Genomic DNA, 72,089 nt, shown 5'->3' with positions numbered 1-72,089 from the left:
CCTAGTGGACACCTCACCCACCTTACCCACACCCCTGTATTATGGAGAACACATGTGTGGAAAGGCCGTGGGCTGGGCACTCAACATATATTATGTGCCCCCTTGCTGAAAACATGCCTGCAGGGGGCCATAAAATCCAGCCACATGAATTTACACCATCCACGTTGGAGAAGCCTGATGAAAATTCACCTCTTTGTGTTAAAATCTACTGGTGACCTTTTCCCGAGGTTTGAAAAAATGTTTCAAGAATTGATCTAAAGCTTAGAAATTCCATAGGGGTTTTCCCACTCACCCACGGTAACTTCAATAGAAGACGTGGCTGAAGCCCCTTGAGGAAGAGCTTATACAATTAAAAACAGTTGTTTAGTTTACAAAATTTCTCTGAAAATTGCACCAGGGATGAACTCATATAGTAACCAACACGTCTCAAGGCCTAAATTTCCTAAAATGGTTACAATGGAATTATTCTTTCCTAACCTTGGAGTTGTAAGATTTGCTTACTTTGCATAATCTGCAACATGATGGAATTTTTAACATTTTGGGATGTTGTTTGGATTTTGCAGGATACTTGTTTAAACATGACTTATTTTGTTCAAAGATGAAAATTTGACTTATTTTGTTTTTCTTGTTTCTAAATTACTTAAGCACCAAAATTGCTCTTTCAAGCAGATTTCCAGTCCCTTTTCTTCAAGGACTAAGCTGATTCTTCAAAAGCAACAGGTTCTGCATCATAGGGTTCCACCCGTCTAATCATCCCTTTATACTTCTTTCCTTCGTTCTTTCTGCCTTTGTCTGCTTTCTCGATGCGTCTGCCACAGTGCTTCCATATTTTAACTTCCTCCCTATTGATACTACTTCCAAATTAAGGGCTGCCGGTTCACCTGGACAAACATTTGTTATGTAACATGGGATGAAAGCCCACAGAATACATGGAAGTTCCAGTACCGTGATCTTTTACTTCACCATACATCTAAGTTAGGCAACGTGCCTCAATAACTACCGTCCAGTGGCCCTGACTTCAGTCGTAATGAAGTGCTTTGAGAGGTTCGTCATGAAGCGCATCACCTCCATACTCCCAGAACGTCTAGATCTACTCCAATCGCATACCACCGCAACCGGTCCACAGCAGATGCCATCTCCCTGGCCCTACACTCATCCCTCGAGCATCTCGACAACAAGGACTCCTACATCAGACTCCTATTTATTTACTACAGCTCCACCTTCAAAACCATAATGCCAGCCAAGCTCCAAAACCTAGGACTTGGCTCCTCTGCAACTGGATCCTCAACTTCCTGACCCACAGACCATGATCAGTAAGAATAAACAACAACACCTCCTCCACAATAGTCCTCAATACCGGGGCTCCGCAAGGCTGCGTACTTAGCCCCCTACTTTACTCCCTGTCCACACACAACTGCGTGGCAAAATTTGGTTCCAACTCCATCTACAAGTTTGCTGATGATACGACCATAGTGGGCCAGATCTCAAATAACAACGAGTCAGAATACAGGAGTGAGATAGAGAACCTAGTGGAGTGGTGTAGCGACAACAATCTATCCCTCAATGCCAGCAAAACTAAAGAGCTGGTCATTGACTTCAGGAAGCAAAGTACTGTACACACCCCTGTCAGCATCAATGGGGCCGAGGTGGAGATGGTTCGCAGTTTCAAATTCCTAGGGGTACGTATCTCCAAAAATCTGTCCTGGTCCACCCACGTTGACGCTACCACCAAGAAAGCACAACAGCGCCCATACTTCCTCAGAAAATTTGGCATGTCCACATCAACTCTTACCAACTTTTACAAATGCACCATGGAAAGCATCTTATCTGGCTTCATCACAGCCTGGTATGGCAACTGCTCGGCACAAGACCACAAGAAACGTCAGAGAGTCGTGAACACAGCCCAGTCCATCACACAAACCTGCCTCCCATCCATTGACTCGATCTACACCTCCCACTGCCTGGGGAAAGCGAGCAGCATAATCAAAGACCCCTCCCACCCAGCTTACTCACTCTTCCAACTTCTTCCATCGGGCAGGAGATACAAAAGTATGAGAACAGCATGGACAGACTCAAAAACAGCTTCTTCCCCGCTGTTACCAGACTCCTTAACGACCCTCTTATGGACTGACCTGATTAAAACTACACCCCTGTATGCTTCACCCGATGCCTGTGTTATGTAGTTACATTGTGGACCTTGTGTTGCCCTATTATGTATTTCTTTTATTTTATTTTCTTTTCATGTACTAAATGATCGATTGAGCTGCTCGCAGAAAAATACTTTTCACTGTTCCTTAGTACACGTGACAATAAACCAATCCACTCCAAAGTATACCCGTGAAAAAACTTCTCCGAAACAAATGAATTTCTTTCAGATTCCCCTTACTGTTTCTGCTTCCGGATCAAAATGGATCACATGTCAATGGCCTAACAGTGTGTTTGCAGGCTCCCAGTTGGGGAGGGGGGGGGGGGTCCCTCATTCAAAACTATGTGGTGCCTGCTTGAGGGATCCATTGTAGGGAAGGGGTTGCCCATTGAAAGACACCCCCCCAGGCTGATGTTAACCCCTCAGCCCTCCAGCTCCTTTGACCACCCCCCCCCATCCATCTACCCCGTGACCCACCCTCTGCCCTCACTCACCTCGGTGATCCTAGGCCTCTCCATTGGTGAATTGCTGACAGCTGTCACTGCTCCCGTTGGCACTGTAATGGGAAATTTCGAGCTGCTGATTGGGCTCCAGCTGCTGGAAAGTGGGATTTCCTCCTTAATCCTGAGGAAGACCTGCCACTTAGACACTTAAGTACCTGCCCAGCACTTAATTCAGACGGCCTTCCCCAAAGGAAGCTACCTGGGTCTACCAGCAGTTCTCCAGCTGGCGGACGGGCATTGTCTCGATTAAACGACAGCAATCATTTGCCATCATTGTGCAGCTACGTGCCTTAAACTAACCATATAAACCCTTTCAATTTTAACCTCCCAACCAGATTTACTGACAATTATCTTTGTCTGTAGATAAGGCCAAAGCTACACTGGCAGCTATTAATAATTATTCAAATGAGCTGAGAAAATTAAATTGCAGAATGCTTGCTCACTGCACTATCAGCTAACTTGGTTCCAGCAGCGAGGCAGAAAAGCCAAAATGCAGTCTGGCATGGAAATGAGCCATTATTTTTGGAAGGTAAAGTCAAAAATGGATGTACAATTGTGGGAGAGTGAGAGGTTAGAAACTGATGTGGTCAGCGACATGGGGTGAAGGGGAAGTATTTTAATTTTCAAAGGCTCCATCACTTCTTTAAATATTTGTTGACTGTCTACTTTTTACGAACTCAATTTCTATTGCTGTCAAACTTCACAGCAGCAGCTCTGCCACAAAACCGTAAAAAGCAATTAGGTTGAGTCGAACAGTTCCATTTCTGTTAGTTTTAACACACTTCTCAGGCAATTAGTATCCTCATTACTGACTGCTCTTAATTGAAGGTGGATGGAAAACCTCTGTTCAATTAAGTCTATAACCAATTAATTCATATCCTGCTCTGTGCTTATTCTTCTTGTAAATAACATCAATATTTGTTCTCATACACCACAATAACTTATTACTTGTAGCTTCCTGCTCCTCATTTAGACTGCAATATTTTAGTGCCATCTATATAGAGTAATTCTGTGAAGTTACAAGCCAATAAGCCCAGTTTCACGATGGTTTTAGGGAACCTGCCATATAAAAGGAGAGGGGAAGTCAAGCAGGAATGCTATAAACATATTATGAACACATTATAAGCAACACATAAAAGGATCGCAGCAACTTCTCACTTGTGTTCTCAACTACTGTTATTAGGACACAAAGAGAGTGATTTCCTGATACGCAGGCAATGAGATACTTTAAAGATTTTTCTGGCAGATACATCTGTCAGTCTTTCATTGAGAAGGAAAGGTTCAGATTCCAAATATTCAACATCTTAACTTACATCTGTTCTAACTTGAGGCATTTGATCGAGAGTTACCTGGAATCATTCAGATCTACTGCCCCAACAAACAAAATGTTCCCCCTCAAGTCACTTGCCATCCTCATTTGGAAATATAGCACCGTTCGTTCACTGTCATTGGGTAAAAATACTAAAACTCCCTCCCAAACAGCACAGTGGGTGCGTCTACATCTCAGGAAAGGTAACCGTTTGAAGAAAGCAGCTCACCACCACCTTCTCACAGGTAATTAGGGATGGGTAATAAATGCTGGCCTGGGCGGCACGGTGGTGCAGTGGTTAGCACTGCTGCCTCACACGCCGAGGATCCAGGGTCGATCCTGGTCCCGGGTCACTGTCCGTGTGGAGATTGCACATTCTTCCCGTGTCTGCGCGAGTCTCACCCCTACAACCCAAACAGGGTAGGCCACACTAAATTGCCCCATAATTGGAAAAACAAATTGGGTACTCTAAATTTATTTTTAAAGTAAGTAAATGCTGGCCTAGCCAGCGATGCCAATATCCCACAAGTGAATTTTTAAAAATGTGTCATTTCCAATGTAAAGTATTCTTTTTTAAAAAAATATATTTTATTGAAGTTTTTCAAACAAAAATTTTCCATTTTTACAACTTAATAATAATAAAATGTACATTAACCGTTATTTAAATAATATATTAAACTAACAACAAATGAGAAAAAAGTATTGCACAAGAAGCAATTATCCACAGCCAGCCTAGAGAGAGAAAGAAAAAACAAAAAACAAAACACAAAATAACCCCCCCCCCACCCCTCCTCCCCCGCCCCCCCCCCCCCCCAAGGGTTGCTGCTGCTGTCTGTTCTGTTTTTCCATTATCGTTCCGCGAGATAGTCAAGAAACGGTTTCCACCGCCTGGTGAACCCCTGAGCCGATCCTCTTAACGCATATTTTATTCGCTCCAGTCTTATGAACCCTGCCATGTCGTTTATCCAGGCCTCCACGCCCGGGGGCTTCGCTTCTTTCCACATAAGTAGAATCCTTCGCCGGGCTACTAGGGACGCAAAGGCCAAAACGTCGGCCTCTTTCGCCTCCTGCACTCCCGGTTCTTCTGCAACCCCAAATATAGCTAACCCCCAGCTTGGTTTGACCCGGACCCCCAACACCTTTGAGACCACTCTTGCCACACCCTCCCAGAACTCATGTAGTGCCGGACACGACCAGAACATGTGGGTATGGTTCGCCGAGCTTCCCGAGCACCTCCCACATCTATCCTCCACCCCAAAAAAACTGCTCAGTCTTGCTCCCATCAGATGCGCCCTGTGTAGAACCTTAAATTGAATCAGGCTAAGCCTGGCACATGAGGACGAGGAATTTACCCTGCTTAGGGCATCTGCCCACAGCCCCTCCTCAATCTCTTCCCCCAGCTCCTCTTCCCATTTTCCCTTCAGCTCCTCTACCATCGTCTCCCCCTCGTCTCTCATCTCCCTGTATATTTCCGACACTTTACCTTCTCCAACCCATGCCCCCGAAATCACTCTATCCTGGATCCCTTGCGTCGGGAGCTGCGGAAATTCCTTCGCCTGTTGCCTCGTAAATGCCCTCACTTGCATGTATCGGAAAGCATTCCCTGGTGGCAACTTATATTTTTCTTCCAGTGCTCCCAAACTCGCAAACGTCCCGTCCACAAACAGGTCCTTCATCTTCCTAATTCCTGCTCGCTGCCAACATTGAAATCCCCCATCTATCCTCCCCGGGACGAACCTGTGGTTATTCCCTATCGGGGACCACACCGAGGCACCCGTCACTCCCCTGTGTCGTCTCCACTGCCCCCAGATCTTCAAGGTCGCCACCACCTCTGGGTTTGTGGTGTACCTTTTCGGGGAGAACGGTAGCGGCGCCGTCGCCAGCGCTTTCAGGCTTGTTCCCTTACAGGACGCCATCTCCAGCCTTTTCCACGCCGCACCTTCCTCTTCCCTCATCCACTTACGGACCATCGACACATTGGCGGCCCAATAGTAGTCACTCAGACTCGGCAGTGCCAATCCCCCTCTGTCCCTACTGCGCTGCAGGAACCCCCTCTTTACCCTCGGGGTCTTTCCCGTCCATACAAAGCTCGTAATGCTCCCATCTATTTTTTTTTTAAAAGGCCTTAGTAATCAGGATGGGGAGGCACTGAAACACAAAAAGAAACCTCGGGAGGACCACCATCTTGACCGCCTGTACTCTGCCCGCCAATAACAGGGGCACCATATCCCACCTCTTAAAGTCCTCCTCCATCTGCTCTACCAGTCGCGTCAGGTTACGTTTGTGTAGGGTTCCCCAGTTCCTGGCCACCTGAATCCCCAGGTATTGAAAATTCCCTGTCACTCTCCTCAGCGGCGGAGCATCTATCCCCCTGCCCTGTTCCCCGGGGTGCATCACAAAAAGTTCGCTCTTTCCCATATTTAATTTATATCCCGCGAACTCTCCAAACTCCCTGAGTATCTGCATTACCTCTGGCATCCCCTCTACTGGGTCCGCCACATATAACAGTAAATCGTCTGCATATAGTGACATTCGATGTTCCTCCCCCCCCCTAAGCACCCCCCTCCACTTCTTAGAGTCCCTCAGCGCTATGGCCAATGGCTCAATTGCCAACGCGAACAGTAACGGGGACAGGGGGCACCCCTGTCTTGTACCCCTATGTAATCGACAGTAACCCGATCTTTGCCTATTTGTAACAACGCTTGCCACCGGGGCCCCGTACAGGAGTCTAACCCATCTAATGAACCCCTCCCCGAACCCAAATCTCTTCAGCACCTCCCACAAATAGTTCCACTCCACTCTATCGAATGCCTTCTCTGCATCCATCGCCACCACTATCTCTGCCTCCCCCTCCGGTGGGGGCATCATCATCACCCCCAGCAACCATCGTATATTGGTGTTCAATTGTCTCCCTTTAACAAACCCTGTCTGGTCGTCATGTACCACCCCTGGGACACACTCCTCTATCCTTGTCGCCATCACTTTGGCCAGCAGCTTGGCATCTACGTTTAGGAGGGAGATAGGCCTGTATGACCCGCACTGCAGCGGGTCTTTGTCTCGTTTCAGAATTAACGATATCGTCGCCTCCGACATTGTCGGGGGTAGTGTCCCCCTTTCCTTAGCTTCATTGAAGGTTCTCACCAGAAGCGGGGCCAGCAGGTCCATATACTTCCTATGAAATTCCACCGGGAACCCATCTGGTCCCGGGGCCTTCCCTGCTTGCATATTCCCAATTCCTTTGATCACCTCCTCCACCTCAATCTGCGCCCCAAGACCTGCCACCTCCTGCTCCTCCACCCTCGGGAACTCCAGCTGGTCCAAAAAGTGTATCATTCCCTCTTTCCCCTCCGGGGGTTGGGACTTATACAGCCTCTCATAAAATGTCTTGAACACCTCGTTCACTTTCCCTGCTCTCTGCTCCATCTTTCCCGTTTCGTCCCTACCTCTTCCGATCTCTCTCGCCGCCTCCCACTTTCGAAGTTGTTGGGCCAGCAGCCGGCTCACCTTTTCCCCATATTCATATTGTATTCCCTGTGCCTTCCTCCACTGCGTCTCCGCCTTTCCCGTGGTCAGCAGGTCAAACTCCGTCTGTAGTCTTCGTCTTTCCCTGTATAGCCCTTCCTCCGGGGCCTCCGCATACTGCCTATCCACCCTCAGAATTTCCCCAACCAATCTCTCTCTTTCTTTACCCTCTTGTTTCCCCCTGTGGGCTCTAATGGAAATCAGCTCTCCTCTAACCACCGCCTTCAGCGCTTCCCATACTACCCCCACCTGGACCTCCCCACCATCATTGACCTCCAGGTATCTTTCGTTGCATCCCCTCACCCTTCCACATACCCCCTCGTCCGCCAGTAGTCCCATGTCTAATCTCCAAAGTGGGCGCTGTTCCTTTTCCTCTCCTAGATCCAGATCCACCCAAGGATCTGGAACGGCTGTAGCCGAGTTCTCCGTTCCTGCCACTTTCGGGATCAGCGCCCTTCCCAAGACAAAAAAGTCTATCCGGGAGTATACTTTATGGACGTGGGTAAAGAAGGAAAACTCTTTCCCCATCGGTCTGGCAAATCTCCATGGATCTACCCCTCCCACCTGTTCCATAAATCCCTTAAGCACCTTGGCCGCTGCCAGCCTTCTCCCGGTCCTGGATCTGGACCGGTCCAGCCCTGGGTCCAGCACTGTGTTAAAATCCCCCCCCCCCCCATTACCAAGCTTCCCGCCTCCAGTCCGGGATACGTCCCAGCATTCGCTTCATGAATCCCGCGTCATCCCATTTCGGGGCGTATACGTTCACCAGCACCACCGCCTCACCTTGCAATCTGCCACTCACCATCACGTACCTGCCCCCACTATCCACCACTATGGTCTTAGCCTCGAACGATACCCGTTTCCCCACCAGTATTGCCACCCCTCTGTTTTTCGCATCTAACCCTGAGTGGAATACCTGTCCCACCCATCCTTTCCTTAGTCTAACCTGATCCGCCAATTTCAGGTGCGTCTCCTGGAGCATAACCACATCCGCCTTCAGTCTCTTTAAATGTGCAAACACCCTTGCCCTCTTAATCGGCCCATTTAAACCTCTCACATTCCACGTGGTCAGCCGGGTTGGGGGGCCGTTTACCCCACCCCCTCGTCGACTAGCCATCCCCTTTTTAAGCCAGCTCCTCACCCAGGTCCCATGCACCCGTCTGTCCTCCAGACGGCACCCTCCCATCCCGACCACCTCGTCTCGTATCAGCTCCCCCTTACCCTCAGCTAATCCCCCCCTCCCCCCCCCCCCATCCCCCCCGCCCCCCACCGCTAGATTCCCCTCTAGCTTGATTGCTCCCCCCATATTGCTTCCGGGAGTCAGCTAACTCTGGCTGACCTCGGCTTCCCCCGTTTATCCTTTGACCTCCCTGCGTGTGAGGCCCCCTTCCTTCCTGCGCCCATTTTACCCGCCTCAAATTCCATAGCGCGGGAAAAAACCCGTGCTTCCCTCTCGGCCCCGCCCCTAATGGATTCCCCTTCCCTGTCCCCTATTCCACCTGCGCCCACATTTCTTCGTGCCGTCCCCCCTCGGGGGGGGGGGGGAGAACAAATTCCCTGTCCAACATTATTACATATTAGCCTTCCCCTCTCCCCACTTTACATTTCTGTGCCACCACCTCGCTACCTCTCTTCAAACATCAATTTCTCAAGTCGAGTCCAATTTCTCTTCCTGAATGAATGTCCATGCCTCCTCCGCCGTCTCGAAGTAGTGGTGTTTGCCCTGGTGTGTGACCCACAATCTTACCGGCTGCAGCATCCCAAATTTAACTTTCTTCCTATGGAGCACCGCCTTGGCCCGATTGAAGCTCGCCCTCCTTCTCGCCACCTCCCCACTCCAATCTTGATAGACGCGTATCACCGCGTTCTCCCACTTGCTGCTCCGTGTCCTCTTAGCCCAACTCAGGACCATCTCCCTGTCCCTGTAGCGATGGAACCTCACCACTATTGCTCATGGTGTTTCCCCTGCCTTTGGTCTTCTCACGAGGACCCGCTACGCTCCCTCCACTTCCAGGAGGCCCGTTGGGGCCTCAGCCCCCATTAGAGTATGGAGCATCGTACTCACATACGCCCCAGCATCAGCTCCCTCTGTCCCTTCGGGGAGACCTAAAATCCTTAGATTCTTCCTTCTTCGAGCTGTTCTCCAGGGCTTCCAGCCTTTCTATGCACCTGTTATGTAGTGCCTCGTGCGTCTCCGTTTTTACCACCAGGCCCTGTATCTCGTCTTCATTCTCGGCTGCCTTTGCCTTCACTCCACGGACCTTCACCTGGACCTTCTGTGTTTCCTTCAATCCCTCGATTGCCAGTAACATCGGCGCCAGCACCTTTCTTGAGCTCCTCCACACATCGTCGGAGGAACTCCTGCTGTTCCGGGCCCCATACCATCTGGGCTCCCTCGGCCGCCAGCTTGCTTCTCCCTTCTCTTCCCTGCCGCTGCTCCAGAGGATCCTCCGCAATCTGGACACTGCTGTCGCTCCTTTCCACCCACACCCGGGGGGACTTCTTCCTTTGTCACCTCACACTGGGTTTAGCCGTAAAAAATTTTCGTTGGGGCTCCCGATAAGAGCCCAAAAGTCCGTTGAAAGGGGAGGTGCCGAAATGTGCGGCTTAGCTGGTCATTGCCACAACCGGAAGTTCCAATGTAAAGTATTCTAATGAATGATCCTTCACTATTGGCAGTAATTGTTATTGGCCTGAATAATCATGCGCGTGATGTAACAAGTGATATTCCAGTGTCTGTCCACCCTCTGCTGCGGGTATATCAGCACGTAGCTATCACCAGGGAAAGGTTCCTAAGGGCCCCTCTTCAGAGATACTGTATGATATGTTCTCAGGCAAGCAGAGGTAGGTTTAGGCATGTGCGGATAGCTAAAATACTCAAACCGTTTGGAGAAACCAGTATATAACACTGCTTCAGCCTCAGTGGTAGCATCCAATTCTGGTTCCTGCACTTTAGGAAGAATGTGAAGACTTTAGGGAGGGTGCAGAAAAGACTTCGGAGAATGGTTTCAGGGATGAGGGACTTCAGTTACAATGGATAGACTGGAGAAGCTAGTATTGTTCTTCTTTGTGGAAGAAAAGGTTGAGAGGACTTTTGATAGTGATGTTCAACATTGTGAAGTTTCTAGACAGAATAGAAAGCGAGAATCTGTTCCCATTAGCAAAAGAGTTGAGAGGCAGAGGACAATAATTGAAGGGAATTTACCTAAAGAACCAAAGGTAACATTACAAACAAAGAACAAAGAAATGTACAGCACAGGAACAGGCCCTTCGGCCCTCCAAGCCCGTGCCGACCATGCTGCCCGACTAAACTACAATCTTCTACACTTCCTGGGACGTATCCTTCTATTCCCATCCTATTCATGTATTTGTCAAGATGCCCCTTAAATGTCACTATCGTCCCTGCTTCCACCACCTCCTCCGGTAGCGAGTTCCAGGCACCCACTACCCTCTGTGTAAAAAACTTGCCTCGTACATCTACTCTAAACCTTGCCCCTCTCACCTTAAACCTATGCCCCCTAGTAATTGACCCCGGGGAAAAGCCTCTGACTATCCACTCTGTCTATGCCCCTCATAATTTTGTAGACCTCTATCAGGTCGCCCCTCAACCTCCTTCGTTCCAGTGAGAATAAACCGAGGATATATTGGTTGGTCACAAGGACTTTAAACTAGCAAGTTGGGAGGAAGGGAAGTGTAAAGCTATGGACAGTATAATGGTTAATGGAGATCAAGGCAGCAGGTTACGTGACAGGTTATTATGTAGAGATATGGGTTCAAAGACAAGGAAAATTAGGAGAAAGGGTAAGAGGAAAAATAAATTGCGAAAAGTTACTGATCAAGGTGTTAGGATTCATAACAAAGACATAAAAAACAGCATAAGCGTACTTTACCTGAATGCTCGTAGTATACGAAATAAGGTAAATGAGTTGATGGCGCAAATCATCGTGAATGACTATGATTTAGTGGCCATTACTGAAACATGGTTAAAAGATGGTCACGGCTGGGAGTTAAATATCCAAGGGTATCAGACTATACGAAAGGATAGAATGGACGGTAAGGGCGGTGGTGTAGCTTTGTTGTTTAAGGATGGCATCCGGGCAATAGTAAGGGATGATATTGGTGCTATGGAGGACAAGGTTGAATCAATTTGGGTGGAAATCAGGAATAGTAAGGCGAAAAGGTCACTGATAGGAGTAGTCGATAGGCCACCAAATAGTAACAGGATGGTAGGGCAGGCAATAAGCAGAGAAATAACGGATGCATGTAGAAATGGTCCAGCGGTTATCATGGGAGATTTTAATCTGCATGTCGATTGGTTTAACCAGGTTGGTAAAGGCAGCCTTGAGGAGGAGTTGATAGAATGTGTCCGGGATAATTTCCTGGAACAGTATGTAATGGAACCTACAAGGGAACAAGCGGTCCTAGATCTGGTCCTGTGTAATGAGGCAGGATTGATTAATGATCTCATAGTTCGGGATCCTCTTGGAAGGAGCGACCACAATATGGTGGAATTTAAAATACAGATGGAGGATGACAAGGTAAAATCAAACACTAGTGTTTTGTGCTTAAACAAAGGCGATTACAATGGGATGAGAGAAGAACTAGCTAAGGTAAACTGGGAGCAAAGACTTCATGGTGAAGCAGTTGAGGAACAGTGGAGAACCTTCCGAGCGATCTTTGACAGTGTTCAGAAAAGGTTCATACCGACAAAAAAGAAAGACGGTAGAAAGGGGAAAAATCGACTGTGGATACCTAAGGAGGTGAGGGAGAGTATCAAATTGAAGGAAAAAATATACAAAGTGGCAAAAATTAGTGGGAGACTAGAGGACTGGGAAGTCTTTAGGGGACAACAGAAAGCTACTAAAAAGCCATAAAGAAGAGTAAGGTAGACTGTGAAAGTAAACTGGCTCAGAACATAAAAGCAGATAGTAAAAGCTTCTACAAATATATGAGACAAAAAAGAGTGGCTAAGGTAAATATTGGTCCTTTGGAAGATGAGAAAGGAGATTTAATAATAGGAGACGGGGAAATGGCTGAGGAGCTGAACAGGTTTTTTGGGTCAGTCTTCACAGTGGAGGACACAAATAACATGCCAGTGACTGATGGAAATAAGGATATGATAGGTGAGGACCTTGAGATGATTGTAATCACTAAGGAGGCAGTATTGGGCAAGCTAATGGGACTAAAGGTAGACAAGTCTCCTGGCCCTGATGGGATGCATCCCAGAGTGTTAAAAGAGATGGCTTGGGAATTTGTAAACGCACTAGTGATAATTTATCAAAATTCACTAGACCCTGGGGTGATCCCAGAGGATTGGAAAGTAGCAAACGTGACACCACTGTTTAAAAAAGGAGGTTGGCAGAAAGCGGGTAATTATAGGCCGGTAAGCTTAACTTCGGTTGTAGGGAAAGTGCTGGAATCTATCATTAAGGAGGAAATAGCGGGGCACCTGGAGGGAAATTGCCCCATTGGGCAGACGCAGCATGGGTTCACAAAGGGTAGGTCGTGTCTGACTAATTTGGTAGAATTTTTTGAGGACGTTACCAGTGCAGTAGATAACGGGGAGCCAATGGATGTGGTATGTCTGGATTTCCAAAAAGCTTTTGACAAGGTGCCACACAAAAGGTTGCTGCATAAACTAAAGATGCATGGCATTGAGGGTAAAGTGATAGCATGGGTAGAGGATTGGTTAACTAACAGAAAGCAGAGAGTGGGGATAAATGGGTGTTTCGCTGGTTGGCAACCTGTAACTAGTGGGGTCCCTCAAGGATCAGTGTTGGGCCCGCAGTTGTTCACAATTTACGTAGACGATTTGGAGTTGGGGACCAAGTGCAATGTGTCAAAGTTTGCAGACGACACTAAGATAAGTGGTGAAGCAAAAAGTGCAGAGGATACTGGAAGTCTGCAGAAGGATTTGGATAGGTTAGGTGAATGGGCTAGGGTCTGGCAGATGGAATTCAATGTTGCCAAGTGTGAGGCTATCCATTTTGGGAGGAATAACAGCAGAATGGATTATTATTTAAACGGTAAGATGTTAAAACATGCTGCTATGCTGAGGGACCTGGGTGTGCTGGTGCACGAGTCGCAAAAAGTTGGTGTGCAGGTGCAACAGGTGATTAAGAAGGCTAATCGAGTTTTGTCTTTCATTGCTAGAGGGATGGAGTTCAAGACTAGTGAGGTTATGCTGCAATTGTATAAGGTGTTGGTGAGGCCGCATCTGGAGTATTGTGTTCAGTTTTGGTCTCCTTTCCTGAGAAAGGACATATTGGCACTGGAGGGAGTGCAGAGGAGATTCACTAGGTTGATCCCAGAGTTGAGGGGATTAGATTATGATGAGAGGTTGAGTAGACTGGGACTGTACTCATTGGAGTTTAGAAGGATGCGGGGGAATCTGATTGAGACATATAAAATTATGAAGGGAATAGATAGGATAGATGCGGTCACGTTGTTTCCACTGGTCGGGGAAAGCAGAACTAGGGGGCATAGCCTCAAAATAAGGTAGATTTAGGATGGAGTGTAGGGGGAACTTCTTCACCCAAAGGATTGTGAATCTCTGGAATTCCTTGCCCAGTGAAGCAGTTGAGGCTCCTTCTTTAAATGTTTTTAAGAAAAAGATAGATGCCTTTCTAAAGAATAAAGGGCTTCAGGGATATGGTGTATGGGCCGGAGAGTGAAGCTGAGTCCACAAAGATCAGCCATGATCTCATTAAATGGCGGAGCAGGCTCGAGGGGGCAGATGGCCTACTCCTGTTCCTAGTTGTTATGTTCTTATGTTCTTATTCAACCGCTCCTCATAGCTAATGCCCTCCATACCAGGCAACATTCTGGTAAATCTCTTCTGCACCCTCTCTAAAGCCTTCACATCCTTCTGGTAGTGTGGCGACCAGAATTGAACACTGTACTCCAAGTGTGGCCTAACTAAGGTTCTATACAGCTGCAATATGACTTACCAATTCTTATACTCAATGCCCCGGCCAATGAAGGCAAGCATGCCGTATGCCTTCTTGACTACCTTCTCCACCTGTGTTGCCCCTTTCAGTGACCTGTGGACCTGTACTCCTAGATCTCTTTGACTTTCAATACTCTTGAGGCTTCTACCATTTACTGTATATTCCCTGCCTGCAGTAGACCTTCCAAAATGCATTACCTCACATTTGTCCGGATTAAACTCCATCTGCCATCTCTCCGCCCAAGTCTCCAAACAATCTAAATCCTGCTGTATCCTCTGACAGTCCTCATCGCTATCCGCAATTCCACCAACCTTTGTGTCGTCTGCAAACTTACTAATCAGACCAGTTACATTTTCCTCCAAATCATTTATATATACTACAAACAGCAAAGATCCCAGCTCTGATCCCTGCGGAACACCACTGGTCACAGCCCTCCAATTAGAAAAGCATCCTTCCATTGCTACTCTCTGCCTTCTATGACCTAGCCAGTTCTGTATCCACCTTGCCAGCTCACCCTTGATCCCGTGTGATTTCATCTTTTGTACTAGTCTACCATGAGGGACCTTGTCAAAGGCCTTACTGAAGTCCATATCGACAACATCCACTGCCCTACCTGCATCAGTCATCTTTGTGACCTCCTCGAAAAACTCTATCAAGTTAGTGAGACACGACCTCCCCTTCACAAAACCATGCTGCCTCTCACTAATACGTCCATTTGCTTCCAAATGGGAGTAGATCCTGTCTCGAAGAATTCTCTCCAGTAATTTCCCTACCACTGAAGTAAGGCTCACCGGCCTGTAGTTCCCTGGATTATCCTTGCTACCCTTCTTAAACAGAGGAACAACATTGGCTATTCTCCAGTCCTCCGGGATATCACCTGAAGACAGTGAGGATCCAAAGATTTCTGTCACGGCCTCAGCAATTTCCTCTCCAGCCTCCTTCAGTATTCTGGGATAGATCCCATCAGGCCCTGGGGACTTATCTACCTTAATATTTTTTAATACACCCAACACCTCGTCTTTTTGGATCTCAATCTGACCCAGGCTATCTACACACCCTTCTCCAGACTCAACATCTACCAATTTCTTCTCTTTGGTGAATACTGATGCAAAGTATTCATTTAGTACCTCGCCCATTTCCTCTGGCTCCACACATAGATTCCCTTGCCTATCCTTCAGTGGGCCAACCCTTTCCCTGGCTACCCTCTTGCTTTTTATGTACATGTAAAAAGCCTTGGGATTTTCCTTAACCCTATTTGCCAATTACTTTTCGTGACCCCTTCTAGCCCTCCTGACTCCTTGCTTAAGTTCCTTCCTACTTTCCTTATATTCCACACAGGCTTCGTCTGTTCCCAGCCTTTTAGCCCTCACAAATGCCTCCTTTTACTTTTTGATGAGGCCTACAATATCTCTCGTTATCCAAGGTTCCCGAAAATTGCCGTATTCATCCTTCTTCCTCACAGGAACATGCCGGTCCTGAATTCCTTTCAACTGACACTTGAAAGCCTCCCACATGTCAGATGTTGATTTGCCCTCAAACATCCGCCCCCAAACTAGGTTCTTCAGTTCCCGCCTAATATTGTTATAATTAGCCTTCCCCCAATTTATCCTCGGACCACTCTTATCCTTGTCCACCAGCACTTTAAAACTTACTGAATTGTGGTCACTGTTCCCGAAATGCTCCCCTACTGAAACTTCTACCACCTGGCCGGGCTCATTCCCCAATATCAGGTCCAGTACCGCCCATTCCCTAGTTGGATTGTCTACATATTGTTTTAAGAAGCCCTCCTGGATGCTCCTTACAAACTCCGCCCCGTCTAAGCCCCTGGCACTAAGTGAGTCCCAGTCAATATTGGGGAAGTTGATGTCTCCCATCACCACAACCCTGTTGTGCATTAAAAAACAATTTTTTGCACAATAGGTGGTTAGGATTTGGGGGAGTAGTGGGGGGGGAGATCCCGCCTATTGAGTTACGAGTCAACCAACGGCTGGCAGCTGCATTGCTCAACAATATCACTGGGGGGAGATGACTGTTTCAGAAACAACAGTCACTGATTGCCCAGGATTGGGGAGAGACACAGGCCACTGATAAAATAATGGTGGGAGGGATTTTGCATGGTGGGTGCAGGGAGATTGGCATCAAGGGCAAGGTGCTGACTTTCAATGAGTCCCATCCCACTTTCCAAAGCTGGGTCCCTCAATTAAGCACTGGGTGCCTTTGAAAGAGTCCCCTTTACTCCTACTACGTCAGAGGACCGAAGATTCCTCTTGTAGTTGACGATAGTGAAAGGTTGGTGCTGATAGGAGTCATCCCTCCCAGACTGAATTCACTCGATTCTAAGGGAATTGCAACATTTTGCTTTAACTTTCAATCACTCTGCAATCCATTGAGTTCAATTTCAGCTCCCTGCTTGTGAGACTGGGGACTGACTATACTGCAGACATTTGGAGCCCCGAGGGGGAGCAGCAGCTTGATCCAACTCTGTAGCCTCAGTGAAAGGGGCAGAAACTCCAGCAGCAACATCTTCAGGTACCTTCTACACAGACATAAACAGAGGGAATGGACTTGGGTCCCAGGTTCAATTCCGGCCTCGGGTGACTATCTGTGTGGAGTTTGCACTTTCCATGTCTGCGTGGGTTCCCTCTGGGTGCTCCAGTTTCCTCCCATAGTTACAAAGATTTGCTGGTTAGGTGGATTGACCATGCTAAATTGTCCTTTTCTGCCCAAAAGGTTAAGTAGGATTACTGGGTTACGGGGATAGGGTGGAGGCGTGGGCATAAGTAAGGTGCTCTTTCCAAGGGCTGGTGCAGACTTGATGGGCTGAATGGCCTACTTCTGCACTGTAAATTCTATGATTCTGTGCCACAAAGCTGCAACTTGTAGGAGGTGATATCTCCAACACAGGCTTGATTGGCCAAAGTTCAACTTCCTATGTTACAATTATATAGAATGTTGGTTAGGCCACATTTGGAATACTGTGTCCAATTCTGGTCACCACATTGCCAGAAGGACGTGGAGGCTTTGGAGAGAGTGCAGGAAAGGTTCACCAGGATGTTGCCTGGTATGGAGGGTATTAGCTATGAGGAGAGATTGAATAAACTAGGATTATTCTCCCTCGAGAGACAAAGGATGAGGGGCGACCTGATAGAAGGTTATAAAGTTATTAGGAGTATAGATAGGGTGAACAGTTGGAGGCTTTCTCCCAGGGTGGAAATGACAATTCCAAGGGGGCACAAGTTCAAGGTGAGGGGGGGAAAGATTCAGTGGAGATGTGCGGGAGAAGTTTTTTTACGTAGAGGGTGGCGATGGCCTGGAATGCACTGCCTAGTGAGGTGGTTGAGGCAGATACGTTAGCGACCTTTAAGACTTATCTGGATAGGCACATGAACAGATGGGGTATAGAAGGATATCTCCGGTTGGTCTAGACAGGACACGTGATAGGCGCGGGCTTGGAGAACCAAAGGGCCTGTTCCTGTGCTGTATTGTTCTTTGTTCTGACTGGTGATTTGTTTGTCAAGGCTGCTATACCACATTCCCTTTGACACAGATGAAGCGAGTCAAATCCAGAGATCGTCAGTTTCACATCACTCACAGGATTCCCATGGGACCATGCACTCATGTGAAAATCAAGGCACTATCTGATCAACCTTTGTTAATCAGAATGTCTTTCACCACCTCAAGAATAACATGCATGTCTGCACCAGGTATCCAGGAATCGGTTATTACTCCTTTATCCTTCACCAAACAGCCTCAGTGGTTGACTCCTCAAAGACAAGGGATACATACTGAGGACTTGGTTTCTAACCGCAGTGTAAAATTCAACGATAGATGCACGGGAGCAGTGTAACAAGAGTCATGTCAGCACAAGGACAACAACAGAACAAGCCGGCACCTTATTCAAGTTGAGGTTCTGGTGCCTTGACTGATCTGGAGACGACTGTCAATCTATCAACATGTGTCTCCAAGATTGCTGTGGGCTGCTCTGCCTTTCACAACAAAGTATTGCAGGGAGGACTGAAGTTGGTACAAGAGAAAGATGGAGAGAGTTCAGTATCCTCTAAGGAATAGGAAGGAGAGGAGGAGGAAGCTGGAGGTATAGTAATGATGTCACTGGAATGCAAACTGAAAGTCCAGGCTACGCTATTGGGGACTTGAGTTCAAATCCTAGCATGGCAGCTGGTGGAAGTCAATTCAATTAATAAATCTGGAATTATAAAGCTAGTTTCAATCATGGTGCTATGAAACAATCAACAATTGTCATTAAAAAAAACCACCTGGTTCACTAATGACGTCCAGGGCAGGAAATCTGCCATCCTTACCTGGCCTGGCCTACTTGTGACTCCAGGCCTGCAACAGTGTGGTTGATTCTTAACTGCTCTCTGTAATGGCCTCGCAGGCCACTCATTTCAAGAGCAGTTAGGAATGGACAGGAAATGCTGGCCTTGCCAATCACTCCCAATTGCATGAAAGGATAAAGAAGGAAAAAAAAGAGGAAAAAAAGAGGGACCATATGTGCCATTGTTGTCTGTAGCCCGCACCTGACACGCACTGGAAAAGTCCACAATGGAATCATCCAGGTGCTTGAAGTGGTTTGAGAATTCCATCCAAAATCCTGGACGCGATTTTCCACTCCCGCGCCAGTTGGGAGAATCGCCTGGGCCGCCAAAATTTCCGGAGACGCTGGTCCGACGGCCTCCCGCGATTCTCCCAAGCGGCGGGAACGGCCCGGTCGAGTTTTGCGGGCTGCAGGCCGGAGAATCGCCGGAGACACCCAAAATGGCGATTCTCCGGCACCCCACGCGATTCTGAGGCCCAGATGGGCCGAGTGGCTAGGCCAAAACGGCCGGTTCCCCCCGGCGCCGTCCACACCTGGTCGCTGCAGTCGTGGGCGGTGCGTGAACGCTGGGGGGGCGAGGGGGGATCCTGCACCGGGCTTCACCTGCAATGTGGGGTGGCCCGCGACCGGTGCCCACCGATCGTCGGGCCGTCCTCTCTGAAGGAGGACCTCCTTCCTTCCGCGGCCCCGCAAGATCCGTCCCCCATCTTCTTGCGGGGCGGATTTGGACAGGACGGCAACCACGCATGCGCGGGTTGGCGCCGGCCAACCCGCGCATGCGCAGATGACGCCCGTTATGCGGCGCCGGCCGCGTCATCTTTGTGGCGCGCTTTTACGCGGGCGACAAGGCCTGGCGTGTGTAGATGACGCGGCGCCGATACTGGCCCATTGTCAGGGCCTGAATCGGTCGGGACAGGGGCCGTCCCACGCCGTCGTGAACGCCGTCGGCGTTCACGACGGCGCGGCCACTTCAGCATGGGAGTGGAGAATCCCGCCCCTTGTACTTCACTACCTGGTCACAGCAAAATTAATTCTATAGTCAACCATCCCACTCACCCTTTCCACCTCATCAAGGAAAGAAACTAGCGAGGGTGAATGGGGGCTGTGGTGGTCTGTATTAGGGGTAGTCCGGTACCTGTGATGCCAAGAGGCTATTGGTAGACAGACACTGGGTCCTGGTTGGATCTGCCGCCTGCTGGCTCCACCCAGCAAGGCGGAGTATAAGAGCCCGGGTCCTCCCAGCAGCCGCATTCTGTAACTGAGCTGCTGGGGAACAAGTCTTGCTTAATAAAGCCTCGATTGACTTCATCACTTCTCGACTCGTGAGTAGTTGTTGTGCTACAATTTATTACGCAGACTTAAAAAGACTATGGAGCTCCGGATCGCCCCGGAGTGTCTGCGAATCAGCCCCCATGCAGCAAACTCGGCAGCCGTGTTTAAACAATGGCTAGCATGCTTCGAAGGTTACCTTCAAACGGCCCCCTGCTGGACCACGGAAGACCAGAAAATGCAGGTCCTGCATTCCAGGGTGAGCCCGGAAATCTACACGCTCATCGAAGACGCGGAGGATTTCCCGACGGCGCTCACCATGCTGAAAGGGGTCTACATTCGGCCTATAAACCAGGTTTATGCACGCCACCAACTCGCGACAAGACGGCAAATCCCTGGAGAATCGCTGGGCGAGTTCTACAGCGCGCTGCTGATACTGGGAAGGAACTGCAACTGCCCGTCGGTGAGCGTAAATGAGCATACGGAGCTCCTAATCAGGGATGCTTTTGTGGCAGGTATGACTTCTTCTCAAATTCGCCAGCGACTGCTAGAGAGAGACTCACTAGGGCTCACGGAGGCACGGGGCCTTGCGGCCTCCCTCGACGTGGCCTCACAAAATGCCCGCGCCTACGGGCCCGACCGCGCGGCAGCCCCTTGGGCTCCGTGGACCCCCGTTGCGACCGACTCCCCGGCACCACCACCCCCCCCCCCGCAAGCCTGCGCGGCCAGAGCACCAGACCATCCGGGTGGGCGCGCTGCTATTTTTGCGAGCAGGCGAAACACCCCCGGCAGCGCTGCCCGGCCCGCTCGGCCATCTGTAAAAGCTGCGGCAAAGAGGGGCACTACTCAGCGGTGTGCCAGTCCTGGGGGGTCGCCGCTATCTCCGGGGAAGAACGGGGACAGCAGACTCAACCCCCCCCCACGATCCATGTGCAGTCCCCGGGCGCCGCCATTTTGGGTCCAGGACACCACGCGGGGAGGATGGGCGCCGCCATCTTGTGACCCCCCCGGCCACGTGCGATCAATGGGGGTGGACATTTTGTCCACCCCCGACCGCGTGCAATCCATGGACGTCGCCAACTTGGCTGATAGCCAAGGACCCCAGCAAAGACGGCTCCACGGGGTCGGAAGAAAACACCCCGATGCAGCAACCACGACTGGCTTCGGTGACCCTGGACCAATCGCGGCCCCGTACGCTCCAAACGGCAACAACAACGGTGCTGGTCAACGGGTACGAGACGCCATGCCTGATCGACTCTGGGAGCACGGAAAATTTTATCCACCCGGATACGGTAAGACACTGTTTTCTTTCCATTCGTCCGAGCACCCAATAGATTTTCCTGGCAGTGGGATCCCATTCTATAGAGATCAAAGGGTTCTGCATCGCGAACCTAACAGTGCAAGGGAGGGAGTTTAAGAATTACAGGCTTAATATCCTTCCCCAACTCTGCGCTCCCACTCTCTTAGGGTTAGGTTTCCAATGTAACCTCCAGAGCCTAACGTTCCAATTCGGCGGCCCAATACCCCCACTCACTATCTGCAGCCTCGCGACCCTCAAGGTTGAACCGCTTTCCTTGTTTGCGAACCTCACCCCGGATTGCAAACCCGTCGCCACTAGGAGCAGACAATAGAGCCCCCAGGATCGAACGTTTATCCTGTCTGAAGTCCAGCGGCTGCTGAAGGAAGGCATAATCCAGGCCAGCAATAGTCCCTGGAGAGCCCAGGTGGTAGTTGTGAAGACAGGGGAGAAGCAGAGGATGGTTGTAGACTATAGTCAGACCATCAATAGGTACACGCAGCTAGATGCGTACCCTCTCCCCCGCATATCCGACATGGCCAATCGGATTGCACTGTACAAAGTCTTTTCCACCGTGGACCTCAAGTCCGCATACCACCAGCTCCCCATCTGCCTGAGTGACCGCAAGTACACGGTCTTCGAGGCAGACTGGCGGCTCTACCATTGTTTAAGGGTCCCATTTGGCGTCACGAACGGAGTCTCGGAATCCAACGGGAGATGGACCGAATGGTTGACCAGCACGGTTTGCGGGCCACGTTCCCATATCTCGACAATGTAACCATCTGCGGCCATGACCAGCAGGACCACGACGCCAACCTCCGCAAATTCCTCCAGACCGCTAACGCCCCGAAATGCGCTTTTTGCACTAACCGTCTGGCCATCCTGGGATACGTAGTGCGTAATGGAGTGATAGGCCCCGACCCTAAACGCATGCGCCCCCTTATGGAATTTCCCCTCCCCCACTGCTCCAAAGCCCTGAAACGCTGCCTGGGTTTCTTCTCATACTACGCCCAGTGGGTTCCCCAATACGCAGACAAGGCCCGCCCGTTTATCCAGTCCACTACCTTCCACCTGTCGACAGAGGCCCGCCAGGCCTTCAGCCGCATCAAAGCGGATATCGCAAAGGCCACGATGCACGCAATCGACGAGTCCCTCCCCTTCCAAGTCGAGAGCGACGTGTCCGATGTAGCTCTGGCGGCCACCCTCAACCAAGCGGGCAGACCCGTGGCCTTTTTCTCCCGGACCCTCCACGCCTCAGAAATCCGCCACTCCTCAGTGGAAAAGGAAGCCCAAGCCATAGTGGAAGCTGTGCGACATTGGAGGCATTACCTGGCCGGCAGGAGATTCACTCTCCTCACTGACCAACGGTCGGTAGCCTTTATGTTCGATAATGCACAGCGGGGCAAAATCAAGAACGACAAGATCTTAAGGTGGAGGATTGAGCTCTCCACCGATAACTATGAGATCTTGTATCGTCCCGGAAAGCTGAACGAGCCGTCCGATGCCCTGTCCCAACGCACAATGTGCCAACGCACAAGTAGACCGCCTCCAAGCCCTCCACGAGGACCTCTGCCACCCGGGGGTCACTTGATTCTACCATTTTGTGAAGTCCCGCAACCTCCCCTACTCTGATGAGGAGGTCCGGACAGCCACCAGGAACTGCCAAATCTGCGCAGAGTGCAAACCGCACTTTTTCAGGCCAGATAGAGCGCACCTGATAAAGGCTTCCCGTCCCTTTGAACGCCTCAGTTTCAAAGGCCCTCTTCCCTCCACCGACCGCAACGCGTACTTCCTAAACGTGGTGGACGAATACTCCCGTTTCCCCTTCGCCATCCCCTGTCCCGACATGACCGCGGCCAGTCATTAAAGCCCTCGGCACCATCTTTACACTGTTCAGTTTCCCCGCGTACATCCATAGCGACAGGGGGTCCTCCTTAATGAGCGACGAACTGCGTCAGTTCCTGCTCAGCAAGGGCATTGCCTCGAGCAGGATGGCCAGTTACAACCCCCGGGGGAACGGTCAGGTAGAGAGGGAGAACAGTACGGTCTGGAAGACCGTCCTACTGGCCCTACGGTCTAGAAATCTCCCAGTTTCCCGTTGGCAGGAAGTCCTCCCGGATGCCCTCCACTCCATCCGGTTGTTGCTGCGTACCACCACTAATCAAACGCCTCACGAGCGCATCCTTGTCTTCCCTAGGACGTCCTCCACCGGAACATCGCTGGCGACCTGGCTGGCAGCCCCAGGACCCATCTTGCTCCGAAAGCATGTGCGGGTGCACAATCGGACCCGTTGGTCGAGAGGGTTCACCTTCTCCACGCAAACCCTCAGTACGCCTACGTGGCGTACATGAGTGCGGCCTCAACCGGGACCTGGGATTCATGTCGCATTACATTCATCCCCCACCATCTGGCCTGCGAAATCCTACCAACTGTCCTGGCTTGACACAATTCACACCTCTTTAACCTGGGGTTACCCCATCTCTGGATCTGTAAAGATTTAATCACCTGCTAATGCTCGCATTCCAAGCATTGTCTGGCATCTTTGAATCTGTCTATATATTTGTTTCTGGAACATACCTCTTCATTCACCTGAGGAAGGAGCAGCGCTCCGAAAGCTAGTGACATCGAAACAAACCTGTTGGACTTTAACCTGGTGTTGTAAGACTTCTTACTTAACTAAGAAAGGTGGAGAACAAGGATGAGGGATATACAGGAGGCCAGAGTCAGAGGGCCTGCTTGAATATAGGGTTCGAGGAGGCTGTAGATTGTAATGTGGAACTGCACCATTGAGTGATATTAGATAATGTTGAAATTAATACATTTGAAAATAAGGAACTAATGAAAGTTTGAGGCAAAACAGCGATTTATTGATTGATTGATTTATTGTCACATGTACCGAAGTACAGTGAAAAGTATTTTTCTGCGGCCAAGGGAACGTACACAGTACATACATAGTAGACAAAAAGAATAATCGACAGAGTACATTGACAAAGCACATCGACAAACAGTGATTGGTTACAGTGCAGAACAAGGGGCCAAACAAAGCAAATACATGAGCAAGAGCAGCATAGGGCGTTGTGAGTAGTGTTCTTACAGGGGCACTATTCAGTTGTAGCATTCGAGAGACTATGAGATTGTCCTTAGTTCTTATGCTCATGCGGGCCCTGGCCATGGCCCAAGGTCCTTCCTTCTCCTCATAGAACCCCTGCAGTGCAGAAAGAGATCATTCACATCAAGTCTGAAAGAACACCCTATCTAGGCCCAGTCCCCTGCCCTATCCTCATAACCCCACCTAACCTGCATATATCTGAATACTAAGAGGAAATCTGGCATGGCCAATCCACCTACAATAATAATCTTTATTCGTGTCACAAGTAGGATTACATTAATATTGCTATGAAGTTACTGTGAAAATCCCCTAGTCGCCACACTCCGGGGCCTGTTTGGGTACACAGAGGGAGAATTCAGAATGTCCAATTCACCGAACAAGCACGTCTTTCAGGACTTGTGGGAGGAAACCGGAGGAAACCCACGCAGAGATAGGGAGAACGTATATACTCTGCACAGACAGTGACCCAAGCCGGGAATCAAACCCAGGTCCCTGGCACTGTGAAGCAACAATGCTAACCATTGTGTTACCGTGTCGCCCTAATCTGCACACCTTTGGATGTGGGAGGAAACCTGAGCACCCGGAGGAAGCCCACAGGGGGGAACGTGCAAACTTAACACAGACAATCACCCTCCTCTGTGAGTTGCCCCTCATCACCCTCCTGGACCTCATCTGAAGAGATGTGGCAATCCTCCATCTCCTAGTGGTCCAGCTGGTCTTCCTCTGCAGTACCAAGTTGTGGAGAGCTCGCAGACCACAATTGTACAGGACACTCTCTGAGGGATGTACTGGAGGCCACCCTAAGACTGGTGCAGGCACCAAAACTGCATCTTAGCAGTCCAATTACCTACTTTAAAAATTTGTTTTTTTACCCAATTCATTTTTTCCAATTAAGGGGCAATTTAGCATGGCCAATCCACCTGCCCTGCACATATTTGGATTGTGGGGGCGAAACCCACGCAAACACGGGGAGAATGTGCAAAACTCCGCACGGACAATGACCCAGAGCCGGGATCGAACCTGGGACCTCTGCGCCGTGAGGCAGCAGTGCTAATCACTGTGCCACCGTGCTGTCCTGTCCAATGACTTACTTGACCAGCATGTGGTTAACACATGAACCTCATTGTATTGAGGCTCCACAGGTATTTGTGGCATCTGCACTAGCGTCATCAGCCACCTCCCGAATAGGTACTCCCTGGCCCGAGGAGCCATCCCTCCAGCTGCTGCTCTCCTTCTGAAACATCAGGAATATGTAAGTGCCCCAAGATGTAACTTTCATTGGATGCTCCCCGGGAAACAGGCACACACCTGCATGATTCGCATTGTGTGAGCACAAACGAGTTGGACACTGAGGGAGTGGAATCCCGTGCGGTTCATGAATGGCGCTACATGACACCACGGAGACCGTAGAGCTGCGTGGTGCAGTCTATCACACCCTGTATCTGGGACATGCCTCCTAAGCGCCCTGGCTCACCTGGCCCCGGGTCAAGATTATATACATGTGGCCCTTTGCATTTAGGGCATCTTTTACCTCTCTTATGCTTTGTGCCCAGCTGACTGGGAAATGCCACACTGGTCGCTGGTGCTTACCTGAAACGAACCACCTGCAAAGAAATTCAGAGCGGTAGTACTTTTAATGGCTACGGGCAATGGGTGTCCTCCCATTCCATGTGGTTCCTGCTCTTGCAGGACTTGGCAACAGTAGTCCACCATCCCCTGGGACAGATGCAGTCTTCTCCGACACGGAAGCTCAGACATCTGCTGGTAGGATATCTACATCAAAAGACCCTTGCCGCTAATCTCGACTATGAAGTTTCACCTTCTGTGGTGCTGCTCCTGGAACAGCTATGGGCCCAGCCTTCCTCCTCTTCTGCAGGGCACTGGTCATGGTCACCTGCAGTGGCACGCCGATGTCTCTGCTGCTGATTGATCACTATGAGTAGAATAGCCAACTCAGTTGGCTCCATTCTCCAGAATCATGCACTGAAAAGAAGAGAATACCAGAGTCAGCATTGAGGATTCCTGATAGAGTCCTGACCCTCAGCCCTCCAGACCTTTTGGACTTCCACCCATGTGCTTTCCCCTTAGTGAGTGCCTCTTCACTAAGCCTCACACACTCCACCCTCACACTATGCCACTTACACATCGTTGTCCTTCTCAACTCCACTAAGATGAAGCATGTGGCCCCTCGAGAGTCTCAGTGGAACAATAACCCAACTATTGTCCCACCCCCACAACCCTGGCATTGGAAGGAAGGTCAGCTGAATGAATACATGGGACCAGCGCTTGCAACCCCACAGGGGACCTCAAATACACCACTCGCTATGACCAACATGCCTTGCACAGGGGTACACATCAGTATTATATGGTAATATTAACACTTGTATGAGGATGAGAGTTCAAACCTGGGGCCAACGATTCCAACTATTTTGCATAACAGAAGTAAGTAAACAAAATCAAATTAACTGAGGACGCCAACACTTCCAAAGGGCAAAGAGCTTGGCTCCAATCAGTGGCACTGATGTTTAGCTCTGCAGATTTCATTGTCACAATTGACTAGTCAAGGAAAGCTGAGGTTGCATTTCAGGCAAATGACTGCCTCTTGTAGGCGAGGCACAGTTGATTCGAGTGAAGCCTGATTTTAGCAGGACAAGCACACCCCTAAAGGGAACCCTTATTCTCCCAGGTTGCAAGGGCTGCAGAGTTGACAAGCCTCCTATAAGTCACAGGCATCCACCCCAGCATTAATTCCTGACAGTCAAACATCCCTGACAAGCGGATTTGAACTTCTATGCAGCTTAACCCTCTGTACTCACAGTGCAGCAGCACCAATTGTGTGGAAGAGTTTGCCAAGTAAAAAGTAATTGGTAGGGAATCAGAATGGTGAAGGGCCTCTCTCAACAAGGTCTAGAGGTGGTAGCGTATCTCCAGGATGGGGTTATGGCGGTTGGAGTTGAGAGTGTGAGTATTGTGGTCACTTTTTAAGAAATGATGGTCCGATTTGCCTATTAGAAAATAAACATAATTTCTTTTACAATAAAAAAACCTATCAATTGTGAAGTATAAGCATGCATAAAATTAGCCCAATATGCACTAATTTTAATATAAAATTAATTTTTTTTTAGAGAGAATGTCCCAAGATTCATAAAAATGTTCCCTGCACATCATTGATGTAGGGGGATCATAATTTGGAAGGAATGTACTCAATTCTAAATTTATTGCCTACAGCCCTGACTGGAATTTCCCATGATCACCAACTTTGCCATATCATTCCCCAATTTGCTATTAGGCAATGTTTAAAAAAAAGAAAATTTAATTAAAACTTTTTTCACCTACTAATAGATTATCTGATGCTACTGGGAGAAATTTTAAAGCATAAAGAAAATAATTCATTCCCAAATGGTAAACTGAAAGTAGTTTTCAATTTTTTTCAAAAAAATCCTTTAAAAAGAAGAAACACAAAGCACATTTTCATTGTAGATTCCAACGTAATGGAAAATGTTTCAATTTAAAGTCAAAAAAGTCCAGGGTCCAAAATTCTGCCAGGGCTGCTTTGCCAGACCCCATCCTAAATAATGAGCATCAGGAAGGTTGCCCCAATCATTGGCACAAAAGTTGTGGTGGCAAAATGATGCTCTGGCAGAAGATGGAAAATGGCTGCTGAAATATTATTATGTGTCCACAAAGCAACAATGTAACTCTGGTGGGGAGGATTTTGACGATGAAGGAGGAAACGGAAGATCGACAGCAAGTTCACACTACTACTTCCTTTGAACCCAGACACAATAAATTTGAACATTTTTGTTGGGACTCCAGTTGTGCCACTCCAATAGATGTAATCAGGGTTGTATGTATGCCAGAGGACCCTAGTTTGCAGATTAGCAGAGCCTATTTCCAGAAACAGGCAGGATTTCCATTCTCCCAGCGGCTGTGGCCTGTTTCAGGCTAGTTTCAACTGAATTGAGAGCAGTGGAGACAGTGAACATCTCCCCCCACATTGACAAACATATGTCCCAAAGCATTTTATATAATTTTTTCATTTTTTTAAGTGTGCTTGACATGTCAGTAAATGTCGCAGCCAGCTTGCAAACTGCAAATAAATGAATAAATTGCCAGTTGTTTTAGTTGTTGGTTGAGTGCCAAATACTGACCAGGACATCGGGGAGCATTCCCCTGCTCTTCTTTCCCAGGATTTTTATATTTACCTGAGAAGGCAGACCAAGCCTTGGTTTAATGTTTCATTCAAAAGATAACATTTCTGATAAAACTGTACTAAAGGGTCAACTTAGATTACGTGATGATATTTCTGTAGTGGGATTGAACACTCAGTCTTCTGAACATCTCTACCCTAGTGCTCAGATAAGCTTTGGCTGTTGGAAACCCGTTGACTTACCTATGTCCAGAGTGTCCCGAAAGGGATCTTCAATTCTATACATTGGGGAAAAAAAGAGACTCTAGATTTCTTGGTACCTTCATTTGAAGAATATGGGATGACTCCTGCACATGGTCAAGCATTCAGCTACAACCCACTACCCCAAGTATTTTTACCTGTAATATTTTTCCCAGCTTCTGAATTAAAAATCATATATTTACCTTAATTCCAGTTGCAATAACTTATTTTCCTTGTCCTCTCAACAGGAACCCTCCAGCATGATGTCCAAGTGTAACTGTAGTGGTTACTGCAATGTTCAGTCTCATGGAGTGTGGATTATGCTGTAGGGTCTGCCACCTTTAATATATTCATATAGATGGTATCTTGATTTTGCCAGTTGCAATAGATAAATTGTTTCCTGCATGCCAATCTTCCATGTACACTCATGTCTGATCTGTGAGTTTAGAGTTCTGCGCTAATATGTTGTGGAGCTATGATTGTTTGCTGTTCATACTGCAATGCGTGTTAACCTGAAAGATGCATCTTAATATTACTGTGTGATATCCACACATAGAAAACAATGACATATGAGCTAATTTTAAGTGACACATTCAGAAATATATTGTAAAAGATTTAATTATATTGACTTTAGTTCACTGGTGTAGATCATAGTCTGATCAGAGAACTTATAATGTGCACCATGTAACTATTCAGAATTTGCAATTTTATTAAAGTTAGTTGGAATTGCTTCCCATAATGAGCTAAATCAATGCTTTTAGCGCATGATTCTATTTTTCAATCCCTATGTACTTGACCATATGTTAAGCTGCATGAGGAAATAAGCCAGCCAATTCTCTTCAGTTTAAGAGTAAGGAGTTTGTTTTATTGTTAAAAATGCACTCAGGTGTTAAAAGTAAAGACACTCCTTAAATCCCATGTGTTGGGTTCCTCTGACATGGAAAAGAAACTTAAACTTTATACTGATTGCTATTCCCTATTCTTAAATGGAACTCTTCTGCTGAATAAAGACAATTAAGATAGTTGACCCTCTGTGGGAGTTGTCCCCAGCAGCCTCCAGAACAAAATAATTCTCTTCTGACATTCTTGTTACGCCTAAATTGATACAAAAGTCAACCTGGGACTGTTCAGATTAATTTCAAAGGGAGCTACAGGAAGACCATTTGCATTTGATAAGCCAATCTTGCTCGCAGAGTCAGTGGGTCTGCTGAGACAATGGTTTACCAAACACCAGGCCCTCAACAAAAATGGCATTCCTTTCGACCTATAATGGCTGAGACATTATCAGTCCTGAAATAAAATTCAAATTCCAGAAGCTGGATAAATATCCTGTGATGAAATGAAATTAGGGCAGCACGGTAGCATTGTGGATAGCGCAATTGCTTCACAGCTCCAAGGTCCCAGGTTTGATTCCGGCTTGGGTCACCATCTGTGCAAGTCTGCACATCCTCCCCGTGCCTGCGTGGGTTTCCTCCGGGTGCTCCGGTTTCCTCCCACAGTCCAAAGATGTGCAGGTAAGGTGGATTGGCCATAATAAATTGCCCTTAGTGTCCAAAATTGCCCTTAGTGTTGGGTTGGGTGGGGTTACTGGGTTATGGGGATAGGTTGGGGGGGGGTGGGCTTGGGTTGGGTGCTCTGTCCAAGAGCCGGCGCAGACTCGATGGGCCAAATGGCCTCCTTCTGCACTGTAAATTCTATGAAATGAAAACAGCTTATTATCACAAGTAGGCTTCAAATGAATTACTGTGAAAAGCCCCTAGTCGCCACATTCCGGCGCCTGTTTGGGGAGGCTGGTACGGGAATTGAACCGTGCTGCTGGCCTGCCTTGGTCTGCTTTCAAAGCCAGCGATTTAGCCCAGTGTGCTTAACCAGCCCCTGCGAAGTCATTATGGAGGAGAGATGGCTCAAAACTCTGGCATTTTGAACAGTTTAATATCACATTTTTGGAGTGTGCAGGGGGCTTTACTTGTAAGCCACAAAGAAACAGAGACTCTCCAAGCAGGATAAAAGGCCCAACTAACCTGACTCTGCTGGAAGATTTTGTACCATTGTCTACAGAGCTGACTCATTCTCTGCATAATTGTTTCAACTTGTGGCGTTAACACAAACTGAAAAGCAAAACTTACAACCCCGGTCTCAGCCAACCAACCTCAAAAGCCCACTTGAAAGAATCCTTCATTGGCCTCTGAGTTTGGGACTCTGCAAATCACGTGAACCAATATCTTGTTTTCTGTGGTCCTTTCACTGTTCGCCTCGTTTTCTCTATCCCTCGCTTTACTGTGTGAAGGTGAAGTGGGAAGTTGCGCAATTCCTTTTCATTGGTTTTGAATTAGTAGAAAATGAACTAACCTTTTGAGTTGATCCTAATTTGAATTTGCTGTGGGGTTACTAACAAACATTGGATTACACAAAAACAGAGGTGACATGAAAATATATATATATATACATGACTGCTTATTCTTAATTTTTTTTAAAAACACCTTCTGTTTACAGACTGGTGTTAAGAGGAAAACAGTACTGTTTGAACTGACCCCCCCCCTCCAACGGTCTGTCCATAACATGTGACATACACACACAGCCATGCAGAACAGAACAAGCAACAGGATGGAGGAGATGGAATTGATCAGAGTTAAGTCCTTAAGAAAACAAAGAAGTACATGTTCCAATGTTCCTTTGGTGTTCTTCAAATTCCAGTGGTGTTGTGGCCGATATAAGCTGGTTGTTTTTCTGGAGATAGTCTCTCTTAAACTAATCTGTTTTTTCCTAAAGTGGATGCTGTGGTCCTTGAACATCTTTTCAATTAAACTTTTCTACCTCTGTGATACGTTCCAAACACAACAGAAATAGGGTCCCAAACTTTGGAATAACAGTGAGATAGAAATGATGTTACATTCTGTGGACCTCTGGATGGTATTGCTGCCTTCTGCAGACTCCTCTTTTGCTGTAACAAACAGACAAGTTTATCGCAAGTGGAGTTCAGGGCCGTCATTCTCCGACCCCCCAGAGGGTCGGAGAATGGCCGTTGGCCGCCGTGAATCCCGCCCCCGCCGGTTGCCGAAGTCTCCGAAGGGAGAAAAGTCGGCGGGGCGTTAATGTCGCCGCTGCCGCGGAGAATGTCACGGGTCTGCGCAAGGCAGCCGATTTTCGGCCTGCCGATATTCTCCCTTCCGGATGGGCCGAAGTCCCGTCGACGTGATGACCGTTCACGTCGACGTAAATTAAACCTCCTTTTCATCGGCGTGACCCTGTGCTCCAGGTTCACGCCGACCAGCGTGGAGGTGAGTGACGGCCTGGGGGGTTGGCTCTGGGCAGGCGATGGCGTGGCCGCAGTCTGAATGCGTGAGGAGAGGTGTGTCTCGGGTTGTGTGTGTGTGTGTGTGCGGCGGGGGGTGGGGGGTGGTTAGAGTGGGCTGGGCTCCGGGGGAGTGCCGGGAGGGGGTCCGTGCCAGGGAGGGGGATGGGGGGTCCGTGCCGGGGTGGAGGTTGGGGGGGGGGTCCGTGCCGGGGTGGAGGTTGGGGGGGGGGTCCGTGCCGGGGAGGGGGATGGGGGGGTGCGTGCCGGGGTGGAGGTTGGGGGGGGGTCCGTGCCGGGGAGGGGGATGGGGGGGTCCGTGCCGGGGTGGAGGTTGGGGGGGGGTCCGTGCCGGGGAGGGGGATGGGGGGGGGGGTCCGTGCCGGGGAGGGGGATGGGGGGGGGGTCCGTGCCGGGGAGGGGGATGGGAGGGCAAGTGAGTTGGTCAACCTGGCCAGGTGCCAGCCTCCAACAGTTGGACCCATGCGGTCCATGCCACCTGGCTGGGGGGAGGAGGGGATATGGGCAATGATGACATGTCGTCGTTCCCCTCCCCCCACCAGGCCGTCATGTTTTCAGATCATCCAGCGATGTTGGCCGCCGTGGCGGCAGCCGCTCCTGTCTATGCTGCCCTGGATGAGGAGGAGGAGGAGGAGCGTGCCAGAGAGGCGGCGCAGGCTGCCGCAGAGGGGCAGGCGGCAGCCGCCCAGGCTGGAGGGACACCTGACCGACAGGACGCGGAGGGGGAGGAGGACGCCCCACGGCAACGGAGGCACCCGAGGGCGCCCCGTGTGTACGGGCCCAGGCAGTCATACCAGGACCTCACGGACCGGGAATGCAGGAGGAGACTCCGGGCACACATCTGCCACCTGCTGGCACACCTGTCACCGCGTGGCACTGGTGGGGGACACCCTCTCCCTGTGTCCGTCAAGCTTACGGTGGCCCTGAACTTTTATGCAACGGGGTCATTCCAGGCACCGAGTGGGGACCTGTCCGGCATATCGCAGACATCGGTGCACCGGTGCATCCGGGCAGTGACAGATGTCCTATATGCCATGGCGCACCGCTACATCCGCTTCCCCGTGGACCGGGCCAGCCAAGATGCCCGGGCCGTGGGCATCTCTGCCGTGGCCGGGTTCCCCATGGTCCAGGGCGCGATCGATGGGATGCACGTCGCCGTGCGGCCACCTGCAGATAACAGGGCCGTGTTCACTAATAGGAAGGGGACCTATTCGATGAACGTACAGGTGGTCTGTGACCACCGCATGATGATCCTGCACGTCTGCGCCCGTCACCCAGGCAGTGTACACGACTCATTCGTGTTGTCGCGGTCATCCGTCCCCGGCATGTACGAGGGACGCCATCCCCGGCTGAGGGGCTGGTTGCTGGGCGACAGGGGCTACCCATTGCGATCGTGGCTGATGACGCCTATACGGAGGCCACGCAATGAGGCGGAGAACCGCTACAATGATGCCCATGTAGCGACAAGGAGAGTGATAGAGAGGTGCTTTGGCGTGCTGAAGATGTGTTTCAGGTGCCTGGACCTCTCTGGGGGCGCCCTCCAGTATCGGTCAGATAGGGTCGGTCGCATCATTGTGGTGTGCTGCGTCCTGCAAAACATAGCCCAACAGAGGGGCGATGTGCTGCAGGCAGAGGAGGGCGGAGTGGAGGAGCAGCAGGAAGAGGCGCAGTCCTCCCCAGATGAGGGGGATGGGGGAAATGATCAGGGCAGACGGGGTAGACACAGGCGGGTGGCTGTCCACTGTTACCGGCTGGCCCAGCGGGCACGGGACAGACTGATAGACGCCCGCTTCACTGACTAGATGGGCGTGGGAATCGGGAAGTATGGCCACAGACCGCACACCATGGCAACAGCCGACCACCCACACCCTCCACCCATCCACCCACCCAGCACCCTCAGCCCCCACCCCCATTGCCGATCCACCTGCGGCACAACGGGCCGGGCTCACACAGTTGCGGGTGGACGCGTGTCTATCACAGGCCATGGAGGATGATGACAACCCGCCCTGCGGTGAGCTCCTGGCTCTACATCGTTGGACTATGTCTGACCCATGGCCACAGTACCACCATCCACCCGGACCATCCCTGCATGCGGCTGTGATACTGCAGCGCACGGTCCCGTCCACTGCCCGGGGGATGTTGATGGCGGCCCAGGGGGAAGGGGGCAGACTCACCTGGGGCTGAGGTAAGACCACCCCTCACACACACACTTGCGCTCAATGTACATGACAACCCCGCACACTTTGGACAGAGCACAAAGGCAGCTTCTGTAGGTGTAACATTGACTTTAATAACCAAAGGAGTTCATGCACGTGCCCTAGCCCCTAAAACTCATCTGTGCCCTGCAACCGTGCCAACTTACTCAGTGTCTAATTGTTTGGCCTTACGGGCCCTTTGACTACGTCTACGTAGTTCCCCAGACGGTACAGCAGAACTGGAGGTGGACTCCTGTGATTCCTGCCCTCTGACACTGGATCCCTTTGGCGGCCGTTTCCTGCGGCATCCTGGCCTAGATGGGCCAGGCTGCGGCCCGGGCGACTGGGATGGTGAGCTGCCAGCCTGTCCTGCTCGTTGCCCACCCGATGCACCTGGGACGGAAGGGGGGAGTCCGAGGTGTCGCGGTGTACCGGGACCTCCCCGACAGAGGGAGCTGGGACAGACCACACCACCTCCTCCTCCCTCGGGGTGCCCGATGGCCCCCAGGCCTCTACATGGGTGGCGGATGCGAACGGACTGGCCATCCGACGCCCCCCCGACATCTGGCGCTGCCAGTCCTGGTGGCCCGTGCTGGTATCGACAGGGGTCTGCAGGTTTGCAGCCATGGAGCCCAGGGGGTTGGCAAACCCTGTCTGTGACAGTGCGACGCCGGCTCGCACATGGCCACTGGCGCCGATACCCTCAGCGATGGCCTGCAGAGACTGGGCCATGGCCTGCTGAGACTGGGCCATGGCCTGCAGAGACTGGGCCATGGCCTGCAGAGACTGGGCCATGGCCTGCAGAGACTGGGCCATGGCCTGCGGAGACTGGGGCATGGCCTGCTGAGACTGGGCTATGGCGTTGAGCGCCTCTGCCATCTGGCGCTGGCACTGGCTCATGGCCTCCTGTGAGAGGGCAGCCATTTCCTGGGCCACAGACGCCGCCTGCACGGAAAGCCCCAGGCCTCGCAAACCGTTCCCCATGTCTGACACCGTCGCACCCATTGCCTCCACCGCGGACGCCACGCGTGCGGTGTCGGCCTGGGTGGCACGCATGACCGGCACCACTCCCAGCTCCTGGACGCGGGTGGACTCCTCCACCTGCGACCGCAGCCGCCGCAAGCCGCCCGTCACCCTCTTCGCTCGTCTCCGGGTCGGTGGTTGCATCGGATCTATGTGTGGGTGTGGTAACTCCAAGAACCCGGGATCCATCTGGGCGGCAGATGTTTGCTTGGGCTGGGCTGCCCTCCGACCGCCCGGTCCCTCTGCTGCTCCTACCTCCACCTGGTGTACCGGGACGGCTGTGTTGTGCGCACCAGTGAGTGTACCAGACGCCTCATCACTAAAGTGCCCAACCGTGGTGAGTGTTTCTGCGATGGTGGAGGGTGTTGGTGACAGCAGTGGCGTTGTGTCGTGCTCTTCGTCCCACTCTGAGTCCATGGCACTTTGGGGTGGGGGTTCGTCTCCACCCATCCACTCTGTGTCACTGTCCGGTATTTTGTCTTCCTGGGTAGTGCTGTCCCGGGTACTGCTGTCCCGGGTAGTGGTGTCCCGGGTAGTGGTGTCCCGGGTAGTGGTGTCCTGGGTAGTGGTGTCCTGGCTCGGATGTGACGGGGGCCTGTGGCTGCCCCCCTCGTCGCTGGGTGGTCGCTCCCGCACGTGACGGGGGTGTCGTCTCCCTGTTGTTCCAGGTCTCTCCATCTCCCGTGGTGTGCGAGGGGCATCCTGCGGGCGTCGCATGCTGGAGGGTGCGGGACTCTCCGTCTCCCGTGGTCTCCGAGGGGCATCCTGCGGGCGTCGCATGCTGGAGGGTGCGGGTCTCTCCGTCTCCCGTGGTCTCCGAGGGGCATCCTGCGGGCGTCGCATGCTGGAGGGTGCAGGTCTCTCCGTCTCCCGTGGTCTCCGAGGGGCATCCTGCGGGCGTCACATGCTGGAGGGTGCGGGTCTCTCCGTCTCCTGTGGTCTCCGAGGGGCATCCTGCGGGCGGTCTGCATCTGCGGGGATGGGTGCCTGGACGTTTGGTCCTGCGATACACAATGAAGCATGCATGGTTTGACATCAGGCAGTGATCAGGTGATACGGGGGATGGGGATATAGGGGAGGGGGGATATGGGGACGGGCTGTCGGTGGCTCACTTGCTAGTACGCCCCCGACCTCTGCATCAACAACCTCCCGGTCCTCAGGTCCGCCAGCCAGTTCCAGGGCCTTTTCCTGGTGTTCGGTCAGTGGCCTCTCATCAGCGGGGCCTCCTCCAGTCCTCACATGCTCCCTATTATTGTGTGCGCGCTTCTCCTGTGGGGGGGGGGGGTGGCAGGGGTAAAAGGCAACACTGTTAGGCAGGTATATGAATGCACGCCATCGGTTGCGCGTGCATTGCAGAGGTTAAGGTTAGGGCTGGATTCACTTGGGGATATGGGGGAGGGGGGAATATGGGGAGGGGGATATGGGGGAGGGGGGATATGGGGGAGGGGGGATATGGGGGAGGGGGGATATGGGGGAGGGGGCTATGGGGGGGGATATGGGGGAGGGGGGGATATGGGGGAGGGGGGATATGGGGAGGGGGGATATGGGGGAGGGGGGGATATGGGGGAGGGGGGATATGGGGGAGGGGGGGATATGGGGGAGGGGGGGATATGGGGGAGGGGGGGGATATGGGGGAGGGGGGTATATGGGGGAGGGGGGGATATGGGGGAGGGGGGGATATGGGGGAGGGGGGATATGGGGGAGGGGGGTTATGGGGGAAGGGGGGATATGGGGGACATGGGGGAGGGGGGATATGGGGGAGGAGGGGATATGGGGAGGGGGGATATGGGGAGGGGGGATATGGGGTAGGGGGGATATGGTGTATATGGGGGAGGGGGGATATGGGGGATATGGGGGAGGGGGGATATGTGGGAGGCTCACCTGCCTGCTCTGACGAGGTCGTTCACCTTCTTGTGGCACTGGGTGCCTGTCCGTGGTGTCAGGGCCACAGCGGTGACGGCCTCTGCCACTTCCCTTCACAGACCCCGGCTGTGGCGTGGGGCAACTCTGCGGCCGTGCCCGGGATACAGGGCGTCCCTCCTCTGCTCCACCGCGTCCAGGAGCGCCTCCACATCGCGTGACTCGAACCTCGGGGCTGAGCGGCGGCCAGCCATCCAGTCGGGTGTTGCGGTCGGGTGTTCCGGTCGGGTGGGGGGGAGCAGCGCGGCCTTATGAGCCGTCACGCCGTGCGGCGCGTATGACGCTGCACGGTGTGAACCACTGCGCAAGCGCGGATCCCGTTACGTCGCTGCTAGCCCATTTCGGGCCGGAGACTATCGACCATTATTCCGACGTGACGCAAGTCAGATTTGCGCCGATCGGCGGACATTCCACCGATAACGGAGAATGTCGCCCCTGATCATGTGACAGCTCCTATTGGCAGACAATGGAAGGCAATCCATATTAATGAAGGACCTTCTATATTCCATTGTAAAGCTATCAATATGCCATCAAAACAGATAAGAGGTCCTTGCATAATGAGTTCTTAGGTCCTGGCAGTTTCTGCAGTCATGTAGCCTGGTGGACAATTATCTTTACCTTTTGCAGAGAATTCAGTCAATGGCAGGTGTGAAGTTCATCAGGTAACTGCCTAGACATGCCCCCCCAGTAATCTGCTTTCAGAGACTATTAGAACTTGGCCAATTTGTAGGTCAGGTGACTTCTGAAAACTTCGATCCCCCAGTCAGGGGCGGGATTCTCTGACCCCCCGCCGGGTCGGAGAATAGCCAGGGGCTGGCGTGAATCATGCACCCGCCGGTTGCCGAATTCTCCGGCACCAGATATTGGGCGGGGGCGGGAATCGCGCCGGTCGGTGGGCCCCCCTCCCGGCGATTCTCCGGCCCGCGATGGGCCGATGTCCCGCTGCTGGAATGCCTGTCCCGCCGGCGAGAATCAAACCACCTCTCTTACCGGCTGGACTAGGCGGCTCGGGTGGGCTCCGGCGTCCCGGGGGGAGCGCGGGGCGATCTGGCCCAGGGGGTGCCCCCACGGTGGCCTGGCCCGCGATCGGGGTCCACCGATCCGCGGGCGGGCCTGTGCCATGGGGGCACTCTTTTCCCTCCGCCTCAGCCACAGCCTTCACCATGGCCGACGCGTAAGAAACCGCCCCCCCCCCCGCGCATGTGCAGGGATGACGTCAGCAGCCGCTGACGCTCCCGCGCATGCACGGACTTCCGCCGGTCAGTGAAGTCCTTTCGGCCCCGGCTGACGTGGAGCCAAAGGCCTTTCCCGCCGGCCGGCGGCGAGCCAACCACTCCGGCGCGGGCCTAGCCCCTCAGGGTGAGGGCTTGTCACCTAAAGGTGCGGAGAAATCCGCACCTTTGGAGCAGCGTGAAGCCGGAGTGGTTCCTACCACTCCATCCTGCCGGGACCCCCCGCCCCGCCGGGTAGGGGAGAATCCCGGCCCATGTGTTTTTCGGCGGCGTACTGTCGACTGCTGGCAGGATTTTCTACTCCTGTCACTTGTCAATTGGAATGCCCATTGAAGCCACCCTAAACCTCTGGGAAGCCCTTGGACAGGGGTGTGCTACTGATGGGAAAAGAGAATCCCAATGGCTGGAGAATTCCAGCCAGTATCTTTGCAGTTCTAGCTGTTTCTTTTCCTTTTTAAACTTGTGGTTACAACTATTCTTTATTGTCAGGTTGGCAACCAGGTAATTCTAAACTGAATTAGATTATGGATAGCATGCTGTCACATTGCTCAATCACTGGAATGAACTAGCTGCATGTTAAAGAGGATTTGTCTCTACCACAATGTACTTTGCTTAAATGGTTGATTGATTTTGCACTGTTTAGCTGGAATATTTGAATTTGCTGTACTCAGTGGGAATAATTTTGACTTTGGATGACAGTGTAAAATAGGCAATATCAAACTGAAGTCATGAAAATGGAATTAGGGAGAGATGTATTTCAAATGGTTGGTTAGATATTGCCCACTATATAAGGAGGACTACACTAGACATAGTGAGACAGTATACAAGAACAGGGGGCGTGATTCTCCGATCTGGAGGCTAAGTGCCGAAGCCGGAGTGAAAACCGGAGTGTTTTACTCTGGCGTCGGAGGCCGTTCCCAGACCCCGATTCGCACTCCCCCGGGGGGCTAAGAGCTGTGCCGCATCATTTACGCGCGCCAGGCCTTGGCGCCACGTAAATGACAGGGCCGGCGCTACGTAAATGACATCAACCACGCATGCGCGGGATAACCGGCGCCAACCCGCGCATGCGCGGTTGATGTCCTCCCAGCGGCCGCCCCGCAAGATGATGGCGGATCGATCTTGCGGGGCAGCGGAGGAAAGGAGATCGCGGGCCAGACCCCTTTTGAGCACCAGTGCAGGAACCCCCCCTCACAGGCTGCCCCCCCCAGCGTTCCCACGGTGTTCACGCCGGCAGTGACCAGGTGTGGATGGCGCCAGCGTGGAGCCGTCGTTTTGGGCAGGCTGCTCGGCCCATCCGGGCCAGAGAATATCGGGAGAGCGGAGAATCGCCATTTTGGGGGTCCCGGGCGATTCTCTGGCCTGCGCCGTGCAGACCTCGACAGGGCCGTTCTCGCCTCTGGGGTGAATCGCGGGAGGGAGTCAGACCGGCGTCGCAGGTAAGAATGGGGCCCCAGGCGATTCTCTGAAACGGCGCGGGAGCAGAGAATGGCGCCCAGGGGATCCTGGAAAAACTCAGCCGGTCTGGTAGCATCTGTAAGGAGAGGAAGCAGAGTTAATGTTTCGAGTCCTTTAGGCTGTTTGTCAGAACTGAAGGGAAGGAGAATGTGTTAGGTTTTAAAGTGTAGATGTGAAAGAAGGAACAAAATGCAGCAACTTTAACAACAAAAGACAGATGGTCTGTTGTGGGAGAGGGAGGGCAGTTTGCATTGAGGCAACACATTGGAGATTTTTTAAAAAGGGGTTTAAGATAGGGGAGAAAGGTCAAAATCTAAAGTTGCCAAACTCAATGCTGAGTCCCGAGGACTGCAGCGTGCCCAATCAGAAGGTGAGATGCTGCTCGTCCAGCTTACGTCGTGCTTCACTAGAGCAGTGCAGCAATCCAAGGATGGACATGTGAGCATGAGAGCAAGGTGCTGAGTTAAAATGGCAAACAACAGGAAGGTGTGGGTCATGCTTGCAGACTGAGCCAAGGTGATCCGCAAGGCGGTCACTCAGTCTGCATTTAGTCTCCCCAATCTGAAACCTTCCCCGTTGCAGCATCACTTGATCCACGTATTCATCCAATGTATCCTGCTAATTCTACTCTGGCTAGCATTGGTGGTAATCCTAAGATCACTACCATTTAGGTTCTACTTTTCAACTTACTCCCACACTCACGATATTCTGCTTATAGGATCTCATCCCTTTTTTTACCTCGGTAGTTTGTACCAATGTGTACCACGGCCATTGGTTGTTCACACTCCCCCTCCAAAATGTCCTGTAGCTGCTCGGAGACATCCTTGACCCGAGCACCAGAGAAGTGACATACCACCCAGGAGTCCCGTTTGCGGCCACAGAAATGCCTATCTATTCATTTAATCGCTTTTAACTATTGTACTCCCACACTTTTTAACTATTCCCCAGTCCAGCAGAGAAAACCGTTTGCAGCAAATTTGGCTGTTGCTGCTTTCCCCTAAGAGGCCATTCCTCTCAGCAGTATCCAAAGCGGTCTATCTGTTTTGCAGGGGAATGGCCACAGGAGATTCCTGCACTGCCTGCTGACTCCTCTTGCTCTGCCTGGTGGTCAGCCATTCCTTTCCTGCCTATGGAATCTGAGCCTGCGGAGTGACCACCTCTCTAGACGTATGGTCCACAATACTCTCTGCATCGTGGATGCTCCAGTGTGTCCCCAGCCACCACTCGAGCTCTGAAGGCCGGGCTTCCAGGAGTGTAGCTCATGCTGGCCTGAAGCACTGAAAATGTTCTTGCTACCCACATGGAGCACAAGGAGCAACCAAGGCTTGGAGCTCGACTGCCATGGCTTACCCCTTTAAATGAAGTCTTTGGAAATGAATTAATATCAGATAATATAAATTACTCTTGGGCCCTTCTTTCTTGCTGTTCATTACTCCAGAATATATAGCCCTTACAAACTATAAACCAGAAAAGTTCTTTCAAACTATAAGCAATAAAGTAGTAAATACTAACCTGACCTTACCCACTACTTACCAATCAGCTCACTCCCTTGTAACCTCTACTGCTGCAACAGGGCAAGACTACTCTTTAAAGATGCAAAAAGTTAGAAAGCAAGGAAAAAAAGCAAAAAGCACCACTTCCCCTCTGCACCAAATTCCCACAGTGCTCCAAATTCCTGGTCCCCACACTCACTCTGACTCTGTCTCACTCACTCACATACAAGCTAACCTTCAATAGTAATCAGCAGCTATTGAGGCTCTAATCAGGCTTCAGGTGATTGACAAATAACTTCCACTCAGTCAGGTCAGTCAGCTCCCTTATCAACGGTTTTGCTGAACTACAGAATTTACAAAAATAAAAGAGCAAAACTTATCAGTTCAATTCCCACTGTGCTCCAAATTCCCGTTACCCACACTTACTCTGGCTGTGTCTCATTCAGGATGTGTTCTCTCCCACTGCCCGTGCACAAAGCTCACTGATCCTGCCTTAATGCAATCCACCCTCTCTCTGCCATCTGTCTTTGTTCTTAAAGCTGCTACATTTTGTTGCAATCTCTCACAGCAGCACTTTAATATCTAACACATTAGTTCTGATGAAGAGCTAAAAGGACTTGAAATGATAACTCTGCTTTCTCACCTTATGGATGTTGACGGACCTGCTGGTGTCTCCAGCATCCTCTGTTCATGCTTCAGATCCCAGCATATGCAGTATTTTTTATATTACAGTGACATAGTACTCTAGCTGAGACTTAACCAAGGTTTTTATACGGTGAAAAACTGGTATGCTTTGTTACCTCTGCCATTTAAAGTGTGCATAGGTAATGATTCCACCTCTGTTTATTAGTCTGTTTATCTGTAAACATCTAATGGACAATGTCAATGAAACTTGATACACAGATAGGTTATATAACTCAGATTATCATAGAATTTATCATAGAATTTACAGTGCAGAAGGAGGCCATTCGGCCCATCGAGTCTGCACCAGCTCTTTGAAAGAGTACCCTACCCAAGGTCAACACCTCCACCCTGTCCCCATAACCCAGTAACCCCACCCAACACTAAGGGCAATTTTGGACACTAAGGGCAATTTATCATGGCCAATCCACCTAAGCTGCACATCTTTGGACTGTGGGATGAAACCGGAGCACCCGGAGGAAACCCACACACACACGGGGAGGATGTGCAGACTCCGCACAGACAGTGACCCAAGCCGGAATCGAACCTAGGACCCTGGAGCTGTGAAGCAATTGTGCTATCCACAATGCTACCCAACTCGGAAGAACGGGTTCATTTTTGGTGTAGCGGATTCTGGAACTTTTAAAAGGACATGTTAACATTGAGAGATAGGGGAAATTGATTTTATCTTTCGAATGTTGCAGGTTGTTTTATTTGGAATATTGTTGATTGTCTTGGAATGCTGTGGATTGTCTCAGCTACAGTGGTAGAATTTGTCACAGTTTTCAAAATGGGAACCGAGTTTTCAGAGTATGTTGTTGGATGTGGTTTGGCCTGAAGCCTCCTCAGTGATATGGAAGTTCTTAATAAAGATACCTCTTTTTATCAGCTTTGTAGTTACAGAGCATCAACAAGGCAAAGCAAACCTCAAGGAAGTGCCGTGTAATTGTAATGACGTTGGGTTAATATGGTCTGATGGACGTATACACATGATTGAGTGCCCTTTTCACTTGTTCCATATGATTTTATCATCTGAAGAAGCCTTTAATATGATGCCTTATCAAAATCTTTCTGAAAGTCTATGAATAATGTCTACTGAGTTATCCACATTCACCATAGAAAGCATCGTATCTGGCTGCATCACAGCCCGGTATGGCAACCGCTCAGCCCAAGACCGTAAGAAATTACAGAGAGTCATGAACACGCCCCAGTCTATCACCCAAACTAGTCTCCCATCCATTGACTCTGTCTACACCTCCCGCTGCCTTGGGAAAGTGGGCAGCAGAATCAAAGACCCCTCCCACCCGAGTTATTCTCTTTTCCAACCTCTTCCATCGGACAGGAGATACAAAAGTCTGAGAACTCGCACTCACAGGTTCAAAAACAGCTTCTTCCCCACTGTTACCAGGCTCCTGAATGACCCTCTTTTGGACGGAATTGATCTCTTCACATAGCTTCTCGACTGAGCAGTATTATACTCCTGTGTGCTTCACCCAATGTCTATATTTATGTATTTACACTGTGTATTTATGTATGTCCTATGGTTTTTCATGTATGGAACAATCTATCTGGACTGTATGCAGAACAAAACTTTTCACTGTACCTCGCTATACGTGACAATAAATCAAATCAAATTGAAACAAAATTACCAGCCTTCTTTTGACTTCTTCAAAAAATTCTATCAAATTGGTAAAACGTCACTTTATTTTATGGAAGACTAATTGTGTGACTCTGATATGTTCGCCATTGTCTGAATGGTTACATAGTACTTCCTTAATGAATCATTCAAGCATATTACCAATTGCCGTTATTTAACTGTGGGGTTACCTGGATCTGCCTTTTCCCATTTTTATTTTCCTTTAATTTTATTTAACTTATTCATGAGATGAGGGCACTGCTGGCTAGCCAAATTGTCCTTGACAATGTGGTGGGGAGTTGCCTTCTTGAACCACTACAGTTTTAAATATTCAAATTTTGTTATCCTCTTTCCTATCTAAAGAAACACTCACAGACACCAGTGCCCAATCTAAGGTGTGGGCAAGGGAATGCCATATAATCTGCTCTGGTAGCATGATCTATTTTCAGGTTTCTAAAATGATATCCTCATTGAAACTAGAAAAGTTCATGAAAGTCGAGTACAAAGATCTGCTGAATGGCTGAGATGGACGAGATTAAATGGAAGAAGACTCATGTGGAATATCAATAACAGCATAGCTGGGTCATATAGCCTAATTCTGCTCTGTATATTCTGTGTAATTCTATTTTAATATTAACAATTTTATCACAAACAGCATCATTTAATGCTATTAATTGAACATCATCAGGAACGAAGACTGATGGAAAATATTCATTTAAAATCTCAGTCATACTATGAACCCTATCTAATCTGACCTTGAGCATCCTTTAATAACCAAATAGAGTCTTTAATAGTCCACTGACATTTTACGTAGCTGAAAAAGCTGTTCCCATTACTATCTCAGTTGCCCACAATCTTCTGTTTCATTAACATTTAAGCTTATCTAATGGCTGTCTTGTTTTTCTAAATGTTAATGGCATTAATCTTTGATTATATTCTTTATATAGCTTAAAATTTACAAGAATGTTTACATTTTATTTATTTTGTCTGTGACCAGCTAATTGTTTTGTCTTCTTCTTACCACGTTGTTTTCATTTGAACTTGGGAATCTACATGTTTCTATGGCCAAAATCTTCTGTGGCAATGATTTCCGTGGGATGGCTGACCACATACAATCTTGCGCTGTTCGGCTCATTAAATATGCATCCACGAGGAATTCAGCAATTCTCACGGCAGGAAGTCACTGTCCCTGCCGTTATCTTAAGGGGTTGAAATCTGGGCACCAGATTTAAAGGGTACCCAGAGAGCCTGCCCTATCTCTTAAAATTTGACCGTTCCCTGCTAACCCTTCCTCTCTTACTTGGTCATCCTCCATGCAACTTGCACTGCCCCCACCCGATCTCAATCATAAGCTGACATTTCTAAATACTCCTCAAATAGGACAATGCTGCGACAGCTCACCATTAAAGGCAGCATGGTGGCACAGTGGTTAGCACTGCTACCTCACACCGCCAGAGGCCTGGGTTCAATTCCTACCTTGGATGACTGTGAAAAGTTTGTACATTCTTCCCCGTGACTGTGTGGGTTTCCTCTGGGTGCTTCGGTTTTCTCCCACAGTCCAAAGATGTGCCGGTTAGGTGGATTGACCATGCTAAATTGTCCACTCGTGTCTAGAGGTGGGCATGTTGGGTGAGGGAGTTGGGCCTGGGTAGGATGCTCTTTCAGAGGGTCAGAGCAGACTTAATGGGCTGAATGTATTGTAGGGATTCTATGAATCATGGAAGGAATCTAACTTTCCAGGTGCATGCCGCTTATAAAGTTGTGGAACTTAGTTTGGCAGGGGACCTTAATTCCAGCGAGCCGGCCTTTTAATGAGCACGCTTGACACAATGCAAGCATTGGGGAGATCGACCCATTTTTAATTTGCTTTAAAGTCCTGAGAACATAAATGTTAAAGTTCATCTTATCGTCAGGAAACTAATTTCTGGCCTCACACCTGCCTGCCAAGCCTCCCACTGCTGACAGGATTAGAACATTCCCCAAACAATGTCACTGGGTCATAAAGTCATAGAGATCTGCAGCATCATAAAGTCATAGAGATCTACAGCATCATAAAGTCATAGAGATCTACAGCATAGGAAAGGCCCTTCAGCTCATTGTGTCTGTGCTGGTCAAAAACAACCACTTAACCATTCTAATCCCATTTTCCAGCACTTGGCCCATAGCCTTGGATGCCTTGGCATTGCAAGTGTACATCTAAATACTTCTTAAATGTTATGAAGGTCCCTACCTCCACCATTTCAGGCAATGAGTTCCAGACTTCCACCTCCCTCTGAATGAAAAGGTTTTTCCTCACATCGCCTCTAAACCTCATCTCCCTTATCCTAAATCCATGCCTCCTGATCATTGATCCTCCCATCTAGGGGAAAGGTTTCTTCCTGTCTTCTCCATCTATGCCCATCATAATTTTATGCATCTCAATCATGTCCCCCCCCTCAGTCTCCTCTGCTCCAAGGAAAGCAACACCAGCCTATCCAATCTCTCTTCATAGCTAAAACCCTCCAGCTCAGGCAACATCCTGATAAATCTCTTCCATCCTTTCCAGTACTATCACATGCTTCCTATAATGTGAATTGAGGTTATCCATGAATACCCCTTCTTCTCAACCTTGCCCCTCGCCTGAGGTGTGGTGATCCTCAGGTTAATCACCACCAGTCAGCACTCCCCCTCAAAGGGAAAAGCAACCTATGGTCATCTGGGACTATGCCAACTTTCACCTTTATAATGTGGATTCCAGCCTGTCTACATCCTCCTGTACTCTAAGGCTACCCTCCTCACTACTTACCACTCCACCAATGTATATATCATCTGTGAATTTACTGAACAACTTTCCTATATTCATGTCTAAACCATTGAAGTAAACCACAAATAGCATGGGGCCCAACACTGATCCCTGTGGCACCCTACTGGCACAAGCCTCCAGTTAGATAAACACCCCACAACCATCACCCTCTGCTTCCTGCCACTCAGCCAATTCTAGATCCAATTTGCTAAATTTCCTTAGATCCCATGGGCTCTTACCTTTGCTATCAGTCTCCCATATGAGATGTTATCAAAAGCTTTGTTGAAGTACACGTAGACTACGTCAAATAAATTGCCCTTATCTACACACCTGATCACCTCTTTGAAAAATTCATAATTCCATCTCTCGGAATTGCTTCCAATCGTTTTCGAAGAACTGACGTTAGACTGACTGGCCCCTTAGTTTCCTGGTTTATCCCTTCCTCCCCTCTTGAATAATTGTACCACATGGTTCAAATACCTCCATGGAAGGTGATGGAATTTAAACTCAATAAAATATCTGGAATTAAAAGTCTAATGATAACCATGAAATCATCATCGATTGTCGTAAAAACCCATCTGGTTCATTAATGTACTTTAGGGAAGGAAATCTGCCATGCTTACCTGGTCTGGCCTAAGTGTGACTCCAGATCCACCAGCAATGTGGTTGACTCTTACATGCCCTCTGTAATGGCCTAGCAAGCCACTCAGTTGTATTCAACCGCTACGAAAACAGAAAAAAGGAATGAAACAGGACGGGCCACCCGGTTTCATACCTTGTGCTCCAGAACTTGCCGCACCCCTAGCCAAGCTGTTCCAGTGCAGCTACAACACCAGCATCTACCCAGCAAAGTGGAAAGTTTTCCAGGTGTGCCCCGTACACACGAAACAGGGTAAATCCAGCCCAGCCAATTACCACCCTCTGAGTTTACTCTCCATCATCAGCAAAGTGATGGAAGGAGTCATCAACAGTGCAATCAAGCAGCACTTACTCAGCAATAACCTGCTCACGGATGCTCAGTTTGGGTTCCGCCAGGGTCACTCTGCTCCTGACCTCATTGCAGCCTTGGTTCAAACATGGACAAAAGAGCTGAATGCCAGAGGTGAGGTGAGAGTGACTGACCTTGACATCAAGGCAGCATTTGACCGAGTATGGCATCAAAGAGCCCTCGTTAAATTGGAGTCCATGGGAATCAGGGGGAAAACTCTCCGCTGGTTGGAGTCATGCCTGGCACAAAGGAAGATGGTTGTGGTGGCTAGAGGTGAATCATCTCAATTCCAGAACATCAGTGCAGGAGTCCCAGGCCCAACCATCTTCAGCTGCTTCATCAATGATCTCCCTTCCACCATAAGGTCAGAAGTAGGGATGTTTCTGGATGACTGCACAATGTTCAGCGCCATTCATGACTCCTCAGATGATGAAGCAGCCCGTGCCCAAATGCAGCGAGACCTGGAATATATCCAGGCTTGGGCTGATAAGTGGCAAATTATATTCTTGCCACACAAATGTCAGGCAATGACCATCTCTTACAAGAGAGGATCTAACCACTGCCCCTTGACATTCAATGACATTACCAGCACTGAATCCCCCACAATCAACATCCTGGAGTTTACCATTGATCAGAAACTGAACTGGACTAGCTACATTAATACTGTGGTTACCAGGGCAGGTCAAAGGCTGAGAATCCTAAGGTGAGTAACTCACCTCTTGACACCCCCAATGCTTGTCCACCATCTACAAGGCACAAGCCAGGAGTGTAATTGAATACTCTCCACTTGCCTGGATGAGTGCAGCTCCAACAACCCTCAAGAGGCTCTGCATCATCCAGGACAACGCAGTCTCTTGATTGCTCCCCCTTCCACAAACATTCAAACCCTCCACCACCGACGAATAATAGCAGCCGTGTGTACCACCTACAAGATGCACTGCAATAACTCACCAAGTTTCCTTAGATGACATCTTCCAAACTCATGACCCCTACCATCTAGAAGGACAAGAGCAGTAGATACTATGGAACCCCACCTCCTGGAGGTTCCCCTCTAAGTCACTCGCCACCCTGACTTGGAAATATATCGCTGCTCCTTCACTGTCGCTGGGGCAACATCTTGGAACTCCCTCCCTAATAGCACAGTGGGTGTACCTACACCTCAAGACTGCAGTGGTACAAGAAGGCAACACATTATCACCTTATGAAGGGCAACTAAATGCTGGCCTCACCAGCGACACCTACATCCCGTAAATGAATTTTTTTTTAAATTGCCTATCCTCCAGTCCTTCGGCACCTCTCCTGTGGCCAGAGAGGAATCGAAAATTATTGCCAGTGCCCCTGTTGTTTCCTCCGTTGCCTCACCCCACAACCTGGGATACATTTCATCTGGCCTTGGAGTTTGTCTACTTTTAAGCCTGCCAGACAACTCAGAACCACCTCTTTGTCTATGTTGATCTCTTCAATTTTATCACAGTCCTTCTCCCTGATTTCTATAGCCACACCGTCCCTCTCATGAGTGAACACCGACACAAAGACACCAACACATTTAGAATCCTATCTACATCCTCCGACTCCACACACAAATGACCACTGTGGTCCTTAATGGGCTCTACTCTTTCCTCAGTTATCCTTTTACCTTTTAATGTACTTGTAAAACAACTTAGGATTTTCCTTTATCTTCCCTGCCAGTATCCTTTCACGCCCCCTTTTTGCTCTCCTCATTTCCTTTTTAAGTTCCCTCTTGCACATTCTATATACCTCTAAGCTTCTGCTGTGTTGAACCGCTCTTTTCCCCCTTGTCTAATACTGTATATCGTTCGATATCCAGGGTTCACTGGATTTGTTGGTCGACCCTTTTTCTTGATTGGAACATGTTGGCCCTGCACTCTCCCTATTTCCTTCTTGAATGCGTCCCTCTGTTCTGTCACAGATTTACCTAAAAGTGTCTGCTCCCAGTCCACTCTGGCCAAATCATATCTGATCTTATTAAAATCAGCCTTTGATTTCAGGCCCATCCTTGTTCTTTTCCAGAACAATCTTGAATAATGGAGTTATGATTACTCCCCCATTGATACTTCAACCACCTGACCGGCTTTGTCACCTAAAATTAACTCCAGGACCAACCCCTCTCTTGTAGGGCCTTCTACGTACTGGCTTAAAAAGTTATCTTGGATGCATTTTAAGAATTCCGCTCCCTTGAAACCTTGTACACTATGACTACCCCAGTTAATGTTGAGTAAGTTGAAATACCCCTACACGATTACTTTTACACTTCTCTGAAATTTGTCAACATATCTGCTCTTCTTTTTCTCTCTGACTGTTACGAAGCTGATAGAACACTCCCAGCAATGTGATTGCTTCTTTTTTGTTTTTAAGTTTTATCCACATGGCTTCATATGAAGTGCCTTCTAAAATGTCAACCCTCCTGACTGCTGGGTAATAATAATAATTATTATCATTACAACAGTAATATTGATTTTCTGATCAAAATTGTGACACTCCCTCCTCTTTACCTCCTCCCCTGTCTTGCCTGAAGATCCTGTATCCGGGAATATTGAGCTGCCAATCCTGCCCCTCTCTCAACCATGACTCAGTGACAGCAGTGACATCAACCCCCATGTCTTAATTTGTGCCCTCAATTCATCTGCCTTGTTCGTCAGACTCCTTACATTAACATAAATACCATCAAATCTTGCCAAACGCTCTTGTGACTTAACTGGACTAAAAATTCTGTGCCTTCCTGACTTACTTAATGTTTCTTATAATTTTGGCTGTGCATCTATTCCTACTGAACCTTCTCTCAGGATCCCATGCCTTCCAAGTTAGTTCAACTGTGAGTTCAGTTTGCTCTTAAAATCTTGCCATTTGTACTTTGCACCACTCTTACTCCCAACCAATAGGTTGACCAATTGACCTGTTCCAAATCCATTGCAATTTTAGGGAGTAGGTGGCGCAGTAGTAATGTCACTGGATTCATAATTCCAGAGCCTAAGCAAATGCTCTGGAGGCAAAAGCTAATGTTGCTTTCCTCAAATAAACAATAGTTTGTCACTGCTGTTTGCGAAATTCAGCTGCGTAGAAAATACCGCCTGTGTTTCAAAAGAATCAATTCTGCCAGGATTTGGGATACAATGTACACCCAAGCTTTTCTGTATCGATGACATGAAGCCTGAGTTCGAAGCCTGGTCTGCGACCACCGCATGATGATCCTGCACGTCTGCGCCCGTTACCCGGGCAGTGTACACGACTCATACGTGTTGTCGCGGTCATGCATCCCCGGCATGTACGAGGGACGCCATCCCCGGCTGAGGGGCTGGTTGCTGGGCGACAGGGGCTACCCATTGCGATCGTGGCTGATGACGCCTATACGGAGGCCACGCAATGAGGCGGCAAACCGCTAAAATGATGCTCATGTAGCGACAAGGGGAGTGATAGAGAGGTGCTTTGGCGTGCTGAAGATATGTTTCAGGTGCCTGGACCTCTCTGGGGGCGCCCTCCAGTATCGGTCAGATAGGGTCGGCCGCATCATTGTGGTGTGCTGCGTCCTGCACGATATAGCCCAGCAGAGGGGCGATGTGCCGCAGGCAGAGGAGGGCGGAGTGGAGGAGCAGCAGGAAGAGGAGCAGTCCTCCCCAGGTGAGGGGGATGGGGGCAATGGTCAGGGCAGACAGGCTAGACACGGGCGGGTGGCTGTCCACCGTTACCGGCTGGGCCAGCGGGCACGGGACAGGCTGATAGCCGCCCGCTTCACTGACTAGATTGGCGTGGGAATCAGGTAGTATGGCCGCAGACTGCACACCATGGCACCAGCCGACCACCCACACCCCCCACCCAGCACCCTCACCCCCCTCCCCAACCCCACCCACCCCACCCGCATGCACACCAACCCCCCATTGCCGATCCACCTGCGGCACAACGGGCCGGGCTCACACAGTTGCCGGTGGACGCGTGTCTATCGCAGGCCATGGAGGATGATGACAACCCGCCCTGCGGTGAGCTCCTGGCTCCACATCGTTGGACTATGTCTGACCCATGGCCACAGTACCACCATCCACCCGTACCATCCCTGCATGCGGCTGTGACACTGCAGCGCACGGTCCCGTCCTCTGCCCGGGGGGATGTTGATGGTGGCCCAGGGGGAGGGGGGCAGACTCACCTGGGGCTGAGGTAAGACCACCCCTCATACACACACTTGCGCTCAACGTACATGACACCCCCACACACTTTGGACAGAGCACAAACGCAGCTTCTGTAGGTGTAACATTGACTTTAATAACCAAAGGAGTTCATGCACGTGCCCTAGCCCCTAAAACCCATCTGTGCCCTGCTCCCGTGCCAACATACTCAGTGTCTAATTGTTTGGCCTTACGGGCCCTTTGACTACGTCTACGTGGTTCCCCAGACGGTACAGCAGAACTGGAGGTGGACTCCTGTGATTCCTGCCCTCTGACACGGGATACCTTTGGCGGCCGTTTCCTGGGCCGTCCTGGCCTAGATGGGCCAGGCTGCGGCCCGGGCGACTGGGATGGTGATCTGCCAGCCTGTCCTGCCCGTTGCCCACCCGATGTACCTGGGACGGAAGGGGGGAGTCCGAGGTGTCGCGGTGTTCCGGGACCTCCCCTACAGGGGGACCAGGGATGGACCACAGCACCTCCTCCTCCCTCGGGGTGCCCGATGGCCTCCAGACCTCTACATGGGTGGGGGATGCGAACGGACTGGCCATCTGACGCCCCCCCCCGACATCTGGCGCTGCCAGTCCTGGAGGCCCGTGCTGGTATCAACGGGGGTCTGCAGGTTTGCAGCCACGGAGCTCAGGGGATTGGCAAACCCTGTCTGTGACTGTGCGACGCCGGCTCGCACATGGCCAATGGCGCCGATGCCCTCAGCGATGGCCTGCAAAGACTGGGCCATGGCCTGCAGAGACTGGGCCATGGCCTGCTGAGACTGGGCCATGGACTGTTGAGACTGGGCCATGGCCTGCTGAGACTGGGCCATGGCGTTGAGCGCCTCTGCCATCTGCCGCTGGCACTGGCTCATGGCCTCCTGTGAGAGGGCAGCCATGTCCTGGGCCACAGACGCCGCCTGCACGGAAAGCCCCAGGCCTCGCAAACCGCTCCCCATGTCTGACACCGTCGCACCCATTCCCTCCACCGCGGATGCCACCCGTGCAGTGTCGGCCTGGGTGGCACGTATGACAGGCACCACTACCAGCTCCTGGACGCGGGTGGACTCCTCCACCTGCGACTGCAGCCGCCGCAATCCGCCCGTCACCCTCTTCGCTCGTCTCAGGTTCGGTGGTTGCATCGGACCTATGGGCGGGTGTGGTAACTCCAGGAACCCGGATCTATCTGGGCGGCAGATGTTCGCTTGGGCTGGGCTGCCCTCCGACCGCCCGGCCCCTCTGCTGCTCCTACCTCCACCTGCTGTACCGGGATGGCTGTGTTGTGCGCACTAGTGAGTGCACCAGACGCCTCATCACTAAAGTGCCCAACCGAGGTGAGTGTTTCTGCGATGGTGGAGGGTGTTGGTGACAGCAGTGGCGTTGTGTCATGCTCTTCGTCCCACTCTGAGTCCATGGCACTTTGGGGTGGGGGTTCGTCTCTGTGACTCTGTGTCACTGTCCGGTATTTCAGTTTCCTGGGTAGTGATGTCCCGGGTAGGGTGTCCTGGGTAGTGGTGTCCTGTGGGTAGTGGTGTCCTTGGTAGTGGTGTCCTGGCTCGGCTGTGATGGGGCCTGTGGCTGCCCCTCTCGTCGCTGGGTGGCACACGCCTGCGTCGTCGCACCCGCACGAGACGGGGGCGTCGTCTCCCTGTTGCTCCAGGTCTCTCAGTCTCCAGTGGTCTCCAAGGGACATCCTGCGGGCGTCGGATGCCAGAGGGTCCGGGTCTCTCCGTCTCCAGTGGTCTGCGAGTGGCATCCTGCGGGCATCGCATGCCGGAGGGTCCGGGTCTCTCCGTCTCCCGTGGTCTCCGGGGGGCATCATGCGGGGCGGTCGGCATCTGCGGGGATGGGTGCCCTCGACGTTTGCTCCTGCGATACACAATGAAGCATGCATGGTTAGACACGCAGGCAGTGATCAGGTGATATGGGGGAGGGGGATATAGGGGAGGTGGGATATGGGGACGGGCTGTCGGTGGCTCACTTGCTAGTACGCCCCCGACCTCTGCATCAGCAACCTCCCCGGTCCCTCAGGTCCGCCAGCCAGTTCCACGGCCCTTTCCTCGTGTTCGGGTCAGTGGCCTCTCATCAGCGGGGCCCTCCTCCAGTCCTCACATGGTCCCTGGTGTTGTGCGCGCGTTTCTCCTGGGGGGCGGGGGGGGGGGGGCGTGGTGGTGGCAGGGGTAAAAGGCATCAGTGTTAGACAGGTATATGAATGCACGCCATTGGTTGCGCGTGTATTGCAGAGGTTAAGGTTAGGGCTGGATTCACTTGGTGGAAGGCGGATAGCGGGGAGGGGGAGATATGGGGGAGGGGGGATACATATGGGGAAGGGGGGGACATGGGATATGGGGAGGGGGGATATTGGGGATATGGGGGAGGGGGATATGCTAGATATGGAGAGGGGGATATGGGGGAGGGGGATATGGGGAGGGGGGATATGGGGAGGGGGATATGGGGGATATGGGGAGGGGGATATGGGGAGGGGGGATATGGGGGATATGGGGAGGGGGATATGGGGGAGGGGGATATGGGGGAGGGGGATATGGGGAGGGGGATATGGGGGAGGGGGATATGGGGGATATGGGGGAGGGGGGATATGGGGGATATGGGGGAGGGAGGATATGGGGGATATGGGGAGGGGGATATGGGGAGGGGGATATGGGGGAGGGGGATATGGGGGATATGGGGAGGGGGGATATGGAGGATATGGGTGAGGGGGGATATGGGGAGGGGGGATATGGGGGAGGGGGGATTTGAGGGGTATGGGGAGGGGGATATGGGGGAGGGGGGATATGGAGGATATGGGTGAGGGGGGGATATAGGGGAGGGGGGATATGGGGAGGGGGGATATGGGGAGGGGGATATGGGGGATATGGGGAGGGGTGATATGAGGGATATGGGGAGGGGGGTTATGGGGAGGGGGGATTATGGGGGAGGGGGATATGGGGGAGGGGAGATATGGGGGAGTGGGGATATCGGGGGAGGGGTGGATATGGGGGATATGGGAGGGGCATATGGACATCGGGCAGGGGGGAGGCTCACCCTGGCTGCTCTGACGAGGTCGTTCACCTTCTTGTGGCACTAGGTGCCTGTTCGTGGTGTCAGGGCCGCAGCGGTGACGGCCTCTGCCACCTCCCTCCACAGACGCCGGCTGTGGCGTGGGGCAACTCTGCGGCCGTGCCGGGATACAGGGCCTCCGTCCTCTGCTCCACTGCGTCCAGGAGCGCCTCCACATCCCGTGACTGGAACCTCGGGGCTGAGCGGCGGCCGGCCATCCGGTCGGGTGTTCCGGTCGGGTGTTCCGGTCGGGTGGGGGGGAGCAGCGCGTTCTTATGAGCCGTCACGCCGTGCGGCGTGTATGACGCCGCACGGCGTGAACCACGTGAGCATGCGCGGAATCCGTCACGTAGCTGCTAGCCCGTTCCGGGCGGAGACTTTGCGACGTTTGGGCCGGCGTGATGAAGGTCGGATTTGCGCTGTTTCTGGCGCCGATCGGCGGACTTTGCGCCGATAACAGAGAATTTCGCCCATGGAAATTTACATTCTGTATCGACTCAGCATGAGAATCAGAAAAACATACTCCCTATTTACAGTGATAAAAACCTTCAAATCTGTTTAAACAAGTTGGAAATGTGACTTTTACACTGAGTAGACTGAATGAATAATGAGGTATTAAATTGACCCATTTATATGAACAAGGAACAGATTAGCATTTGTGAAGGTGAGAATATGGGTCAGTACCTTACTGCTTAAGTGTGATTTGTATGTGTGGATTGTAATACCATACAATTAAATTGAAAATGCCGTGATAATAATAATATCTATGGCAGCACGGTGGTGCAGTGGTTACCACAGCTGCCTCACGGCGCCAAGGTCCCAGGTTCAATCCCAACTCTGGGTCACTGTCCATGTGGCGTTTGCACATTCTCCCCGTGTTTGGTGGGTTTCGCCCCCCACAACCCAAAGATGTCCAGGGTAGGTGGATTGGCCACACTAAATTGCCCCTTAATTGGAAAAAATGAATTGGGTACTCTAAATTTATCAAAAAATAATAATAATATCTGCCCAGCAGAACGAGTTTACCTCAAAACTAATGTTTGCTTTCATAATTTACGACTTTACTAATATATGCTTTTCACAGATAACAGCAGCTTCAAAAGGTTGGGAAATAACAACATGAATGAGGTGACATTTCTGCCTCTGGAGGCACTGTGCACCATAAGAAGAAGTGGGTTTCAGCAGTGCTTCTTGGAGTCTCCAAAATCAATATAAACATGAGAGGGTATCCCACAAAAGATGGTGGTGGCTGTTTTTTGGACCACAAATTGGTCATTGTCATGTTTGAACACCTGCATCATTTTACCCTCCTTATTTCTGTAACGAATATCTGATCCTCCAAGCCTTAGAGCTTTTCATTACTCTGCATCCTGTACCTTGGCCCAGTCATTGACAGCTGTGCATTTAATTCATTTAAGTCCCATGCTCTGGAATTTTATTTGTAAACTCCACCATCTCTCCACTTCCCTTTCCTATTTTTAAGATCCTGCTTAAAATCAGGGGTGGGATTCTCCGTGAATCGGCGCGATGGCCGACCCCCCCCGGAACGTCATGAATTCTCCGGCCGGGAATGGGCTAGCAGAGGCGTGACGCCATTCACGACGGTGTCACCCATCACGGACGCGCGTGCCGTCAGTGACGCCACGCGGCATCGCAGCAACGCAGCACAAAGGGCGGCCCCCCCTCTGCGTCGCAGCACAAAGGTCCCCCCCCCCGCCGGAGACCCGTCAAAATGGCTGTCTGCCGCACAGTGCCGAGGTTCCAAGAGCGGGACATCGAAGCACTCCTGGGCGCAGTGGACCAGAGGAGGGAGTCCCTGTTACCCTGGACACTGCTGCAGGGTTGCACCACGCCTCAGCTGGCGCCTTTGGAGGGAGGTGCAGAGGCCGTCAGTGCCGTGGCCGTGACAGCAAGGACAGGCGTCCAGTGTCACAAGAAGATCAATGACCTTGTCAGGGCAGCCAGGGTGAGTTCTCCCCCCCCCCCCCTCCGATGTGCGGCACAGCCCTAGGTGCAACCGACATGGCTGCACCCACCCATGCAGGCTGCAGTGGCAGGATGGGTTGTGAACCTCTGCGACATGCACACAACCGCTGGTCCGCATGTATATTATCTGCCAAACACTGTTGCCCTTTGTCCTGCCACCCTCCCACCCCCCACAGAAGGAGCGCGCTCACAACAACCGGGAGAGTGAGAGGACCAGAGGGGGTCCACCCGAACTGCGACCACTCACCATCCATGAGGAGTGGGCCCTGAACTTGCAGACGGACCCGAGGATCGGGAGGTTCCAGATGCAGAAGTCGGGGGCACGCCACCAAGTGAGACCCCCCACTGCCTGCCCCCCTTTCCCCCTTCCCCCATATTCCCCTTATCCCCTTCCCCATAACCCCTTCCCCCATATCCCCCTTCCCCCATATTCCCCTTATCCCCCTTCCCCATAACCCCTTTGTTGTTGCTAACTTTAGCCTTAGTTTAATTGCTCTGTTCTATCACCTTTGCTCTTGAGTCGCCAGGTATCTTTCTGATACCGCCACATGGTTCAAGTCTGAGTAATGTTCAATAATCCAACACACCGCTTAGTAAGAGTTAAATCAACGCACATTTATTATATACAGTAATCAATGCTTATGCATAAATTCTACTTCTAAGCTACTTCCGACAACTAACAGGCCAATGCTTAACTTTGGAAATGGCCCACCAGGTCAGGGGAACGAATGGCCTTTTGTTTGGGTTCTGAGCCTGCGGGATTCAAAGCTGGTACAGATCGACAGCTAGGAGCGCCTATCTTGTAGCGAGCGTTGAAGTAAGACTTACGATTTGAGCGGCTGTTGCAGAAGGCTAGCAGAAGGGTGGCAGGAGGGTGCAGAAGGGGTAGCGGAAGGGTCAATTTGAACTTGGACTCTATTCTTATAGTCCCCAGGGGCTTCCCGCCTTTCGGGGCGGACCCTGTACCTGGTTCCAAGTGATTGGACATTGTCCCAATCACTTGGTTTGATATTGTCCAATGCTGGAGCGATTCCTTGATCGATGGGCGGTCTTGGGGTGATCGTTCACCTCCCTTTGTGTAGGCTCCTGTTGGCGCCGAAAAGTCTGGGTTGGCTTTGTGTCTAAAATGTTGCACATTGTTCCCGGGGATTGATCATTAGTATTCAGATGGCTGGTGTTTTGTTGTGCTGATGGCTGCAGGTATCGATCTTGTCTGGCCTTCCCAGAGGTGAATACACAGTTTACCTGCAGCTGCTTGTTTTAGTCCTGTTGGCTGGTTTTCCCATCAGCCTATTCCGTTCATCATTTTAAATCGGAGTTAGCCATTCTAAATCGGGAGTTAGCCATTTTAACTGGCTACACATTCCCCCATATCCCCCTTATCCCCCATATCCCCCTTCCCCCATATTCCCCTTATCCCCCTTCCCCATATCACCTTTCCCCATATCCCACATATCCCCCATATCCTCCTTCCCCCATATCCCCCTTCCCCCATATCCCGCTTCCCCCATATCCCGCTTCCCCCCATATCCCCCCTATCCCCCTTCCCCCAAATCCCCCCTGCCCCTTATCTCCATCTGCGTGTCTAACCATGCATGCTGTATTGTGTATTGCAGGACCAAATGTCGACCCACCCGTCCCCGCGGATGCCGACCGCTCCCAGGACGATCCAGGGCGGCCACCAGCCAGGGACAGACCCAGCCCATCAGGAAACGACGCCTCCAGGAAGATCCAGGGCGGCCACGAGCCAGGGACAGACCCGACCCATTAGGCATACGACGCCCCCAGGATGATCTAGGACGACCACGAGCCAGGGACAGACCCGGAGCACCAGGGAGACGACGCCCCCATCTAGTGCTAGTGCGGCGACGCGGCGGGCCAGATCCAGCAACGCAGGGGGCAGCCATTGGAACAGGCCCCCGTCGCTGGCGACCCAGGACACACCTACTCAGGACACACCTACTCAGGACACTCCCACCCAGGACACACCTACCCAGGACACACCTACTCAGGGCACACCTACCAGGACACTCCCACCCAGGACACACCTACCCAGGACACACCTACACAGGACACACCTACCCAGGACACTCCCACCCAGGACACACCTACCCAGGACACACCTACACAGGACACACCTACCCAGGACACTCCCACCCAGGACACACCTACCCAGGACACACCTACACAGGACACACCTACCCAGGACACTCCCACCCAGGACACACCTACACAGGACACACCTACCCAGGACACTCCCACCCAGGACACACCTACCCAGGACACACCTACTCAGGGCACACCTACCCATGACAGTCCCACCCAGGACACACCTACCCAGGACACACCTACTCAGGCACACCTACCCATGACACACCTACTCAGGACACACCTACTCAGGACACACCCACCCAGGACACACCTACCCAGGACACACCAACTCAGGACACACCTACCCAGGACACACCCACCCAGGACACCTACTCATGACACACCCACCCAGGACACACTCACCCAGGACACTCTACTCAGGACACACCTACTCAGGACACACCCACCAAGGACACACCCACCCAGGACAACCCACCCAGGACACACCCACCCAGGACACACCTACTCAGGACACACCTACTCAGGACACACCCACCAAGGACACACCCACCCAGGACACACCCACCCAGGACACACCCACCCAGGACTCACCTACTCAGGACACACCTACTCAGGGCACACCCACCCAGACACACCTACTCAGGACACACCTACTCAGGACACACCCACCCAGGACACATCTACCCAGGACACACCGACCCAGGACACACCTACTCAGGACACACCTACTAGGACACACCCACCCAGGACACACCCACCCAGGACACACCCACCCAGGACACACCTACTCAGGACACTCCCACCCAGGACACACCTACCCAGGACACACCTACTCAGGACACACCCACCCAGGACACACCTACCCAGGACACACCCACCCAGGACACACCTACTCAGGACACACCCACCCAGGACACACCCACCCAGGACACACCCACCCAGGACACACCTACTCAGGACACACCTACTCAGGACACACCCACCCAGGGCACACCCACCCAGGACACACCTACCCAGGACATACCTACTCAGGACACTCCCACCCAGGACACACCCACCCAGGACACACCCACACAGGACACACCCACCCAGGACACACCTACCCAGGACACATCTACTCAGGACACACCCACCCAGGACACACCCACCCAGGACCCACCTACCCAGACACACCTACTCAGGGCACACCCAACCAGGACACACCTACCCAGGACACACCTACTCAGGGCACACACACCCATGACACACCTACTCAGGACACACCTACTCAGGACACACCCACCAAGGACACACCCACCCAGGACACAGCCACCCAGGACACACCCACCAGGACACACCTACTCAAGACACACCTACTCAGGGCACACCCACCCAGGACACACCTACTCAGGACACACCTACTCAGGACACACCCACCCAGGACACATCTACCCAGGACACACCGACCCAGGACACACCTACTCAGGACACACCTACTAGGACACACCCACCCAGGCCACACCCACCCAGGACACACCTACTCAGGACACACCCACCCAGGACACACCTACCCAGGACACACCCATCCAGGACACACCTACTCAGGACACACCCACCCAGGACACACCCACCCAGGACACACCCACCCAGGACACACCCACCCAGGACACACCTACTCAGGACACACCCACCCAGGACACACCCACCCAGGACACACCTACCCAGGACACACCTACTCAGGACACTCCCACCCAGGACACACCCACCCAGGACACACCCACACAGGACACACCCACCCAGGACACACCTACCCAGGACACATCTACTCAGGACACACACACCCAGGACACACCCACCCAGGACACACCTACCCAGGACACACCTACTCAGGGCACACCCACCCAGGACACACCTACCCAGGACACACCTACTCAGGGCACACACACCCATGACACACCTACTCAGGACACATCTACTCAGGACACAACCACCCAGGACACACACACCCAGGACACACCCACCCAGGACACACCCATCCAGGACACACCTACCCAGGACACACCTACCCAGGACACTCCCACCCAGGACACACCTACTCAGGACACACCTCTCCAGGACACTCCCACCCAGGACACACCTACCCAGGACACACCTACTCAGGGCACACACACCCATGACACACCTACTCAGGACACACCTACTCAGGACACACCCACCCAGGACACACCCACCCAGGACACACCTACCCAGGACACACTTATTCAGGACACACCTACTCAGGACACTCCCACCCAGGACACACCAACCCAGGACACACCTACTCAGGGCACACACACCCATGACACACCTACTCAGGACACACCTACCCAGGACACACCCACCCAGGACACAACTACCCAGGACACACCCACCCAGGACACACCTACCCAGGACACACCCACCCAGGACACACCCACCCAGGACACACCCACCCAGGACACACCCACCCAGGACACACCTACTCAGGACACTCCCACCCAGGAAACACCTACCAGGACACACCTACTCAGGACACACCCACCCAGGACACACCTCCCAGGACATGCCTACTCAGGACACACCTACCCAGGACACACCTACTCAGGACACACCTACTCAGGACACACCCACCCAGGACACACCCACCCAGGACACACCCACCCAGGACACACCTACTCAGGACACACCTACTCAGGACACACCTACCCAGGACACACTCATCCAGGACACACCTACCCAGGACACACCTACCCAGGACACACCTACTCAGGACACACCTACTCAGGACACACCCACCCAGGACACACCCACCCAGGACACACCTACTCAGGACACACCTACTCAGGACACACCCACCCAGGACACACCCACCCAGGACACACCTACTCAGGACACTACCACCCAGGACACACCTACCCAGGACACACCCACCCAGGACACACCCTCCCAGGACACACCTACCCAAGACACACCCAGCCAGGACACACCTACCCAGGACACACTTAACCAGGACACACCTACCCAGGACACACCCACCCAGGACACACCCACCCAGGACACACCCACCCAGGACACACCCACCCAGGACACACCCACCCAGGACACACCCACCCAGGACACACCCACCCAGGACACACCTACTCAGGACACACCCACCCAGGACACACCTACTCAGGACACTCCCACCCAGGACACTCCCACCCAGGACACACCCACCCAGGACAGACCCACCCAGGACACACCTACTCAGGACACACCTACTCAGGACACACCCACCCAGGACACACCCACCCAGGACACACCCACCCAGGACACACCTACTCAGGACACACCCACTCAGGACACACCCACCCAGGACACATCTACTCAGGACACACCTACTCAGGACACACCCACCCAGGACACACCTACTCAGGACACACCCTCCCAGGACACACCCACCCAGGACACACCTACTCAGGACACTCCCACCCTGGACACACCTACTCAGGACACACCCACCCAGGACACACCCACCCAGGACACACCTACTCAGGACACTCCCACCCAGGACACACCCACCCAGGACACACCTACTCAGGACACACCCACCCAGGACACACCTACTCAGGACACACCCACCCAGGACACACCCACCCAGGACACACCTACTCAGGACACTCCCACCCAGGACACACCCACCCAGGACACACCTACTCAGGACACACCCACCCAGGACACACCTACTCAGGACACACCTACTCAGGGCACACCCACCCAGGACACACCTACTCAGGACACACCCACTCAGGACACACCCACCCAGGACACACCCACCCAGGACACACCTACTCAGGGCACACCTACTCAGGACACACCCACCCAGGACACACCCACCCAGGACACACCCACCCAGGACACACACACCCAGGACACACCTACTCAGGACACACCTACTCAGGACACACCCACTCAGGACACACCCACCAAGGACACATCTACTCAGGACAAACCTACTCAGGACACACCCACCCAGGACACACCTACTCAGGACACACCCACCCAGGACACACCTACTCAGGACACACCCACCCAGGACACACCCACCCAGGACACATCTACTCAGGACACACCTACCCAGGACACAACTACTCAGGACACACCCACCCAGGACACACCCACCCAGGACACACCTACTCAGGACACACCTACTCAGGACACACCTACCCAGGACACACCTACTCAGGACACACCCACCCAGGACACACCCACCCAGGACACACCTACTCAGGACACACCCACCCAGGACACATCTACTCAGGACACTCCCACCCAGGCACACCCACCCAGGAAACATCTACTCAGGACACACCTACTCAGGACACACCTACCCAGGACACATCTACTCAGGACACACCCACCCAGGACACACCCACCCAGGACACACCTACCCAGGACACACCTACTCAGGGCACACCCACCCAGGACACACCTACCCAGGACACACCTACTCAGGGCACACACACCCATGACACACCTACTCAGGACACACCTACTCAGGACACACCCACCAAGGACACACCCACCCAGGACACAGCCACCCAGGACACACCCACCCAGGACACACCTACTCAAGACACACCTACTCAGGGCACACCCACCCAGGACACACCTACTCAGGACACACCTACTCAGGACACACCCACCCAGGACACATCTACCCAGGACACACCGACCCAGGACACACCTACTCAGGACACACCTACTAGGACACACCCACCTAGGACACACCCACCCAGGACACACCTACCCAGGACACACCTACTCAGGACACACCCACCCAGGACACACCTACCCAGGACACACCCATCCAGGACACACCTACTCAGGACACACCCACCCAGGACACACCCACCCAGGACACACCCACCCAGGACACACCCACCCAGGACACACCTACTCAGGACACACCTACTCAGGACACACCCACACAGGACACACCCACCCAGGACACACCTACCCAGGACACACCTACTCAGGACACTCCCACCCAGGACACACCCACCCAGGACACACCCACACAGGACACACCCACCCAGGACACACCTACCCAGGACACATCTACTCAGGACACACACACCCAGGACACACACACCCAGGACACACCTACCCAGGACACACCTACTCAGGGCACACCCACCCAGGACACACCTACCCAGGACAGACCTACTCAGGGCACACACACCCATGACACACCTACTCAGGACACACCTACTCAGGACACACCCACCCAGGACACACCCACCCAGGACACACCCACCCAGGACACACCTACCCAGGACACACCTACCCAGGACACTCCCACCCAGGACACACCTACTCAGGACACACCTCTCCAGGACACTCCCACCCAGGACACACCTACCCAGGACACACCTACTCAGGGCACACACACCCATGACACACCTACTCAGGACACACCTACTCAGGACACACCCACCCAGGACACACCCACCCAGGACACACCTACCCAGGACACACTTACTCAGGACACACCTACTCAGGACACTCCCACACAGGACACACCTACCCAGGACACACCTACTCAGGGCACACACACCCATGACACACCTACTCAGGACACACCTACCCAGGACACACCCACCCAGGACACAACTACCCAGGACACACCCACCCAGGACACACCTACCCATGACACACCCACCCAGGACACACCCACCCAGGACACACCCACCCAGGACACACCCACCCAGGACACACCTACTCAGGACACTCCCACCCAGGACACACCTACCAGGACACACCTACTCAGGACACACCCACCCAGGACACACCTCCCAGGACACGCCTACTCAGGACACACCTACCCAGGACAGACCTACTCAGGACACACCTACTCAGGACACACCCACCCAGGACACACCCACCCAGGACACACCCACCCAGGACACACCTACTCAGGACACACCTACTCAGGACACACCTACCCAGGACACACTCATCCAGGACACACCTACCCAGGACACACCCACCCAGGACACACCTACCCAGGACACACCTACTCAGGACACACACACAGGACACACCTACCCAGGACACACCTACTCAGGACACACCTACTCAGGACACACCCACCCAGGACACACCCACCCAGGACACACCTACTCAGGACAAACCTACTCAGGACACACCCACCCAGGACACACCCACCCAGGACACACCTACTCAGGACACTCCCACCCAGGACACACCTACCCAGGACACACCCACCCAGGACACACCCTCCCAGGACACACCTACCCAGGACACACCCAGCCAGGACACACCTACCCAGGACACACTTAACCAGGACACACCTACCCAGGACACACCCACCCAGGACACACCCACCCAGGACACACCCACCCAGGACACACCCACCCAGGACACACCCACCCAGGACACACCCACCCAGGACACACCCACCCAGGACACACCTACTCAGGACACACCCACCCAGGACACACCTACTCAGGACACTCCCACCCAGGACACTCCCACCCAGGACACACCCACCCAGGACACACCCACCCAGGACACACCTACTCAGGACACACCGACTCAGGACACACCCACCCAGGACACACCCACCCAGGACACACCCACCCAGGACACACCTACTCAGGACACACCCACTCAGGACACACCCACCCAGGACACATCTACTCAGGACACACCTACTCAGGACACACCCACCCAGGACACACCTACTCAGGACACACCCTCCCAGGACACACCCACCCAGGACACACCTACTCAGGACACTCCCACCCTGGACACACCTACTCAGGACACACCCACCCAGGACGCACCCACCCAGGACACACCTACTCAGGACACTCCCACCCAGGACACACCCACCCAGGACACACCTACTCAGGACACACCCACCCTGGACACACCAACTCAGGACACACCCACCCAGGACACACCCACCCAGGACACACCTACTCAGGACACTCCCACCCAGGACACACCCACCCAGGACACACCTACTCAGGACACACCCACCCAGGACACACCTACTCAGGACACACCTACTCAGGGCACACCCACCCAGGACACACCTACTCAGGACACACCCACCCAGGACACACCCACCCAGGACACACCCACCCAGGACACACCTACTCAGGGCACACCTACTCAGGACACACCCACCCAGGACACACCCACCCAGGACACACACACCCAGGACACACCTACTCAGGACACACCTACTCAGGACACACCCACTCAGGACACACCCACCAAGGACACATCTACTCAGGACAAACCTACTCAGGACACACCCACCCAGGACACACCTACTCAGGACACACCCACCCAGGACACGCCTACTCAGGACACACCCACCCAGGACACACCCACCCAGGACACATCTACTCAGGACACACCTACTCAGGACACACCCACCCAGGACACACCCACCCAGGACACACCTACTCAGGACACACCCACCCAGGACACACCTACTCAGGACACACCCACCCAGGACACACCTACCCAGGACACACCTACTCAGGACACACCCACCCAGGACACACCTACTCAGGACACACCTACTCAGGACACACCCACCCAGGTCACACCCACCCAGGACACATCTACTCAGGACACACCTACCCAGGACACAACTACTCAGGACACACCCACCCAGGACACACCCACCCAGGACACACCTACTCAGGACACACCTACTCAGGACACACCTACCCAGGACACACCTACTCAGGACACACCCACCCAGGACACACCCACCCAGGACACACCCACCCAGGACACACCTCCTCAGGACACACCCACCCAGGACACATCTACTCAGGACACTCCCACCCAGGCACACCCACCCAGGAAACATCTACTCAGGACACACCTACTCAGGACACACCTACCCAGGACACATCTACTCAGGACACACCCACCCAGGACACACCCACCCAGGACACACCTACCCAGGACACACCTACTCAGGGCACACCCACCCAGGACACACCTACCCAGGACACACCTACTCAGGGCACACACACCCATGACACACCTACTCAGGACACACCTACTCAGGACACACCCACCAAGGACACACCCACCCAGGACACAGCCACCCAGGACACACCCACCCAGGACACACCTACTCAAGACTCACCTACTCAGGGCACACCCACCCAGGACACACCTACTCAGGACACACCTACTCAGGACACACCCACCCAGGACACATCTACCCAGGACACACCGACCCAGGACACACCTACTCAGGACACACCTACTAGGACACACCCACCCAGGCCACACCCACCCAGGACACACCTACCCAGGACACACCTACTCAGGACACACCCACCCAGGACACACCTACCCAGGACACACCCATCCAGGACACACCTACTCAGGACACACCCACCCAGGACACACCCACCCAGGACACACCCACCCAGGACACACCCACCCAGGACACACCTACTCAGGACACACCTACTCAGGACACACCCACCCAGGACACACCCACCCAGGACACACCTACCCAGGACACACCTACTAAGGACACTCCCACCCAGGACACACCCACCCAGGACACACCCACACAGGACACACCCACCCAGGACACACCTACCCAGGACACATCTACTCAGGACACACACACCCAGGACACACCCACCCAGGACACACCTACCCAGGACACACCTACTCAGGGCACACCCACCCAGGACACACCTACCCAGGACACACCTACTCAGGGCACACACACCCATGACACACCTACTCAGGACACACCTACTCAGGACACACCCACCCAGGACACACCCACCCAGGACACACCCACCCAGGACACACCCACCCAGGACACACCTACCCAGGACACACCTACCCAGGACACTCCCACCCAGGACACACCTACTCAGGACACACCTCTCCAGGACACTCCCACCCAGGACACACCTACCCAGGACACACCTACTCAGGGCACACACACCCATGACACACCTACTCAGGACACACCTACTCAGGACACACCCACCCAGGACACACCCACCCAGGACACACCTATCCAGGACACACTTACTCAGGACACACCTACTCAGGACACTCCCACCCAGGACACACCTACCCAGGACACACCTACTCAGGGCACACACACCCATGACACACCTACTCAGGACACACCTACCCAGGACACACCCACCCAGGACACAACTACCCAGGGCACACCCACCCAGGACACACCTACCCATGACACACCCACCCAGGACACACCCACCCAGGACACACCCACCCAGGACACACCCACCCAGGACACACCTACTCAGGACACTCCCACCCAGGACACACCTACTCAGGACACACCCACTCAGGACACACCTCCCAGGACACGCCTACTCAGGACACACCTACCCAGGACACACCTACTCAGGACACACCTACTCAGGACACACCCATCCAGGACACACCCACCCAGGACACACCCACCCAGGACACACCTACTCAGGACACACCTACTCAGGACACACCTACCCAGGACACACTCATCCAGGACACACCTACCCAGGACACACCCACCCAGGACACACCTACCCAGGACACACCTACTCAGGACACACACACCCAGGACACACCTACCCAGGACACACCTACTCAGGACACACCTACTCAGGACACACCCACCCAGGACACACCCACCCAGGACACACCTACTCAGGACACACCTACTCAGGACACACCCACCCAGGACACACCCACCCAGGACACACCTACTCAGGACACTCCCAACCAGGACACACCTACCCAGGACACACCCACCCAGGACACACCCTCCCAGGACACACCTACCCAGGACACACCCAGCCAGGACACACCTACCCAGGACACACTTAACCAGGACACACCTACCCAGGACACACCCACCCAGGACACACCCACCCAGGACACACCCACCCAGGACACACCCACCCAGGACACACCCACCCAGGACACACCCACCCAGGACACATCTACTCAGGACACACCCACCCAGGACACACCTACTCAGGACACTCCCACCCAGGACACTCCCACCCAGGACACACCCACCCAGGACACACCCACCCAGGACACACCTACTCAGGACACACCTACTCAGGACACACCCACCCAGGACACACCCACCCAGGACACACCCACCCAGGACACACCTACTCAGGACACACCCACTCAGGACAGACCCACCCAGGACACATCTACTCAGGACACACCTACTCAGGACACACCCACCCAGGACACACCTACTCAGGACACACCCTCCCAGGACACACCCACCCAGGACACACCTACTCAGGACACTCCCACCCTGGACACACCTACTCAGGACACACCCACCCAGGACACACCCACCCAGGACACACCTACTCAGGACACTCCCACCCAGGACACACCCACCCAGGACACACCTACTCAGGACACACCCACCCAGGACACACCTACTCAGGACACACCCACCCAGGACACACCCACCCAGGACACACCTACTCAGGACACTCCCACCCAGGACACACCCACCCAGGACACACCTACTCAGGACACACCCACCCAGGACACACCTACTCAGGACACACCTACTCAGGGCACACCCACCCAGGACACACCTACTCAGGACACACCCACCCAGGATACACCCACCCAGGACACACCCACCCAGGACACACCTACTCAGGGCACACCTAATCAGGACACACCCACCCAGGACACACCCACCCAGGACACACACACCCAGGACACACACACTCAGGACACACCTACTCAGGACACACCCACTCAGGACACACCCACCAAGGACACATCTACTCAGGACAAACCTACTCAGGACACACCCACCCAGGACACACCTACTCAGGACACACCCACCCAGGACACGCCTACTCAGGACACACCCACCCAGGACACACCCACCCAGGACACATCTACTCAGGACACACCTACTCAGGACACACCCACCCAGGACACACCCACCCAGGACACACCTACTCAGGACACACCCACCCAGGACACACCTACTCAGGACACACCCACCCAGGACACACCTACCCAGGACACACCTACTCAGGACACACCCACCCAGGACACACCTACTCAGGACACACCTACTCAGGACACACCCACCCAGGACACACCCACCCAGGACACATCTACTCAGGACACACCTACCCAGGACACAACTACTCAGGACACATCCACCCAGGACACACCCACCCAGGACACACCTACTCAGGACACACCTACTCAGGACACACCTACTCAGGACACACCTACCCAGGACACACCTACTCAGGACACACCCACCCAGGACACACCCACCCAGGACACACCTACTCAGGACACACCCACCCAGGACACATCTACTCAGGACACTCCCACCCAGGCACACCCACTCAGGAAACATCTACTCAGGACACACCTACTCAGGACACACCTACCCAGGACACACCCACCCAGGACACACCTACTCAGGACACACCCACCCAGGACACACCTACTCAGGACACACCCACCCAGGACACACCTACCCAGGACACACCTACTCAGGACACACCCACCCAGGACACACCTACTCAGGACACACCTACTCAGGACACACCCACCCAGGACACACCCACCCAGGACACACCTACTCAGGACACACCTACCCAGGGCACACCTACTCAGGACACACCCACCCAGGACACACCCACCCAGGACACACCTACTCAGGACACACCCACCCAGGACACACCCACCCAGGACACAACTACTCAGGACACACCTACTCAGGACACACCTACTCAGGACACACCCACCCAGGACACACCCACCCAGGACACACCCACCCAGGACACACACACCCAGGACACACACACCCAGGACACACCTACCCAGGACACACCTACCCAGGACACTGACGCCCAAGACACCAACGCAGAGGATACCGCGCACAGGACACTGACGCACACGGCACTGAGGGACACGACACCCGCACAGAGGGGACGGATGGACAGGAATCACCACTCCAAGGGACCCTGGAGGTCGGGTTGGATGAGGAGCACAACACTATGCCACTGCCATCTCCTAAACCCTGCACCATCGCAGAGACACTCACCTCGGTTGGGCACTTTAGCGGTGAGGCATCTGGGACACTAACTGGTGAGCACAACACACCCGTCCCGGTACAGCAGGTGGAGGCAGGAGCAGGCGAGGGGCTGGGCGGTCGGAGGGCAGCCCGGCGCAGGCAACCACCTGCCCCCCAGACGGGTCCCGCGTTTCTGGAGTTACCACACCCACCCACAGACCAGATGCAGCCACGGACCAAGGGACAATCGGAGTGGGTGACGGCCGGCTTGCGGCAGCTGCAGACGCAGGTGGAGGAGTCCACCCACGTGCAGGAGCGGGAGTGGTGTCGGTCATGTGTGCCATCCAGACCGAAGCCGCACTAGTGGCGTCCGCGGTGGAGGCAATGGGTGCGACGGTGTCGGACATGGGTAGCAAGGCTTGGGACGTTCCGTGCGGGCTGGATCCGTGGCCCAGGACATGGCTGCCCTCTGACAGGAAGCCATGAGCCAGAGCCAGCAGCAGATCGCAGAGGCGCTCAACGCCGTGGCCCAGTCTCAGCAGGCCTTGGCGCTGTAAACTTGCAGACCCTTGTTGATACCAGGGCGGGCCTCCAGGACTGGCAGCACCAGGTGTCGGGGGGGCATTGGGTGCTCGGTCCGTTTGCATCCCCGACCTGTGTAGAGGCCCGAGGGCCATCGGACACCCCGAGGGAGGAGGAGGTGCTGGGACCCGTTCCAGGTCCCCCTGTAGGGGAGGTCCCGGTACACTGCGACACCTCGGGCACCCCCCCTTCCGTCTCAGGTGTATCTGGTGGGCAACGGGCAGGACAGGCTGGCAGCTCCCCATCCCAGTCGCCTGGGCCGCAGCCTGGCCCATCTAGGCCGGGCTGCCCCAGGAAACGGCCGGCAAAGGTGTCCCTAGTCACACGGCAGCAATCACAGGAGTCCACCTCCAGTTCTGCTGTACCGTCTGCGGAACCACCTCGATGTAGTAAGGCAAAAAATTAGACACTGAGTAAGTTGGCACGGGTGCAGGGCACAGATTAGTTCTGGGGCTAGGGAACGTGTGTGAACTGTTTGTTTTTAAAATCACTTTCACACCTACAGAAGCTGCCTTTGTGCTCTGTC

Source organism: Scyliorhinus torazame, chromosome 4, assembly GCF_047496885.1.
Source record: "Scyliorhinus torazame isolate Kashiwa2021f chromosome 4, sScyTor2.1, whole genome shotgun sequence".
Lineage (NCBI taxonomy): Eukaryota > Metazoa > Chordata > Chondrichthyes > Carcharhiniformes > Scyliorhinidae > Scyliorhinus > Scyliorhinus torazame.
Note: the sequence above shows the minus strand (reverse complement) of the source record.